Source organism: Urocitellus parryii, chromosome 7 (genome assembly GCF_045843805.1).
Source record: "Urocitellus parryii isolate mUroPar1 chromosome 7, mUroPar1.hap1, whole genome shotgun sequence".
Lineage (NCBI taxonomy): Eukaryota > Metazoa > Chordata > Mammalia > Rodentia > Sciuridae > Urocitellus > Urocitellus parryii.
The window spans coordinates 90,077,346-90,149,434 of record NC_135537.1 but is presented as its reverse complement, the minus strand read 5'-3'; the positions used below and the strand labels follow the sequence as shown (position 1 = coordinate 90,149,434).

Here is a 72,089-nt window from a genome sequence, read left to right as displayed (position 1 = left end):
GAGCCAATTGCTCGAGTGAACTACTGGCAGGGCTGTCCCATTTATCTAATTTCATCACATTTTACCAATCAAGTGGAATTTGTGGACTTATGAAAATAAATTAAGCATTGGGCAAGAGATCCACTGACTCTTTTGTTTTTATGTCTGTATGGTTTAGAGATTAATAGCATTCTGTGTAGTGCCTTGAAAATGGAGAAGTTATCACTGCTCTTTACAGCAGAAGTTGTAAAATATTCAATGCCATGAGGTTTTCATAGGGCCAAATGTGACTGAGTGTGTTACAAGGTGACAGGGCTTCCAGAGGGCTATGATTTTAGTAGATAGCATAAGTCATAAACACATTTATTCAGTGTATAAACTCAAGGTCATAAAAATTTGCTTGAGTTTATGTACTTACTTCAGTAAAGTATTGGCAATGTGCCTTCTTTGACCTGCAGTTAAAAAAAAATGTTCTATGGAATTATTTAGGGGACTGAGGTTTAGAAGCTAGGGTCTGGCTAGAGACAACTCTTGCCTTCAAATAAAGCAGTCCTACTATCACACCTTCTCCTTACATCTTTTTTAAATTTCTGGAGCCCTAAACCTTTTTTACTGGGTCTCAGTCCCTGCACAGCAGCCGAAGACCTGAAAACAATTTGTAATTTGAAGCTAATATAAATCCTCTGATTTAAAGCAAGTTCCAAAAAGTATCATTTTTTTTTGTATTTTTGTTGTTGTTGTTGTTGTTGTTGTTATACTCCCAGATGATATTCTTATAATGGAGATTTGTGTATCATTTGTTTTATAGATCACAAACATTGCCGTATTTACTTCTTCCTTTCATTTTCTTATGTGGAATTTCATATTTTCAATTTGAAAAACTCTTTTTTTTTGGACCAGGGATTTAACACAGAGGCACTTGAACTCTGAGTCATATCTGAAGACCAATTTTGTATTTTATTTAGAGACGGATTCTCAATGCGTTTCTTAGCAGCTCACTCTTGCTGAGACTGGCTTTGAATTCACAATTCTCTTGCCTCAGCCTCCAGAGCCACTGGGATTGCAAGCATGTGCCACTGCACCCAGCTTCAATTTACAAGAATGTTGTAATACAGATACAATTTTCTGGTTGCAGTATCCATAGCATGTTGCATTATTAATATGTGTGTAATAAAATATATCCATTTTGAAGTTTCTTCTCTGATGAGAAATTAAAAAATATATTTTGTTTCTTAATTTCTTTAATTCAGTTCTCAGCCTTTTTTCTAGTTTACTTCAAGTTCATGCTAGAAGTTTTGTAAGTCTTTGCTCAAACATATTATTCCAATTGGGGGGGGGGTCAAACATTACGAAACAAATGGAAATTCTGCTTTTAACATTTATTTTTTAATAATACTGAGTATTTAATTCAGGGGTGCTTAACTAGTGAGCTATATTCCCAGCTTTTGTGTATGTGTGTGTGTGTGTGTGTGTGTGTGTGTGTGTGTTTGTGTGCTTCTTCTGGGTATTGAGCCCAGTGCCCTGTGCACATGAGGCAAGCAATATAATAATGTAGCTTTATTCTCACCCCTTTTTCTCTTTTCATAAGTTTTAAAATTTCTTTCTTTTAAGATTTTCAATTTCTTTATTCCATGTTGGATAATATGTGCATGCACTCCTGGGCCTCTTTTTAAATTAATTTTGAGACAAGATTTTGCTGAGGTTCTTAGAGTCTTTGTAAGCTGATAAGACCAGAGAAAATGCCACCAAACTTTAGCTTTGTGTTTTTTCTTCTTTTTGAACCCTGCCCTAACATTAGTAGGGGCTGCTCTTTGTTCTTAAGTGATCCCTGTCCAGTAATAAAGGCTTCCTATTGCAATATTGCTGACCATGTGTAGACTATTTTATTATTGAGGGATTTACTCAACTGGCGGGATATAACAGAACAAAATTGATGTCATCATAGCCTAATGATAAAATATCTTTAGGTACATTCAAATATATCTGATTTCTATGCAAGTGGAGGCCCCCAAAGGTGTCAGAGACTGAGAATAAGGTAGAGGTTCAGGGTGCTGCAAAGAAGAAAAGTAAGGACTCCACACCTCGTCTCCATTCACCCAAGGAAAAGGGATCACAGGAAGCAAGAAGTCTGAAGGCCTCCAAATGGTTAATTAGGGTAAAGAGAAGCAGGGTGCATGTTAGTGAATTAGTAAGAGTCCTGATAGATTTATTTATTGTCAAGTCTATAGAGATTTTTGCAAAATGAGAAAATCTGGGATCAGCTTTCTTGGACTCACAATGAATGCCTTTTTTTTTCTTGAAGAGAGAGACTGTTGAGTCTCTCTTTCTCTCTCTCTCTTAGAGAGAGAAAGAGAGAGAGAGAGAGAGAGAGAGAGAGAGAGAGAGAATTTTTAATATTTATTTATTTTAGTTTTTGCCATCACAACATCTTTGTATGTGGTGCTGAGGATCGAACCCTGGCCGCACGAGTGCCAGTGGAGCGTGCTACCACTTGAGCCACATCCCCAGCCCCCCCCAATACACAAATATTTCTATATATAATTTCTTTTTGTCTTATATAATAATAGCCAACACTTATTGACTTTTTACTATAAGGAAAAGGCCTGGCCAGTTGTTTTATGTGCAACATTTTATTTAATAATCGAAACAACTCTGTGGAAAGTTACTATTATTACCCATGGTTTACAGATGAAGAGTTTCAGAGAGTTTAAGTAACTTTCCCAAAGTTACATAATAACAGAGAATAACAGAACTGGATTTGGAACCCAGAAAACTAATCTCAAAGGTCTCTTTTTTGACATTTTACTTTCTTGCCTCTCTTCTGTGTTTAAAATGTAATATACCACTATAACTCACTGAGCAAATTATCAAAGTGGATTTCTAATGAGAATGTTTAAAACAAACAAAAAATCTAACATTAGACATGCTAAATTCTGCTATTGTAAGCAGTATCTCATCCAAGCAGGATATATTTACTACAAATTATACAACATCTATAATTTTATACGTTTTTCACCTTTTAATGAGCCTTGACATGAAATGTTCTTTATTCTTGAGGTAAACATGAAATAAAATATCTGTACAAATAGTCCTTCTTTGCAAGCACTTTGTATTCTTTTATTAGATCTCTCAGTAAAATCATAATCCTATGTTTTATACAAAGAGCTTTCTGGGGACCACCACACACTTTAACATCAGAATTTCACTACTATTTTTGGTAAAGACTGAATATTTTCATGGGTATTTAAGAAAAGATAACTTAATTTGGAGGGAGTGGTGTAGAGTAACCAAAGAAATTTGTAGAGGGGAGAAGCATAAACACAGGAAGAATGCAAAAAAATGAATTTTCTTTTCAGCTTTATTTCTTTTTCTTTTTTTTAAACAATGGACTATACTGAAAAAAATTGGAAGTTATTTTGTTAATCATAATCATAAGACTTCCAACCTAAAATGTTAACTTTATGAGCTATCAAAATGTTACCCAACAATATTATCCCCAAACTCCACAAATGTTCATTATCTGAATGGATAAATAAATTAGGTATCTTCAACCACACAAATAATAAAGAACTGTTGGTATTTTTATCAATTCAGACATATTACATGGCATTATATTGAGTAAAAGAAGACACCATAATGACATCTTATGTTTGATTGAATTTAAATTCAGTCCAACAACAGATTAACTTATGACATTAGCAGTCAGAATGGTAGTTAAACTTGGGACAAGGGCTATGAAAATACAGTGAGGTTTTTTGTTCCTTGACTTGGTTGCTAATTACCCAAATGTAATCACTTTGTGCTGAATGCTTCTGGTTTGTGGATTTTCCTGGATATATGTAATAATTCAAGAACAAATTTGAAGAAATAACATAAGGAGTCCCCACTCCCACAAAGAAGGAGGAGGAGGAGGAGGAGGAGGAGGAGGAGGAGGAAGAGGAGGAGGAGGAGGAGGAGGAAGAGGAGGAGGATGATGATGAGGAGGACATCTACTGAAATGATATACCACAAGTGCTGCTACCTGTGGGGAGAAAATTCATTATGTGTCATTTAATGTGACCAGAAAGAGAACCATTTAGAAAGCTAACCGTGCAACTTTAATTCATTTCTTAAAATCTTCTTCCAGAATTCATTCTTACAATGAATTCTTCTCTCACATAAAACTATAGTTAACAATTAATATAGGTGTTGTTTTACATAAAGTTAAAAAAAAAACAGGAAGGCATCTGAAAATATCCGGAATACTAAGGGTCTAAAAATCATCCCAACTATCACCACATTAATGCAAGGACCTCAGTAATGACACAATCTCTACCAAGTTTCCTACTGTATAGATTGAACTCTACTGGTAAGGCCACAGGTGGGGAAAGACATTCAAGAAAATGTGATAATACTCAAAGAAATTTCCAAAAAAGCACTGCCATATCCTTAGGTCTATAGTGGGTTCATTTAGGGATTTGTTTAGAAGATTTTTATCTGGGTAAGGTAAAATGACCAATTGTCAGATCAATAATTCGTTGCCACTCTCAGTATTCTGTAGTCCCTTTTTTATCAATATGGTGTACTGCATGATTGCTCAATATGATTCATATAAGAAGTGATACTATACCCTAAATTACATAAGATAATTAAAAAGTACAGATGCCTCATTTTTACTCAAAACATTATGAAAACTTAATTTGTTACTGCTGTAGAGTCCTTTTGGTCCCACAGCCTAGGAGGGAGGCATTGGCAGCTTCCCCAAATGCTGGGGGACTAATTAAATATTTGTATGTATTTCATCATTAGCTCTTAGACAAAATATGTTCACAATCTTTTAAACATAAACTGACTTTTGGTAGAGGTAGGGGACAGAAATAAACACCCAGTCTCTGTACATTATATAACATAGAGGCTGGGGATCTGGCTCAAGTGCGCTCGCCTGGTTTGTGTGTGGCCCAGGTTCAATCCTCAGCACCACATACAAACAAAGATGTTATGTCCGCTGAAAACTAAACACCATAAATATTTTTAAAAAATTATATAACTTCAAAGTAGTGATTCAACACAGCACTGAGGCAGAAAATGTTTCCAAGGCAAATATCAACCAGAAGACATATTTCATGCTTACAGGCAGCTCAATTCCAATGATTTAGTCCTTTTTCAATCAACTAAAGAAGATCTCCATCTTTAATTCCCACATCTAAATTAAAAGTTCTCCCTACCTCAGCCTTGTTTTAAATACTTATCCTTCTAAGTTTAAATTTTTCTTGCAACCCAATGCCCAGTATTCTACTTTCTCCTTCATCTCAAATTATCTCTTTAAATAGTTTTACTTATTATTATAGCCCCCTCCCAAGTCTCTACCCCAGGATAAGGTACAATTTAAAGAGACTACCCCCTACATTGAAGTTTAACCACAGACGCCCACAATACCATTTTCCTTGCTTAGTTTAGGAAGGATATATTTTAACTAAAATTTCATTATCATAAATTTCTTCCCTATATTTCTCCTATTCCTCCTTCTGTTTTACACACAATCACAATGTAGCAAACTCTCAAAATGTGTGTGTGTGTATGTGTGTGTGTGGTGTGTATTTGTGTGTATATATATATATATTTTTTTTTTTTTCATACAAAGATTTACTAAAAATATATAACTGTAAGTATGCCACAAATACCATTTGGAATTCCAATGTTAGGGACACAGATTAAAAAATACAGTGAAGTTTTCTTCTAAGTTATGTTTGTTGTTTGTTTTTAGGGGTAAGAAGGCCATAGAGGATTGAGGGCCTTCATACAAGAACTAATTGTTTCACCTGAAACTACAAACTGTATTTCAGCACAATTCCTTTGAAGACTAAAACTTCTTTTTTCCTGTAAAAGAAAAAAGTTGAAATTGCATGAATAAAAAAGAAAGTCTCTATACCTTGGCCATAAGGATACAAAATGTTAAATAACTCATTTTTCCACTTGAGAAACAGGCTTCATGTACCAAACTAGAGCAATATAAAGTATGTATTATTAAATATTAGAAAAAAAACATCTCCACTTTCTACATTTTAAAGACTTAAAATCATGGTAAAATGATTTTAGAGAATGCCCATAAATTTGGTTATCAATTCAGAATACAACCTAAGTGATAATTTGTGAGTGTCGTCTGGGATCCAGGCAGCCTCATTAACAAAAACAAAAATTGTTGAGATTATACAAATTTAAAATTCACATATATTTTTACATATGGATTGAATTATTTTCTTGGTACTGGTTCCCATGTAATAAATAATTGTTTGTAGGTTTTATTAAAAAAACATATCTTTAGAAATTAAAATGTGCAATATTCCAGTTGAAAACCACAAAAAGAATTCCTTTATCAAAAAAGTTAGTTGTGGGACAGGATTCATTTGCATTAAACTTTAAAACTCACAGCTCAGTCAAAAACAATTCTGTTTGAAACTCTCATTCCATGTATCTGCTACAAAAGCATACACAGTCTATTATGTCATAAGTTCTGAAACCCAAAAGCTTTATAAACATAGTTAAAAGTGGAATCAGGATCCAGAATCTAGAAACAAGCTCTAATTCACCTCTAATTCAGCTAGCCCAGTCTAATGATAGTTTTTAAGAAACTTGTAGCTAAAAACTGTTACCTGGCACACTGGATTTTTTGTTTTTTCAAAAGCAGTGTCTGTATCATAGCCCATGTTGTTTTCAGGCATTTTCCTGTAGAACCAGTGGTATCTTAAATTTGCAAGTTCAAATTGTGTACTTATCCCTGATACTTACCAAAAGGAGGGACTGGATATAGAGAAACATTTCCTGTCCCCTAAAATGTTTTGAGCACTGTAAGAACTGCTGCTTACTGTGTCCTATCAATGTCAAATCTCAGGGATTGTTACAAAGAATTCAAAGGGGGATATGACAGGGTGGGTTAGTTCATATTATAGCCAGTCTGCTTTCTGAAGAAGATATCCTGCAGATAACCTGATATGAGATATCCCCTCAGAGACCCTTTACATCTAATAATCCTACCAAAAGTCCATTTTAACATGTAATATGAATCCAATATGTTTACAAACATACTCAAAAGGCATTCAAATGTCAATTGTCTCATATTGTGAAGTATACTCTTTTAAACATAAACCTTTTATTTCCCAAAACTAAACCCAAAGAAAATGACAAGTGCTACAAGTTTTATAGTACAAAGGACAAGAGCAAAAGTATCTGTTTTCCTGCCCTGTTCTGGTCTTCTCTCCCGCTGCACTCTACATCCTGCAGATCATTTGTAGATCTTGGTTGTTAAAATTTATTTCTACAGTAGTCTTATAATACTCTAGATGCTGAAAAACTTCTTATCCTTTAACATTGCTTGGCTTAAATTTATGCACTGCTCTTAGGAAGGAAACCCAAAAGCCTTTTTAATGACCTACTATGGAAAATTGTCCCCACAAAGTTCAGATGCTGTGTTATATCAACTCCCTGGAATCAAAGAAAGGAAATGACTTACATTCTTGGAAAATGAAGCCACTAGCAGCTTTCTCTAACAAACAACATCCTGTGGCAACTGGGAGTATTTCATACAAAAACTACATTTAAATAGATGCTTATGAAACCAATAAACAAATAGCACCGGTCCCCAAATTTTGCAAGCTTTCATTTCAACTTTAAAATATACTAGTTTTGACCATTTTCCATCTCTTCATCTTTTAGAAAATGCCCCTCTGTTAGGCTCTGCCATCCCGGGAATAGAGGTGTTGTTTTCATCCTTTTGATCTCCCACGGGTGGCCCCAGGTGTCCCTACCTGACAGTGCCTGGCCAGCCAGCCTAGAGAGTAAACTGAGGGGGCTTCTTTGCTGTCGCCTGACCTAAGATCTGCCAACTCCTCCCAAGACCCACATTCTGCAGGCCACGGCCCAACTCACATGTCCCCTGAGATCTCTTCAGGACCAGGAGCTCCATACTGGAGTCGGTTTCCCCAATGAGGCACTTTCAGGGTCTTGGAGCAGACGCTGCTCTTTGGTCCTTTCCAGAAGCCAGGCAGCCTGGCCTCCAGGGCACACAGCAGGCAGCACCCACAGCCTCAGGAAAGCGGGCTCCAATGCTGGTCCCTTCACAGTGATGGATAGCGACAAGTAAGAGCCCTAGAACAGAGTGCCAGAGACACCATCAAGCCCTGGAACCTGCGGAGCCCAGCAATCCGGGGACGAGGCCCGGTGCATGGAGCCCAGAGCACAGCCCACAGTCAATACAGGACTCCTGCCATCTCCACAGAGGGGACTGGGAGCTCCAGCTTCCCCTGCTGCCAGGCTCTGCTGCCCTCAGGCCTGTCCTCCAGCCCCAGCATCGGCGAACTCCGACTCCCGAGGCAACTTGTTCACCTGGTGCCCACCCTAGACCCGAGCAAACTAAAAGAAGAAGAAAGACCGAGAGAGGGACACTGCCTTTCCAGGATTGGGGACCTCGAGAAACCCTCTGGAAACCTGTCCAGTTTGGCTGACAGGGAACCCAGACGCCGCTGCTGGGGCGCGGTTCCCAGGGAGGCGCTTGGTTCCTTTTCTTCCCTCTAGAAAGTCCTGAGCGCCAGGAGTAGGACCCTCCTCAGCTGTGGACTTTTCCTGCCGGTGCCCCCTGCCCGCACCTTTCTTGAGTCTCTCTTAATTATTATGTGACTTTTTGCACCACTTGGGGAGCAAAACAGAACACTGAGCCTCTTTTTTAAAAATGATTTTTAGTTGTGGATGGACACAATACATTTACTTATTTATCTAATGAGATGCTGAGGATTGAAACCAGGACCTCACACATGCTAGGTAAGTGCTCTACCACTGAGCTAGGATCCCAGCCCCACTTAGCTCCATTTTAAAACATATCAACTCTATTTTCATAAAAACAAGCAGGCTGGGGTGAGCAGTCATAATGCTGTTGTTTATTTATTTATTCGCCTTGAAAAGCACAGAGTGTTCAGCAACTATTAAGAATGAACACCTGGGTAGTGGCTTTGCAGGTTTTTTAGGAAGGCAAGTGAGTGCCCAATGCCTGGGATCCATGTGACTTACCTGGAAACCGGGCAAGCACCAAGGTTGATCTTTCTTTGTGAAAGGCTGCCATCATGAGGCTACTGCAAATATTTCTGACCAGTCAACTATTGAGCCCTAGTGCCCAGCTGGGTTTTACACATTTCTGAGGTGACAACTCTTCTGAAATGCTTGCTGTTTTCAGCCAGAAAGTCACCTCAAAATATTGATTAATTTCAAAAGGAGGAAAATAAGGTTCTAATGCTGCCATCCAGGCCCAAGTCTTCTCCAGGGAACCTGATAGTCCTGCTGTGAGCCTCCATCAAAATGTCAGAAATTCATTGACAAATTTCAAAGGGGCTGAAATGTCATTACTGTTTGTATAATTTTGGATTGATTAACAATAGCATAAATGACACAAACATGACAAAGGTGGAAGGTATGAAGAAAACCTCTCATTGGCAATCTTTTCTTTATTATTCAGTATTCAGCAGTAGAGTCAAGCAGTGGTTTACCTAGCATGGCTTATTTGGGGGGCAGAAAATGGCTTAAGTAAGGATCTGGGTTACATAAGCTTCTTTCAACATATCAATTTTCTTTCAGAAGCTTACAATGTTCTTATTATGGACACTCATGCCATCCACATCTCCAAATACACTATGTCAAATCTTTCTTTTCTGAAATCTAGATTCTATTTTTTGATGTTTCATAGTCCTGCCAGTAATTATATTCCCCATCTTGGTTTTCTTTTTCCTCTATTTGCTTTTTATTTAAAAAAATGAAATAAAATAAACAAAGAAAAAAGAAAAAAATTCTTCTGCATGCCTATATATCTCACCTTTCTTTTTGTTTTGAAAACATAGGACTTGGTGGTACTTTACATTCTCTCCAGATCAGCCTGTTCTCTAATTAATAAACCTTGATTAAACTTCCAACATATTCAATGTCAACCTATATTTTGTATGTAAAAGGGTGTTGAGATAAATTCTAGCTATTGTTTCTTTGTTGAGAGCCATGGCCAGTCTGAATACACCTGGCATTTGCAAGAGGGAATGTTTGAAATGTGATGCCATTGAACCATTGAGATGATGATTTGAGTTAAGCTATATATAATTGCTGTGATGCTGGATTGATTGTATTGTATGTTTGACTTTACTGTCGGGCAAAGGGGCAGCTCTTGCTGCCTCGGGCGCCCCTACTTTGGAGTTCTCATGGGGATTCCCAGAAAGTTTCCATGGGTTGGGGAAGTGCCAGAGGAGGGATTTCTGGTGTGGCAGGTTGCTGGAAAGGCCACCTGGGTGGCATTGGTGAAAAAGTGTGTGTGCAATGCTGGTGAAAGTTGAAATAAAGTAGTTGCTGTTTGAACTTACAAAGCTTTGTGGTGGCTCGGTTATTTGTGCCCATACAGACTGCAGCATTTCTTCTTCATGTAAACTGTGAAGTGTATGAAAAATAAATCCAAGCAAATTACTCTAAATCTTTTGTAATTTAAAATGATAGACCTCAGCCAGAGCAAATGAACATATACAAAAATACTTGCACCAGCCTGGTTTCAGACCCCCCCACCCTAATGGAGCAGCTGACCCCAAAACAATAAGCCCAGAAAATATCCTATTCACATTCTGGTTCCATGTTAATTACACAGCTGGGATCAGTGCAGAGAAGTAAGCAAATATCAAAGATGCCAGTTTAGCTCAAGACATTATCAGCATATTTTCTCAACTACTATTGCTAGCAGTATTGTATTGTGGGTGTAATAGTGTAGAATAAAGTAAATCACCAATACCCTGAGTGAGATTTTAGACCTTCCAGAGCCCTGGCCCAACTCTGATGATCACAGTAATAACTCCACAACTACCAATTGCTCCTAAAATAAATTTGTTTGTGCACTGTTTCAACTTTAACAAATTTTGTTCGAGTTATTATGTTCTGAAGTTTAAAGTTTTAGATGCAAAGGCAACTGGGCATGTGCAAATATCTGTAAACTGCAAACAAATAAATTTGCATTCTTTTTTTCTAGGACTTTTATGACTATGGTTTCCAACAGTCATTCGAAAAAGAGGTTAGAAAAAAAAATCCGTGCTTATTCCCAAGGAATCTTTACACAACACTCTTACACTGGCTACTTCACATAAAATTGCCTCAGGGATTTAACTCATAAATCAAATTAATTTCCTGCAGCCTGTACAGTGCTGTTGGAATGGCTATTATAATAATCTAAAATTGTCATGTGTGGTGACACATGCCTGAAATCCTAGAAGTTCAGGAAAATGAGGCAGGGGAATTGGTAGTTTGAAGACAGCCTCATTCACTTAACAAGGCTCCAAGAAACTTAGTGAGAACCTGTCTCAAAATATAACATAAAAAGGACAGTGGATGTGGTTCAGTGGAAAGCACCCCTGGGTTCAATACTCAGCACCAAACCAAAATTAAAAAAAAATAAACATAAGGATTCAGGGTACAAAAACATGTAAAAAATGTTGGCAACAGCATAAATTTAATAAATATATTTTTGATAAAAGTGTTCAGGTTCTTTAAAAGCCCAAAATAAAAATCCTACATAATCCACTAGTAATAATTTGGGGTACTACCACAAAGTTGTACATGCCTGTACTCTCTGTAGCTTAGAAGGATGAGACAGGAGGATCTCAAGTTAGAGACCAGACTCAAAAACTTGGCAAGGTCCTAAGCATATCAGTAAACCCTTTCTCAATAATAAATAAATAAACAAAAGTGATGGAGACTGGATATGTAGCACATTGGTTAAATGTCCATGGGTTAATCCCTGGGTTCAATCCTCAGTACCACAAAGAAATAAATAAATAAAATAAAAGAGAGAAAGAGATAGATTGAATTTGCATGTAATTTAAATTCAAAATAAATAAAAAAATATGGGTATATATACATATAAAGCAATTGAAATCCTTTTGCTGAAGATATTGCTGCACTTCTATTTTTATTGTATCTTCATTCACAGTATCTAATAAAAGGAAACAAATTAAGTGCCTTTTGGATAAAAGGTATTATCAGAATATGCCTTCCAGCTGCAGATTATTCAACTAACGCCTTTAGAAACTACACACTTAAAATTAAAACTGGTCCCTAGAAGGCAACACTCAGATACTGGTGTTTTTTAAGTACTCCAAGATATTTGGTATCTGTGGGCACCTTTTTTCAGACTGTTCTAAAATTCAGAACGAGGTACATATGGGAGGTCAGGTTAAAACCACAATATACAGTAAATTCTTCAATGGTTAATCTTAACTCAGACACTCTAATAGATGAAACAGTTTTGGAGATAAAACTAGATTTTTCTGTTTCACTGATTTCTGGGTTATGGATTCAATCCAAACATATATTAGAAAAGACTTAAGGCTATAGGTTAAAATCTATTTATAATAGGTATTGAAAATATACCAAAGGCTGAGTGTGTTGGTGCAGGCCTGTAATCCCAGTTGCTGGAGAGGCTGAGGCAAAAGGAACAAATTTCAAAACAGCCTTAGCAAAAGTGAGGTGCTAAATGACTCAGTGAAACCTCATCTCTAAATGAAGTAAAAAATAACCCTGAGACTGAGTCTCAGTAGTCCAGCATTTCTAAATTCAATCTCTAGTATCCACCATTAAAAAAAAAATATGTACCAGGGGGCTGGGGCTGGAGCTCAGTGGTAGTGAGAGGCCCAAATTGATCTTTTCTTAAAATTGGGCATCGCCACAAAACCATGAAGTTAATTTCGGCTTTACTATAAATTACTGCAAATTCTGAACCTGCTTGGAATGCCTGCCCATGCCTCAAACTCACCCATGCCTGGCTCTCTGACCAGATAGCAGCCCTCTCTGAAACTTAGTGACACCTCATAAATATTGGCCTTCTCTGGCCAGACAATGACCCTCTCTGAGGCTCTAATGGTCCTCATAAATTCTGATGTTGGGGCCAGCAAACAAATGTAAACTACCATTAGTGTGATGCTTGTCAGAGTTCTTTTATCTGTAATCCCCCTTTGTGTAACTTTCTGGGCTATAAAGCTGGGCTTCAGGAAAGCTGGGGTGCTGTCTTGTTCCCGCCATTTTGGAAGGGAGAGGCAGCCCAGACGGTAGAAATAATAAGCTTGCTTGATTAAAGCAAGCTTATTGTAATTGGAGTCTGTGGTCTTTTCTTGCATCCTGGTCTAACAGTAGCTAACTTGTCTGGCACTTGGCTTAATTCTCAGCACTACATATAAGTAAATAAAATAAAGGTCCATCAACAACTAAAAAATATTTTTTTTTCATAGTGTAACTATTTGTTGACAGCCTGTGACCTAATTTGCTGTGTACTTTAGTTTTTGAGATGGAAGTTGGCCATGCATGGTGGTGCATGCCTGTAATCTCAGCTGCTTCAGAGGCTGAGATAGGAGGATCCTGAATTTGAAGTCAGTCTCAGCAATGATGAGAAGCTAAGCAACTCAGTGAAAACCTTTCTCTAAGTAAAAATAAAAAAATAAGGGTAGGGATGTGGCTCAGTGGTAGAGGGTCCATGACTTCAATCCCTGGTTTTGCCTCCCAAAATATGGGACTGGGGATATAGCTCAGCTGGTAGAGTGATTGCCTTCTAAGCATGAGGCCAGTACCACAAAAAAACAAAAAACAAAAAAACAAAAAAAAAAAAATGGAAAGAAAGAGAGAGATTGATCTTTCAAGTCCTTTGAATTCAAGTTAGTCCCACTTTTATTTTCCTGCCACACCAGAGAAAGGTGTTTATTGAAATGTTTGGAATGTTTCTATGGGTCAGGGCCATTTTAATTAAAAGGTCTTACATATGAAAACAAAATGAATTCAGGACCTTTATTGGGACACATAAACTACACTACCTCATTTAGAAGAGATTCATTCTTTTTAATGTTACCTAATTTTATTCTGCTTTATTCATATGTAAAAAGCTCGGATTGTTGGTAAAGATGGTGCCTGGAGGGGCTGGGGATGTGGCTCAAGTGGTAGACCACTCACCTGGCATGTGTGCGGCCCAGGTTCCATCCTCAGCACCACCTAAAAACAAGATGTTGTGTCCGCCAAAAACAAAAATAAATAAATAAATAAATAAATAAATAATTCTTTCTCTCTCTCTTCTCTCTCTCTCTCTCTCTCTAAAAAAAAAAAAAAAAAAAAAAAAAAAAAAAAAAAAAAAGATGGTGCCTGGAGCATTTCTCTTCCAGGAGCTCAGGTCCATGACACTGAATAAGGTGAACATTTAATGGCACAATGGCACACCTCCTAATCTCCAAAGTGGTGTGAAGTCTCAGCCAATAAAGAAGTAAGAGCCCACTCCCCCCTGCTCCTCCTCATCTCCCATTGAACTCATGAATATCAACACCCTCTCCCTCTCCCCATCCCCCTCCCCCCTCTTCCCCCTTCCCTCTCTCTTCTCCCCCCTTCCCACTTCTCTTCTGTGACAGGCCTCTACAGTCCTGCTTGTTGAGTTTATGGAGCTTTTCTGCCATTCCTACACAGATGATAAATCAAATCTTTTAAAAATGCTCTCTAGTTCTTGAAGAAAAATGAAATGAAATATGGGAAAATAGTCATTGACAATGTTGAAAGTGGAGTTTTGAGATGAAACAAAATTTCTCACTTTGCCAATTGCATCTGGGTGCTTGTCTCACAAATTTTGAAGAATAAAATCTATTTATTTAAGCAAGTCGAAATAGAACTCCCACCATGTGGGATGGGGAATGATACCAGATAAACTCATTTTTGTGTGCCATCTTAAAAGTTTACAGATGTTTTTCAGCAAACATGGAAAAAATATTTAAAATAGGTTTTAGAAAAGGCATCCTGACTACCATATGGCTTCATTTTCATCTTTTCCATGACCCATCTTTCCTCTTGCAACTTCACCACGGAACAAAGGACTTTTTTGAAAGTATTCCCAAAAGTGGGCATTAAGGTTTTTTTTACATTTGAAATAGGCCTTAATGGTGCTCATTAACATATCTTCCAGTTAGCATCCAGCTGTGTTAGAATGAGGTTCATTATCCTGATTACACTGTAATTTTACCATCCCTTCTATTTTATACTAATTCACTATGAAAAAAGAACCCTGGATTTGAATATGTGAACAGAGAGCTAGAAAACTAGAGGTTTATTCTCAGACCTAGGTAGAGTTAAGCTTAAGTTCTGGAATTTATATTGTTGTTCTGAATTTGTGATACTGTTTCCCCTACATTTAAAAAGCTCAGGAGTCATGAGGAGCATTGAGTTAAAATTGAGCATCAGCAACTTAATAATGAGGCCCTTAGAAACTCAAAGGGACCCTGTCTCCATATAAAAATATTTTAAAAGGGCTGGGGATGTGATTCAGTGGCTGAACACCCCTGGGTTGAGTTCCTGGTACCAAAAAGAAAACAAAACACACACACACACACACACACACACACAAAAAAAAAAAAACTGCATAACAAGCTCTAAAAGTACAATCTCTCTTGTGCATGGAAACAACAAATGAAGTTGGGGTTCTCTTCAGATAATTATTCCAGTCTTCACCACACAATGTGGGAACATGCTGGACTCATGGCACATGGATGCCCACAAAGGCCTTTAGAGACAATCTGAAAACACCATACAATTATGAAACAAAATGCCCAGGTGTTTAACTGATGATCTAAGCTTCACTAGACTAGTAAGGGTGGGGGATGGAGGTTGATCTTGAAAGGGTAAAGTTTCTAAGCTGCAAGGCCTGAGTTAAAAAGGGAAGGACCAGGTATTAAGTTCCTCTGCTACACCCAGAATCTGAAATTCCTGAGGCAGTTAAGACAATGCCCTACTGGCCATTTAGCCTAGGGACTTGTGCAGCTTCTCATGTAGGCATACAGGGCCTGCCCGAACCAATCAGTTTGAATGTGTACCCCGCTTAGGAGTGACCAATCACCCCTGCCAGACCTGTTCCCACCAATGAATGTGCTAATCATGTATGAGAGTTTTTGTTCAATTTTCCCGTGCCTCATGATGATTTGTCCTGATGTGTGCAAAGCCTCCGCCCTCCCCAAAAAGTGTACTTAAGCACTGCTTGACCCCTCCCCAGGGCTCTGGGATGCTCTCTCTTCTTGAGTAAGCCTGGAGCCTCAGCGTGCTGAATTGGATCCTCAATAAATCCCCTTCTGCAATTGCATGAGTCAGTCTCTTGGTGGTCTCTTCCTCCAACTTTTCGCCAGAACCTTACAATCTGCCACAGAGACCCTCTGAGGAGTCCTGTGAAGGTGGTCTTAGGCCTGAGTCTACACAACTCTATTTTAAAAATTCTAGTTTCAAACCTGCAGTCTCACCAGGCAAACACACACAGAGCACTCCAGTATGGCCTCAAATAAGTTATTTCCCCTCAACCTGATAAATAGAGTGAAGCCCCTGGCAGTCTCTCCTAGCCCGATAAGAGAGAAGGGCAAAAAGATCAGGGTGGAGACCACCAGACAGGATGTTTCTGACCCCAGGGTAAATGATAATGAGAAACCTGGTGGTAGCTGAAGAAGATTATTGCAAGGGGAGTCAAAAAGCCCAAAATTTTATGTAAATAATAGAGCTAATGAACAGGGATTCAGCCAGCCAAAACAAGGATGTCCTTGAAATGGAGAGCCTGATGAGGACCTGACATCCAATTAGTTGTCTTCATTTCCTGATCCTCTGCATAATACTCACCACTCTTCAACTCTATGTCCTTGTTTGGACCCTGGAGAGAGCTGCAACTTCTCCCTATCATCCTCTCCTCAACCAGTCATCTGCTCCACACCAGGAAAGCTCTACCTTGGTTTTTGTCCTGATCACCCTGGTCTGAGTGAGTGTGCATATGCTGGACATAAAGCCTAAGGCTTGAGACTTTTGAACTTAGCATGCAGAGGGAATGTCTGTAATTAGCCTGTCATTATTACATGTGCTTTGCAGTGCTTAGAATTAATTTATAATAGTTAGCTCTGAATGGATTATGTCTGTTGCAGTACCTAGCATTAAGAATTGTTGTTTTCTTGATTAAGAACCTATAGAGTGAAATTATGTTGAGTATTTGAATGAATAAAGTATTGAAAGGGGCAGAAGTGCATAGAAATTCTTTATTTCTCTCCTGTACTGCATATATCACAATTGTTGCCCCCTCACAACAAGTCCCTAGCCACAATTTTCATTTTCCGCCATTGCCACTCTTTCCAGCTTCAAACAACCTACTTATCCAGTCTCAAGATAACAAGGCACACTTATCATTTTCTTGCTTTCAGGGTTTTCAGAGTTCTCCCTGTGATTTGTTTTCAGCTTCTTCTTAGCACAGAAATTTGGGCTCCTGATCCATGACAGAAAGCCTACAAAATGATTAAAAGAATGGCACCTAAGAGACTATTGGACAAGTCTTCAGGCACTGCCTGCAACCTAAGCTGAGTGGGCCCAGAATCAAGTCCAAAATGCAAGCTGGTCCATTTTCATTGTTAAAAGACTAAGGATCAGGGCTGGGGATATGAACTTAAATAAAAGAAATTAAACTACTTTATATAAGATATCTGCTGTTTTCCAGATATTCACTGTACCACATATGATTAAAACCTGACATTTTCCCTACAGTATGTATATTGTTGTCTATAACTGTATAAGAAGTCACTCTAAAACTTACTAGTTCACATTTGGATTGAACTGCATTCATCTGCAATATTTTTGCTGCATATGTTTAGCTGTTAAGATTACTGAACTTCAGAGGGTGATCTGGCTGCCAAAAAAAAGCACCCTGAATCTTCATTACATGATATCTCAGAATTTAATAAATTACGGTGAGCTTGTTCTCATTGAGGAGATAGTGTTCTAAAAGAAAAAGCAAAAACATTAAAAAATATTTCCTGACTAGATACCTGACTAGTACTCTTTCATAGCCACAACTTTATATAAAAGCCATAAAAAAAGAAGAAGAGCCCTGGCCCAAAGTTTGTACAATGCATTCTGCATTTGGCTAGAGTAGGAGTAAAATCACATTACCAAATTTCTGTACACAGATAAGGCTAAAGAACTATTGATATTATGTCACTAATTCTGCATTTTTTAATAGATGAGGTTTATACAGCTGTTCAGTGTCAAAAAATATTTTCAAAATCCCACAATTACAGTGTGTGTGTGTGTGTGTGTGTGTGTGAGTGAGTGTGTGTGTGTGTGTGTGTGTGAGTGTGTGTGAGTGTGTGTATGAGTGTGTGTGTTTATATGAGTGTAGTGCTGGTGGTTAAACTGAGAGACTTAATATTCCTGAGCTATATTCTCAATTTTTTTTCTTTTCTTTTTCTTTATTTTGAAACAGGATCTTACAAAGATACTATGTTGTGTGCCCACAATTTTTAAGTACATATCAAGATCAAATATGCCTGACACAAAGGCAAAACTTACCTCCTTTAGAAGCCATGACTCATCATTATTTTTAAGTAGTGACATTTACTCAAAAAGGGGAGGGGGGCTACACACATATGTGGCTCATGTCAGCAATCTTAATAATTTGGGAGACTTAAGCAAAAAAATCACAATTTCAAATTCAGCCTAAATAATATGAGAGGGCCCTAAGAAACTAAGCAAGACTTTGTGTGAAAACTAAAAGTAAAATAAAATACAATTTAAAAAGCCTGATGATATAGGGGTTTAGTAGAAATACCCTGGGTTAAGTATTCATTCCTCTCCGCTTAAAAAAAGAAAAGAAAGAATAAAAAAAAGAAAAAGAAAATTTTTACATCTGATGAACTTTTTATTCAGTGGGGATAATAGGTTTAAGAAAAACGTCTAAAGCTTATAGCAAGGAATTAAAATAAACTTGGGAAATTGCTGAAAATTGAATTGAAAAATCAAGAACAAGCAATATTTTTAAAATTTCTTATCAGGAGAAATTTGAAAACAGGCATATTTCATTTCAGTCATGATGAAAATGCAGGATGCTATGGAAACTGCAACAAAAGGACTGTATCTGTATCACAAAAGTTTTGTAAATGGAGAATATGAAACACTACATTAAAAAAGTGAGGGTGAGATAACATTAAGGCCATATGTGTAATCTAAAATAAATAATATACTAAATCTCCACTATATGAATTTTATCTGGGAGTATGTCTACATAACAACACAATACCCCTTGAATAAAGCAGAAGATTTGTGATAGTCTCAAATTAAAAATGATTTCACATCTGTGGCTGTTGTGCATGGGCTTATATCAAAAAAGCAAGGTTTGGGGCTCAAGCAGTTGAATGAAGATGTGAGGAACTTTTGGGATGGTAGGCATGCTACTTTTGAAGGCAGCAATAGCCCATAACCAAACTCTAGCTTCTATCCCTCAGCCCCCCCAAATTATTAAATAGAACTTTTTTTAATGCAGGTCAGACAAAGAAGGCATATCAACAACATTTTACTGATGTAAGAGCATGCTCACAAATAAATGTTTTTGATCTTGAGTACATAGATTGAATATGATTGTTTAAGACCTTGGTTACTTGCTAAAAATACAGCCCTCTGGAAGCCTGGCCAGGTACTAACATACTTGGTCTTTTTTTTTGTCCTTAAATGCCTCATGGCATTGAGCATTTTACAACTTCTACTGTAATGAGCAATGCTAACCTCTCCATTCTTAAGGTGCAACACAGAATGCTGTTTATCTCTAATTCTTACAGACAAAAAATAATAATCTTGCTCTCTTGCCACCTGGGTAATTTATTTTTTAAGTCCACCAGTTCTGCTTAACAGGTAAAATGGAGTAAACTTGGATACCTGGGATGACAATGCCAGTTGTTCACTGGAGCCATTGGCTACTGTCATTTCATTTTATGCATCATCCATTGACTGGACTTGAAGGTCTTTATCCTTCTTCTTCTCCCCAGACTCAATCATCACAATGGAGAAGGTTGATGGGTATTTTAAAAATACAGAGATCTTACTCTACTGGATATACTTTGGATTCCTATACTTCTTGATTATTTTGCAATTTCTCATTCTGGTAATCTCTCATACACTTGCATCAGTTTTTGCTGTCAGATCTATAGAAACCATTCATCCCATGACCAGAGCAGCTGCACATGACTCATTTGACTACTTCTTCAAATCATCTATGCCACTGCTGCCACTTTTTTCTTTGGCCCGGGGCTGAGGCCTGGGCTTCTGCAGTTCATTGATTGTTCAACTTCCAAGGTTTATGTTTGCACACAGTGCAGTCAGAATCCTTATTTCTGTTTACAAGGAACTAATCCCACTATGTAACAGCTCTCCACAGGAGTTCACTGTAATTGGACTGAGGCAACAAAGTGATGTATGCTTCTTCATGTCCATAGTTGCCACTACTCCCCTAAAAATCTCCAATAATCTATCAGGACTGAGATATCTCTCACCTGCAAATATCATAAAGACTATGCGAGTTGCTGTGTGGGTGTTGAGACCCAGGATGTAAAATTTTGGTCTCTAGCAATTGAGAGATGTGAGGAAGAGTTGGCAGTGTAGTCATGCTTATGCAGAGGTAACAATAGCTCCCAGGTAGCCCAGAGCATTCAGCCCTCAGAATCCTGCATCATTCCATAGGCCCTTTCATACATAGGCCAGAAAACAAAGGTGCATGGTCAATATTTTACATAGTGAACACATACTCAGAAGAAAATGTTTATGACAATGAATGTACACACTTAATCAAGGTATTCGTTACTTAAATAAATAATAATACTAATAATAATCATCATCATAATAATAACAGTAACCTTTTGGAAGCATCGACAACAGAGTAGCTATAGCCATGTTTGGCCTTTCCAATGATCTACACACCTGAAGTCTTCTGCAATGATCTGTCACCAAGGAGGTAAGAACTCTGCATCCACAGGCCTCAAAAAATATGCTGTATTGTGATATGACTAGAACACAATCCCCCTGTCTAGGATCACTAAAAGCCATCTCCAGATGGTATCTAAACAAGCTCATCATTCTTGCAACTTATCATTGATCAACTGCTGTGTGGCTGCATCTAAAGATATCATATGTATTGAAGTCATACTGATATTATTATATGGCAGAAACCCATTCCTGTGCTGCTGATAACAAACAAACTGCTATGTGATTTTGCAACAGAACTTTTTGTATTTGATATTTTTCTTTATTAACTAGAGTTAGAGCCTGCTTTGTAAGATTTAAGGTTTGGCTGTGTACTCTGTATCTTATTCACCAAGGTTACATAAAAATAAAAAAAAAATACATCATCCTCGTGAGTTTAAAATTTTATTTATCATATAGTCTTCTCTTTAGCTATAACCACACCATAATTTTCCATAGGCTGTATGGTTTGAACCTAGTATCCTAATAATGCCAGAAGAAAAACCAGAAGTTCAAATATATTGAGTAACATTTTCAAATTAAATCAAAGTTTAAGCAGTTAAAAAATTTGTCTGGATAAAATGGAGATCAACAGACTGTTGACTATAATAGATAATGTTACCTTCAGTATACATTCAAATATGGGTTTCAATATTTAAACCTTAGGAATGAAGCCAGAATCAATAAAGGGGTGATTTTAACAGCTGCTTCTCTGCTTATCATTTCAATTTTGCCTATTCATAAACCAGGAAACAAGAGCCAATATTGTGATGCATGTCTATAATTTCAGTGACTAAAGAGGATGAGAGGAAGGATTTTAAGTTCAAGGCTAGACTCAGCAACTCAGTGGGGCCTTAAGCATCTTAGTGAGAACTTGGCTTGTCTTTAAAAACAAATGGGCTGGAGATGTGATTTGTGATAAAGTGTTCTGAATCCAGTCCTTGGTACAAAAAAATATTCTGCTTTTTTGTGCCACTATCTAACTTCTAAAATAATAATGAAAGATTTATAATTCATGTAGTCTAGCAGATGTGAGTTGTGGCTTTGGGGTCACAGAGAATTGATCCTGAATTCCAGTAAAGTTGCTTAATATTCAGGAGACCTTTCAAATATTCTTTCACACTGAACAGCTATGTAAACCTCATCCATTACAAAAAGCAGAATGATACAGAGTGTCAACATATGAGCAATTCTTTAGCCCTATCTGTACACATAAAATTGACAATGTGTTTTTACTCCTCTTGTAGTCAAAGTGCAGCGTATATTTCCCAAATTTTGGATCTAAGCTCTAATTTTTTTATGAGTGACTTATGTAAATCTGTGACTATGAAAGTGTATTAGTCAGGAAACACTTTGAATACTTTGTTTTTACTTTCATAACACTGTCACCTCCATGAGAATGAGCCTACATTAATTTATTTGATTCTGAGAAAAAGGGTGCTTTTTTTGGCAACCATATCTCCCTCTGAAGTTTAGTAACCTTACCAACTATCACCTAATGCAGTAAATAGATCCCATATGAACCCAGGCTTAATTGATGATAAGCCCACACTTGAGACAATAATTTTTATATGGTTTCTTCTTATTCAGTGATAGATATCTAATTCACTAAACATGGGCTGAATGCCAGGATTCAATCACATGTGGAACAGAAGTTATGTGAAAAATATATTGTGCCTTATAGGTACTGGTTAAATTTTTATTAATTTAAATTTGAACTTTAATCTCTTGACAGGCTTTATTGAATTATATGGAAATATGTGTAGACTTCTATGCCTTTAATGTTTGATGATATTCTCACAGTAGCCCATACTAAAGAAGAAAAATGAAATCACAAGCCTGCATTAGGCTAAATACAAAACTGCAAAATAATTTTTTAAAAATGTTTAGACTCCAGTTACTGGGTTACTGATGATCTGATGACCTAGAGTCTTCTCTCCAGTGATACCAATCTCTTTTGGTTAAAGTATGATATCTAAAATGAAAATGGATCTGTGCTTAGAATCCTGTGAGAAACAGTTTCCACTTTTGTACACTTCTGATTGTAGATGGCTTATCTCTCAAAGTGCAGAGTCTCTCCTGTTCTTTGGCCCTGAGAGAATGTTGTTTGGTATGTTTATTCCATAAGCTACGACACAGAACTGAGTTGTCCATTTTTTCATCTTGCTGAGGTCAGGGTATTTATAGATCTCAAACATGGGATGTAGCTGTGGTGAACATAGATATCCCTGAGAGGTCAAGAGTGAATTTTAGGATGAAGCTTGAAAAATACATTTATTTATTTGTCAGTTTATATTTTCAAAAATAATAATATTTTAGATATAGTAGTTTAAGTTATTAAATTGATTTAAGCTGTCCTTCTTAATTTTTATTATGAATACTAGAAATTTTTAAATTATACTAATGCATTATATTGTTTTTCCCTCTGGGAAAATATTAATGCCTTAGGACATTGCTTAGAAGTTTAAAATAAAATTTTCTTTCTCATAAGACCAGGGAGCACAAAAGTTAAATGAAATTTTAAAGTAATTTTGATAAAATGTTTAGTCATGATAAAATGTTTAGTCATATTTTGGGTGTGTGGGAGATCTTGCCTCTTGGTTTTATTTTCCCCATTGGGTTTCTCCCCACTGAAATTAAGTTTTCATCACATAAGAAGAACATCTCATATTCTTTTACTTTTCCCCCTCTCACTAAGGTGTGGCTGTAGAGCTTAAGTGTGGTGAGGATAATACAAATGATGAGAAGTGATGAGATGTCATTCCAAGTCCTCATCAGCCTCCCCAGCTCAAGTGCATTTTTTATTGAGCTGGCTGAACATCTGTTCATTTGCTCTACTATTTATACTAAATTTTGCAGCTCTTTTACCCTTTTTTCAATCCTTGTTAGTTACCACCAGATTTTTCCATGACATCATTTACTCTAGGGCCAGAAACATCTGGTCTGGTGGTCTGCACCTTGGTCTTCTCACCCTTCCCTCTTATTAGGTGAGGACAACTGGCCAGAGGCCTCACTCTGTTTATCAAGGTGAAGGGAAGTGATTTGTTTATGTCTGAGGGCAATACTGCAGGGCTCCTTTAGGCATGCCTGGTGAGGCTGCATGTTTCAAACTGAAGTTTTTAAAAGGGAGTTTTTTTAGGCCAGGCCTAAAGCCATCCTCACAATAGTGTAGTTTTTTTTAATATTTATTTTTCAGTTCTTGACAGACACAACATCTTTGTTTGTATGTGGTGCTGAGGATCGAACCCGGGCAGCACGCATACCAGGTGAGCGTGCTACCACTTGAGCCACATCCCCAGCCCCAAGTCCTGAGATTTTTAAATGTAGCAAAAGCAGTATCTCAAATCCAAAACAAAAATCTGAAATCCAGAACTTCAGTTTAGCTCTCCATAGGTCTCAGAATAAACCCATAGTTTTCTAGCTCTCTGTCCATATATGCAAATCGAGGGTTCTCTTTTCACAGGGAATAAGTATAAAATAGAATGGATAGTATAATAACCATGTAATGTGGATAATGGGCCTCACTCAAACACACCTGGTGGCTAACTGAAAGATGTTAATGAGCACCATTAAGGCGTATTTCAAATGTAAATGGCATTTAAGCCTTCAACAAAGTCCTTTGTCCTAGGGGTGATTCCTGATTGAATTTGAAGAAAAAAGGATGGTTCACAGAAAGAATGAAAGTGAACCCAGATGGTAGTCAGGATTCCTTTTCCAAAGCCTATTCTAAGTGCGTTATGCTCCATGTTCTTCCCCAAAACCAATACACCCACCCTGACTAAACTGGGTGTCCACCAAGGAGGATTTTGGGTGCTCAGAAAGCCTTGCCCATATTCTGTCTCCTTTTAGTCTGTCACAACACCAAAAACCTCAAGGGGAAAAGAGGAGGAAGAAACTGTCTACTCCATGCTTATATTTATGCTAAAATGAGCTCCAGTTTAACACAAATTAGAGATATGACTCAACAATTTCTCTCACTTGAATGAAAAATTAAAATGTGACAAAAATGTATTCAGAGTCTGGAACATGTAGTGCAAAGATTAAAAATCAGTGGGATCCTTTCCATACTGGGATTATCACTTCTGATTCCACCTTCCAATATCTCTGTGATGCCAATGCTTTGCAGAGAATAATTTGGCCAAGTTTGGAAGTCAACATCTTCTTCCTTCAAAGGTCAGGGTGGCAGATTGGGATCTACCTTACTCTCTTGCCCTCTTCCTATTTCACTGGGCTTCTGAATTAGAGGAGAAGTTAAAGCCCTGGTCTATTCTGTTTCCTTTTCCTGTGCTTCTTCACTGCCTGGTGCACCCCTGTCTAGCCCCAAGAGATCCCAGAGATGGGAGAAGCAGGGCTTTGGGAAGCTCATAACAATAAAGCTGTCTAGGAGGCAATCACATCCTCTAACTGTGCTGTGGGTCCATCTGTGATGGTTGAGATGTGCTAGTCTTCTAGAAACTCATGCCATTCACCCTCGTTCAGGGATGATCTCATCTTCCTCAGCAATCTTTAACTTCTTCCTTTCTTTTCCTCTCTAATCCATTTTCTACAGTAGGCAGATTGGATTTTTCAAACTGTAGATGTGAGTCACTCTTTCACCTGCTGAAAGCTTCCAATAACTCTCCAGATTCACCTTACAATGAAGTCCAGCTTTTTACATGGTCACTAAAGGTAAATCCCTGTCTGAGGTCCTGGTCAGCATCCCTATCACCTGCTTCCTTTTCCTTTGACTCCCTGCAATGGATCCATACCATGATACCTGCAAATTTCTGAATGACCCTCCTTTTCCCTCTCAGCAGTGTGTTATTCCATGTAACTTTCCTATGCCCAGAACCCTCTTTTCCATTCCTTGATGTCTGTTTTGCTCTTTTATGCCCTTGGGTTTCAGTGAAACATTGCCTTCTTTGAAAATCTTCAAATATGTGCATGTACACACACATACACACACACACACAAACACATCTGCATCACTGACTCAACTCTCTGAAAACTATAGAGTTTATAGTTTTATAGTTTATAGTGTATAATTTGTAATGCTGTGTTTATTTTTGTGGTTGTATGAAGAATGTCTGTTTCCTCCATTAGACAATGAGCTCCTTGACGGTGGGAACTTTACCTTCATTATTTATTTGAGCACCTAACCCAGAGGCTTGCTTAGGCTAGAGGCTTGATAAGAATCTGTCATGCCTGGGCATGATAGCTCTTACCTGTAATCCCAGTGGCTGGGAAGGCTGAGGCAGGAAAATTATAAATTCAAAACCAGCCTCTGCAACTTAGCAAGGCCTTAAGCAACTTAGTGAGACCCTGTCTTTAAATAAAAAATAAATTGTTTGATGGTTAAGCACCCTGGGTTCAATACTGGGTACCAAAAAAAAAAAAAAAAAAAAGAAAGAATTCATGGCATGAGCGCTTGGGTTTCAGACAGCTCTATAACTAGGGTTCATCTGGTTCTGATACTCTGTGTGTCTATAGACTCTGCTCCTCTCCCAGGAGATACATCTTGACATGTATCTCCCCATTTAATCTGAGTGTGAATTTATTGCTAATTAAAACACATGCCTCTATGCCAATGATATGTGCAGCATACTTGATTAATGCTACCCCATTATGATTAATTAATATAGCATTGTGACTTTTCCTCTTTCAGAGAAAAAATCCTTGTGTTTACTTTTGATTTAATTTGTGCTACTACTTATTGACTAATTTTCTTGAAGAACCATCTCCATTTTTCTTTGTATCTCTGATAATTCAGACTGATAGTTTCACTTGTGTAGGAAATGATTTTTCCCCCCTTTTTTTAGTGTGTGGTGATGAATCTTTTCCACAGATATTTTTCAAAATCTCTGTTTGCATTTGGCAGGAGCTCTGCCTGCCCATTTCCTCCCCCTCTCTTTTGATTTTCTATCTTTCCAGCTCACATCACTTCTTTTCACAGTAATATTTGAGCAGCATTCTTAGTTTATTTGGTTTTAGTGGTCTACATTTTTCCAATTGGAGAACATTTACTTGGCCTATTTTTAACCACAGAGCTCACACGTACAACCTAGATCTTTTCTTTTTCTGAAAAGCTCTGCTGAGGAGATGGGCAGCTTAGCCAAAATCAGAAAGACCCTATGAATAGAGGAGGTGCTGAAATGTAAGCTGTTTTAATGGTAAAAAAAAAAAAAAAGTTGTGGTGCTTACAATTCAGTGGGCTTTGGGAAAGGAAATGCCACTAAGGTCATTCTCTCCTCTACTCATTGTGCATAATTAGATGTTAAAGCACAGGCCTAGAGTGGCCTAGTTAGATTTCTTAGTGTATCAGAGATGATACATAAGTGAGTGCTTTGAGGGCTTTTCTGCCAGATTCTCTTATACACACATACACCACACAATTGCACTTTCACAGCTTGAAAAATATTTCCCCATTGGAAAAGGAAATGATTTTCAAATCATTTCCTGCATGCTAAGCAGGCATTTGTTTATACTACCAGCCAAGCTTTTAAACTTCAAGGAAATATATTTTCCTAGGGTGTTAGTCTATAAAATTTAAAAATCCTGGAAGTATTCAAAGCATATGAGAAACTAGTACAAACAACAGAGGGCAGGGCAAAAGACTTACTCAATTTTTGGGACTGCTTCCAGCCTAGGCTGGGCCTTCACTGAGCTTTTTGTCTTCCTAGATCCAGATGGCCAGAGTTCAAGTGTACTCTGAGCTCTCAGCACCACAATTCAAAGTCACTCCTCTTTCTCTCCATCTCTTCCCTTTTCTGTCTTGATAAGTTTGCAAGCAAATTACAAACTGTCATCTCAACATCTGTACCTTCCACAATGGGATCTCACTAAAATCATAGCAAGTGGCAAATTGGCCTGATTTATCATTATTTGCATTTTTAATTTGTAGTATTTCAGGCCTGGAGGGTTTTTTATGGGTCTTAAAATGACAGCACAACATCAATATATAATTCATTATCTATTTTTCATAATATCTGTGGTTAACTATCCATTGAAAAACACAAAGGTCATTAACACTTAAGGAGAATGAGTCACATTAGCTTTCTTGATTCCTACTCTTCCTCTCTGAGGTCTGTCAGAATAAATTGCTGTGACTGAATCACAAGTCTCCATGCTGCTCTTGTGTCAACAGGAAGACCTTTTTCAGCAACAGCTTTTCTAGCCTTCAGAATGGACAAATGTTAAATAACTGAGCTGCACTGTTTGTTGGGCTTCCACACTTCTCTGACTTGGGGACAGTAGATGCTTTCAAATTGAACCAAAATTTTAAGGGAGCAAGAGGGACCCCTCCATCCCATCCTCCTTTCTTTCCTAAGCCCTGCAATATTCCCTTGTCACCCTTTTCTTCCTCATCCCTGCCCTGCCCCTAGGGCACTGCTGCCACCTACTCTAAATTGGAAGTAATACTGACTTCTAATCATTTTGAAACATCATTTCCACAGATAAGCAACACATATAGACAAATCGCCTAGGAATGCATCTAGGAAGATATCAACAAAATAAAGGTGTACCTTGAGCAATTTTATAAGAGAATGATCAGCAAAGAAAACCAAGCAGACTAATTCAGGAAAGATACAGAGGCCTCTATATTCTTGGTGGCAGGAGTTACAACCCAACTGAGATAGACATATTCTTTATTTTTTCTTGCTAATCCAGATGCTTCTACACAGAGAGAGCCCATTCCACCAGGGTAAAGCACCCTGAATAGTCCAGATCACACCAATCTTCCCTTTCTCTGGCTCCTAGTGCATAGATAAACCAATCAATAAAATGTCAGTTTTGGGCAGTGCTCTCAAACCCTATTTTAGGTAAGACAAAGAAGACACACTCTGCTGTCCATATACCATAAAATGCAACATATGATTAGTCTTCAGTCATTGAATGTGAAGTTTTTATCCCTGGCTACCAGCTGTGGTCTTCTTTAGAACTTCCCCATTTCACCATGTTCATCAAATACTACTATGAAATCCACAAATGTATTAAGTTTGAGCCATAGATAAAAGTAATAATTTGCTTTAACAGCTGGAATGATTATTCTTTAGGATTTATTTCATTCCTTTCATCATGTATTTCTGGAATGCTTACTAATTTACTGGGTATATTTAAGGCACTGGGAGACTCCACTGACCAGTTGAATTTTAATATCTTTATAGACCCAAGAATATAAGAGAGACATATGCAATCCTTGAACAACTACACAATTTCACCACCAAAAAATAATGGCTTTCTAGTAGGCATCTGATTCCAGACACAATTTACTGGAGACCTTGACATTTGCTGTACTTGTTGTGAATGACTAGCCTCTATTCTGGTAGTAAATTAAAATGACACCCCAAATTCAATTTTATCCTGGATCATATATACCAGTCAGGACATGTCACTCCAGAGTGAGCATTTTAGAAGATGTGGAGGATGACGTGTGACATATTTCCAATGAAACCCTGATAATATTTTACATAGTTGATGACACTAGATCATCTCCATAACATGTGACAACAAGCAGCCACATGTAGTCCCTAGAAAGCAGAACAGACTCATCAAGAGTGCAATTTAAAACACATTCACTGGTTCTTTATTCTTTCATTACAGTTTGACTTCTTTCCTGCTAAACTGCTCTCTGAGAAGATTTATAATGTCAGGAATGAACATGCAAGGATAATTGAATAAGTAATAAAATTCTAAAGGAATAGTTATGTTAATTTATAATGCACCATTTGTCGACAATCTGAAAGACATTATTTCAAACAAACGTAACTAGGGGAATGTTAACAGCCAGCAAATGTATTTATGCTAACTCTTATTCTGAGTAAATGACTGCATTGTAGAAAGGATTTGCCATCATGTTAGTAGTGTTCTTACTTGTCCACAATTTCCATAATTTACTTTTGAAATCAAAATATCATAGAAAATGATTTCAACAAACTTCCAGTTTTAGATATTATGTACACTAAAATATGCCAGACTTTAAGTTTTAGTAAATGAAAAAAATGTCTCAGATGTGTTTCCAAATGTTAGTCTAGCATTGTTTTATTTAGGCTGGCATGCTCCCAGATGTGAGAGAAGTAGAGAATTGTGCAATTATCCAGATAATCTGATCCAAAGCACATTTTTTGCTTGCTTTTTTTTCCTCTTGGCCAGAAATATCTGAAGTAATTGGCTTAGCTGTTTATTTTATAGAGCCTGTTCAGGATTGGTCTGAAGGCTGGGGAATAAGAAAAGTTCCAATAGCCTTGCTTGGGACATCGTTGCCCTTGGTGTGAGAAAAGAAGAGAAAATAGCTATATTTCTTCAGAGCTTCTTTGGGTAATCTCGGCATCAATAGCCACCATGTTTTCTAGATGAGGCCATGAAGGAATTAGATGGAATAAAATGAGCTTAATTATAGGGTGTTTTATCTATTCACAATCTGTGGTGCCATGCTACCTCCTCTTGGCCTAGTTTATCTATCCCTAGCTGGTGGATCAAGCCTTTTCTTTCTGGCTTTATGTATGCATTCCTGAATTGCTCCTCTCTTTAGTCTTAGTGCCCCACCCAGTCCCAGTCCAAATCCTCCATTTCATCTTATGTTAATAAATTTCCAAAACTCTAGTTTTCACTACATAGTACCTGAATCATCAACTTTTAGTGGCTTTCCATTTCATCCTACAGAATGACATTCAGAGTGCTCAGCCTTACATGCAGAGCCCTCTGAGATCTTCCCCCAGCTTCATATCTTCAGCATTCCTCTTGGTTGCCTCAGAAAGAAGTCAGTATTTTAGTTACATGGAGTTCCTCATCTATCTCCTCCCTGCTCTGGGCTTTGTTGGGCCTCATCTTCATTTGATTATCCAAATGCCACCAGATACTTTCTTTCCCCCTGGATCCACCTCCTACTGCTCAGTAAGACCTGATCTCATTTCATCCTTTGAGATCTCCATGAACAACATGTCCCAGGATAGCCTTCCTTGCTATGAAATGGTACACATCCTTGGTCACCTAATTGTATTCTATGAAGGTATAGCTCTTGCATTGCATCTCTTTTGGATAGTGAAATTTTTACTTGCAAATGACATCTTTTCTCAATTTGATGGCCAGCCCCCATGTGATGCCTTTTTGTGTGTTCCATAGCCAGGAGGGGAAATAATGAGCCCAATTGTAGTTACTACTCTTCCAGCCACACCTGGAGTGAGGAATCCCTTCATCATTCAGGTGGAGGCCAATAAAATTTTTAGAAGCTCAATGTATGAAGAAGACCTCTGGCACAGGTTTGCTGGAGTGACTGAATCAGCTCTGGATGCCTAGACTAGAACAATGGTTTCATTACTTATTAACTGTGTGCTTTCTGTCTACTTCTGTGCTCTCATACAAAAATGGGGATAGTAGTAGTACCCGCAACATACTGGTTATTGTTAACTAAGATCAATAAGTAAGGCAGTTAGTGCATGGCATATAGTAAATGCCCACTAAGTGTTGTTACTTTTATTAAACATCATGTCAAAAGAGTTTCTTACATTATGTCCTAGTCTTCTCTTTCAGGGGAGTGTCAGTTGACAGTAAAAGCACAGGACCACTCTTAAATAATGGACTTTGGAAATGAGTATCCATCCTTTGGCCTGATAGGCAAGGTGCTCTCAGGGTGGCTAAATTGTAGGGCTTTGCGCTAGGCCCATTTACTGGAATGACAAGCAACTGTACAATTTTATTTGCTTTTTCATGTGATGCTATCTCAGCCCATTGACAAGAAAATAGCAATAGCTGGTGAGGTTTAAGAAAGGCGATCCTGAGTCTTTTAACATTGGGCTGAGACTGAACCTAAGATTAGCACAGTTCAGCATGGGATAGAGATGTGAATGAGACAAATCAAAACCATGAATCTGAAACAATCATGAAGTCTAAGACCAGACCAGGAAATAACCTTGGTATCCTAGATCTTCCTAAGTGACCACGGATAGGGCTGAGGTGTCTGCCCCAGCACCACAAACTCCTTGCTTTTTATCATATTGATTTGTGCAAAGCCTCCTTTTATTTACATTTATGTTTTTTTGTAAATATTTCACCTAGTGGGATGCTTTTCCCTCAGTTCTACATCTGACCCAAGTGAGATGTGTAACCCTTCCCCTCTGTGAGCCTGAATGACAAAAGCCAGAGGCTTTCACCCTTTCTCAGACCAGAAGACAACCCATTTTGCTACTGGGCACATGCAGAAGAGCCCACTGGGTCATCTGTCCTCAGGATGGTGAGTGGGAGAATTGAATTCAGTCTCAATGTTGGCTAGTCTGGCTAATTCGTTGCTTAGCTCCAGTGCGGTGAGGACAGGGTCTTCACTAGACAGTGACAAATAGGCAGCGCTTGCCAGTTCTTTGTAGGCATTCATGCAGGAGCGCGAGTGATTGAAGGAGTCTTTCCGCTCCTTCTCGGTGCACTAGGTGCACTTGCAGAAGTAGTCGTGGGGCCGCTCGACGTGGGCGCCCTTGAGCAGCAGGATGTGCACGATTTCGTACTCCTGGCAGTGGGCAGCCAGGATGATGGGCATGATGTCGTGAGAAAAGCACGTGTCATCCTCATCATAGGCATAGAAGTCATCGTCCTGCAGCTCCTGCTCCAGCGGGCTAAGTGACAGGCGCTGGCACTGTGCGAAGGCTGGGTGGTTGAGAATGGCCTCCACAATGTGCACGTAGCCCTTGCTGATGGCCAGCAGCAACTGCGTGCGTCCCCCACCCGCACCAAGTTCTCTTTCTTGAGCAGCAACTCCGTGACCTCCAGGTGCTCATTGCCCACGGCCAGCTACAGCGCATTCTGCCCCATGTAGTCCATGCAGTTGAAATTGAGGGTCTTGGACTCCTCCAGATTTTTCCTGACCACCGGGATGTTGCCATACTCAGCTGAGTCTAGGAAGCGCTATTCCTCAGGCGTCAGGCAAGTGCCCTTCTCATTGAACATGTAGGCAGGACCCCGAATAGCCTGCCGGTGGTCCTTCTCCCTCAAGGTTGTGTGCCTGCGCTGCATGTTTTTAAAGGTGCTGCTCCCCAACCTGTGGGACAATGAGGCAAAGAAGTTCAGTTACATTCCCAGAGGCCTGCAGACTCCTCAGAGGCAGAACAAACAAAAATTGTTGAGATAAAAAAAATATGATTGGAACGTTATTACAAATTATGAAATCTAATTAGAAATCATTGTCTTAAACACCCAGATCAAGACAAATAGTTGCCTGAACTTTTTTTTTTTTTTTCAAATGGAGAATCTTCAGTTATCCAGTTTTTCTACCCTTGGGTAGAGGAGTCCAGCAGAGGTGTATGTGGGTTGATGTGGAATGTGATGGGAGATGGAGGGAGAGTGTGGGGAGGGTGAGGGGTAGGGGTGTGGCAAAGGCCTGTTTCATCCATTTGTGTAGTCAAGCAAGTCATTTGTTTCCCCTGTACTTTTGTTTTCTTATGTACAACATAGAAAACTTTCTGCACCATAGGGTCCGTGGGGGGATTAAATGAAGTAACTTGAATGGAGAAAGTAGGCAGTATTACTTTTTTTCTGTTCCTTTGCATCTACCCCCATTCTACAAGGGCTGTGTCCACCACAGATACTGCCACATTTGCCTCAAATGTCTTGCCCCATTACATTGTCATACTGCAAGTATAGTCACATAGGCCTGTTTATATATTTCTCCATGAAAATTAAGCATCTAAGAGAAAAAAAATGTGACAGGGAGCAGGACTAGAGTCATTGCCACTTGCTGATGGCTGCAATCAGCCCTCCTGAAGGAGTTCAGTTGTAACTTCTTAAGACTGAACCTGGAGTTTTATATGGGGTGGGGGGAATAGGTCAACTTACATGTTGGGTTCACTTCTAAATATTCTTTCTCACTGTGGTGTAATATAGAGGTTAATATTAATACCATTAATCATAGCCGTTAATATTTATTAAGTACCTGTTATGTGGCAGGTGCTATGCTAACATATATAGGTGCTAACTTCACATATATTAATGTGTTAATTCTTGTATCAAACCTATGAGGAAGGCACCATTATTATCCTCATCTCAAATAAAGATGCTGAGTGAAGCTAGGCTCAAAGACAGTATTTGAAGTCAGAAGGTTTAAAGTAGGAATTCTGGCTCTGCCATTTGCTAGTCTGTGATTTTAAACAAGTTACCTAAGAAATTAATAAGGTTTTAAATGGCAAATGAGATAAACTAATAGCTATCATGTAATTTGAGCTCAAGTCAGTATGTTCCATTTCCAGCTAGCCTTGAGTACCTAAGAGCGGGGCTGGGCCAGATGATCCCTCAGCTTCCACTGACTTAGACATCTTAAACTTTTCTGATTCTCCAGTTGACCCTTCCTGAATTTTCTGTTCCCTTTCTCCACTCTGCTTCCATGGACACTATTCAAATAATATTGAACGGCATCCAATTTAACAAGACGTATCTATTCTAAAGATAAGTACTTAGGAATTTGTTTCTAAATTATTTTTCAATATCCAAGAAAATTATCTTTTTGTTCTCAGTTATGTCTTAATGCATAAAGAATACTTAGTATTTCACTTAAGCCATTTTTAATATTTTTTTAGTTGTAGGTAGACACAATACCTTTATTTCACTTATTTATTTTTATGTGGTTCTGAGGATTGAACCCAGTGACTCAAATATGCTAAGTAAGCACTGTACCACTCAGCCACAAATCCAGCTTAACAAGCCATTTTTAAAAGTAATCACAGAGCAAGACTTTTAAATTGAACCTAGGGTTTTGAGGTTTTAAAAAAAACTATTAATTAATCTTATGAATTTTTAAATTTTGGGCTCTATGTAGTTTACTTCTCATTTTACCTTTTGACCTATGCCAGCATTATTTTTGGTATAAACCAAAGATTGGAGGCCAGAGCTTAGAACTCTTATTCTGCCTATATCAGAGTCCAAGAGAAAAAGCTTCTAAACTATGTGGTAGAACATATTCTTTATCTGCAAAAAAATAAAAGGAATAATTATGGGCAATTCAATCTATTTGGATTTTCATGGCTTTCTCTTTAGTTCCTAAGTCATGCTTTCCCTTATTTTTCTGTTCTTATTTACTCTATTCCCTAATTTGCTTACAAACCATGTCATTAAAAGCACAGATTTTTGACCATAAGGAATATGGTCATTTCAGATCTTTATAAAAGCTAAGAAGCATGAAGCCCAGAGAAATAACTTTGCCAAGGTTTTGGTTAGTGGCAGAGCTGGAACTGGTATTAAGTTCTTTAGATATCCAATTTATGTGCTTTTTCCATGGTATCAAGAAATATTTTATAAAAAACTAGATCAGACTTAGTATTTGCTTTTGAACTTATTCTTGCTTTCTTATTTTCTTCCTTTAACATTTAAAGGAAATTTTTTTCAGTACCATGCAGAGGCACTTAACCATTGAGTCACATCTCCAGTCCTTTTTTGTAGAGTCTCCACTCTATTCCCTGAGCCAAAGTAGCATTTCATCCACATATACCATCTGTTTTATCTTTATTCTATGCTGAGTCTTTTTACTGGGATTATTTAGGGAGCTCACACAAGATAATCACAGCCACCCTCCATCTTCTTGGAGTATTAGTTTTACTGGAAATTTTTTGAGATGAAAATGTTATATTTTTATGTTAAAGCAAACATAGGTATATAAAGAAGTAGACTGTAAGTTTTATTTTTATTTTATTTTTCAAAGTGTTGATGATAAAACCCAGGGCCTTACATATACTAAGAGAGCACTGAATTTTTTTTTTACATTATTTTTAAGATACAAATAAATGTCCTAGAAATCTTGAGCTTTTGGCTGTACTGCCCAGGCCTCAAGAGTATGTATTCTTGAGAAATTTTGAGAATACTTATCTTCGTACTATTTTTCATTTCCTAAGTTTTACATATGGTATTTTATCAGGATGGAATCTCATCATATCCTCTGTTCTAATTTTCCATTTGTCATCTAACTCAGATTATTTCGTACATGCAGATAGGCTGTTCACATGTTAGAGATTCTTTCCTGTGAATCTTTGTTCAATTTATATTAACTTTTATAGCACTTTAACATATGGTGCTTTGTATTTTGTGTATGTTTTATAAAAAAGAAAAAAATGTATGTTTTGTAGTATGTACATCCCTTTGCTTTCCTTGTAATTTTAAGATCTTTAAGAACAAGAATTCTTTTTATATTATTTTTTATCCATTACAATGTTTATAATTCTTTGTATATAGTAAGCATTTGTTAATTGAATGAGTGAATGAATTTTCTTTTTCTTTTTGCAGTGCTGGGGGTCAAACCTAGGGTTTCACTCATGCTGGGTTTTACACTGAGCTATATTCCTATTCTTCCTTTCAATTTTATTGTTGTTGTTATTATTATTATTACTTTTTAATTTATGGTGCTAATTGAACCCATGGCCTTAAGCATGTTAGGCTAGCATGCAACCATTGAGCTATCCTTCATATCCCTACTTTCAATTTTAATGCATTCTTATGTTGGATCACACATTAGAAACTTTTTTAAAAAGGTCTTTATTTGGTTTATTTATTTTTAAATATGCTGAGGATCAAACTCAGTGCCTCACATGTACAAGGCAAGTGCTCTGCCATTGAGCCAAAACCCCAGCCTGATATATTAGAAATTTTAAAATAGCTGGGCATGGTGGCACATGCCTGTTGACTCCAACTACTTTAGAAGCTGAGATGGGAGAATCACAAAGTTGAGGCCAGTCTGGGCAATTTTCTGAGACCCTGACTCAAAATGAAATTAAAATAGTCTAGGGAAGGCATAGCTCTGTGATAGACTGCTTATCTAGCATGCATGAGGGCTTGAGTGGAATACCTAATACTGCCCCCCAACCCCTATTTTAAAAAAATTATTCTGCTATCACTTTGTTTTTTATTGTGATTTTGTAAGTTTAGAATGATATTGATTTTATTATTAAAATATAACTATGAATTTAGATAAATGCTCAAATTATAGGACAAAGTTTTAAATTGTTAATTATAGTTTTTGTCCTTACCTATTGTTGAATCTGATGCCAAGTGATATTATTATGAGTATCAAATAATTTCAGTAAGTTGAAGATAACATAACCTTCATCATCCAGGCATTAGAAGAAGGAAATTGGTTAGAGAGGTGTCTGTGTGTATATGTGTGTGTATTATAACCATAAAAGTATCTGATTCTTACTTGGATAGTGTTTGTTTAGAAATCAATTACTATAGATTGTGTTTGTTTACTTCATCCCCAAAAGAGTACTTTGAATAAATGTCACAATCAAAATAAGTCTATATGACCATTACAAAATTTTGTTTGACACCTTTTTGAAGTTTACATGAAAATAGTGCTCCATGTATCGTGTGCTCTCTCCTCTAGAAGCTTCGCTTATCTTCTAAATTCATTAAACTAATTTTACCATGCCAATCAAACATAATTGTTGTTTTTCTAAGATTGTAAGATACTGTTGAGGGATATATGATATATATTCACTGTTTTAGTTAGTTGTAGTAGACTAATCCAATTATTTTTGAGGAAAAAATTCTTTTGGAGTAAGTGGCTTGCCATGACATAAATTACTAATTATTGAAAGTAAGATTCCATAAGGTAGAAAATGATTCAGAGATGAACCCTGAAAAATTAATTTAACTATTCTTCAGCATTCTTGTGCAAGTTAAAGAATAATTGATCCCTCCTTTGTTTTTTTCTTAAAAACTATCAGATTTCTTATTCAGCCTTAGTTACATTTACCTGTATTTGTAAAGACTGCTCTCCTGGTTCTTCTTTTCCAGTCTGGCATATAGCTTTCTGTTTACATTTCATGGTGTGTGGTCCTCTGCTGCCTCCAGCTTCATTTTAGTTGTATATTGGGCTGCTATTTTGCTCTAAGTCATTTTCACTGTGTTTTATCAAAAAATTAGACAAAAAGAATTTATGTATACATTAGTAAGATTGCTTTCTTCTAATATGACTGTAAATTGTGAAATCCTTTTAAAACAAATGGTTTATCTCATTGAGTACACAGAGGTGTGCAGTTAAAGGAAAGCCAGGAGAGAAGGTCAAAATCCGATCCTACAACTTAGGTCACACTGGAAGGTGGGAGCCTTCTCAATTCAGTGGGCAAGTTCATTTTACTCTTCAGAAGTGTGTTAACTAATAGGAGGTAAGGATGGGGGTGGTCAAGGTAAACAAGCTGGGGGATCCTGGTAGTATGTACCTTTATATGACTGAGCCTAGAAGGACTGACTCTATCTCCTTATCTTTATAGTAGTCTGTCTGGCAGATAAGTCATATATTTTAGCTGTTCCAATTTTATAAAATACATTATTCACTAAGATAGCACTTGTTTAAAAAATGTCTCAAACTAGAGTATTAACTTTTCCTTTTGATTTTTTTTAATATATGACAGCAGAATGCATTACAATGCTCCACCATGTTGGCTTAGGACTTCCTCAATAAGATTCCTAAAGCACAAGAAATGAAATAAAGAATCAATAAAAAATCAATAAAAAGTTTCTTCACAGCAAAGGAAACAATCAAGAATGTGAACAGAGAGCCTACAATATGGAAGAAAATCTTTGCCACCAGCATCTCAGACAGAGCATTGATCTCCAGGATATATACAGAAATCAACAAACTTAACCAAATAAATAAGTAAATAACAACAACAAAAAAAAACCAAATAACCCAATTGACAAATGGGTTAAGGAACTAAACAGGCACTACTCAGAAGAAAAAATATGAATGGTCAAAAAATATATGAAAAAATGTTCAACATCTCTAGCAATTAGAGAAACACAAATCAAAGCTACACTGAAATTCCATCTCACCCCAGTCAGAATGGCAGAGGTTCATTTATACATTGTTGGTGGGAGTGCAAATTGGTGCAAACACTCAGAAAGCAGTCTGGAGATTCCTTAGAAAACTTGGACTGGTTGTACATTCTGTGTCAAAGGAACTGCTGAGCTAGAGTCAACACTATAAATACGGAGATTTGATAAATTGTGCTATAAAGGTGTATTAAGAATCGTAATACAAAAAATTATGAATGTATTGCACTCCACTATTGTCATGTAAGAAATAATTAAAAAAAAAGAAAACTTGGAATGGAACTACCATTTGACCCTGTTATTCCACTCCTTTCTTCATATCCAAAGGACTTAAAATCAGCATACTACAGTGACACAGCTACTTCAATGTTTATAGCAGCTCAATTCAAAATAGCTATAATACCAACCTAGGTGCCCTTGAAGAGATGAATGGCTGAAAAAATTGTGGTATATATACACAATGGAATATTACTTAGTCATAAAGAAGAATGAAATTATGGCATTTGCTTGTAAGTAAATGGAACTAAAGAATATCACGCTAAATTAAATAAGTCAGTCACAAAAATCCAAAGGCAGAATGTTCTTTCTGATACGTGGATGATAAGTCACAACAAAGGGGGGGGTTCAAAATTCACTGGACTAGACAAAGGTAAATGAAGCAAAGGGAGGGGGTGACTGCAATAGGAAAGACAGTAGAATGAATATGGAATATCATTCCTATCCTCATATATAAATAAATGACCAGTGTAACACTACATCATGTACAACCACAATAACAGTATCCTAATTGTAACAAGTTACACTTATTCTATGTATGTATAATATTTCAAAATATACTCTACTGTCATGTAAAAAATAATAATGATAAAAAAGAAAAAAAACCCTTTCTTTTTCATAAGGTTATAGCTGAAATCAAAGAATTCTAGAATTTCAGAAATGATGGGGACTTTAGAAATGATTTAATACAATTTTTTAGGAAAAAGTTCCAGAGAAGTTGTGATATCCCTTGTGTCACACAATCAATTGGTAGTGGGGGTAAAACAAAAACCTGATTTTCTTTCTTTGACAAACTGGGGAAAAATTTGGAAGCCCCTGATTGATTTCATGTAATGAAATCATTATGTTTTCTTTGGAGTTTTATTTAGTTAAATTAAGTTTGCCCTGTTCCTACATTTATTCAAGGAGTACTGACAACAACAGAAAATATTCCTCAACAATGAGAACCAGAATAAACATGTGCAATCATAGTTCATCTATTTCATCAAGGAATAAAGGTCCAGTGAAGTTGGACCTTCTTCCCATCATAAAGAATGAAAAAGTGTCTACCCATTCTGGATCACAGTCTCCTTTTCCAGCTTCCACTTTCCAGTAAAGTAGACTTTATTGCAATCTGAGACACATTATGCTGTTTTATAAGCATATAAAATAAAATTAAATGTTTAACTGAAAAAAGTAAGAAACTAACTACTCAGAACAATCTTCAGATTCAATGTAATCCCTAACAAATGCCAATAGCATTTTTCTTAGAGATAGAAAAAAATCTAAATTATTAAGGAACCATGAAGAACCAAAAAACCAAAGAAATCTTGAGAAAGAATAAATTTAGAGGCATTCTACTTCTTGACTACAAATTATAGTACAAAGCTTCAATAATTAAGATAGTATGGTGCTGGCACCAACATATACACATAGACTAACAGAACAGAATAGAGTCTAGAAATAAACACACATCCTGTCACTAATCTGACAAGAATACCAAGAAGGAAAAGGATAGGCTTCAATAAATGGTGTTGAGAAAACTGAACATCTACATTTAACAGAATGAAACTGGAACCTTGTCTTACACCATATGCAAAAATCATCTCGAAATTTACTAAAAACTTAGATGTAAGATCTGAAACCATAAAACTCCTAGAAGAAAACAGGGGAAAAGATCTTGACACTGGTCTTAGCAATGAGTTTTTGAATATGATCCCAAGGACACAGGAAAAAAAGGTGCAAATAAACAAATAGGGGTGCACCAAAGCTACAAACCTTCTGGACAGAAAAGGAAGCCATCAATGAATTAAAAAAATAACATATGTAATAGAAGAAAATACTTGCAGATGTTAGTAAGGTGTTAATATCCAAAACCTATAAGGAACTTATATAGCCCAAGAACAAAAAGGCTAAAAATTCTATTAAAAAAAAAGGTGGAGGGACAAATGAGGCCAATAGATATCATTCTGTTGAAATACAGAATGGCTAAGAGACATGAAAAGGTGCTTACTTTCACCAATCATTGCGGAAATGCAGATCAAAATCTCAGTGAGGGCTGGGGTTGTGGCTCAGTGGTAGAGCACACGTCAAGCATGTGAGAGGCCCTGGGTTCGATCCTCAGCACCACATAAAAATAAATAAATAAAATAAAGGTATTGTATCCAACAACAACTAAAAAATAAATACTTTTAAAAAAATCACAATGAGTCAACACCTCACATCTGTTAGAACGAATATTATTAAAACAATGAAAGTATTGGCAAGGGTGTGGAGAAAAGGAAACTGCTACACACTGCTGGTAGAAATGTAGTTGGGGAAGCCATTATGGAAAATGCACATGGACAGTCTTAAGAAATTACACATGGAAAACATCATCATCATCATAGGAATTCTACTTTTGAACACATATCCAAAAGAAATGAGATAAATATCCCAAAGACATGTACACTCTATGTTTATTACATCATTGATTAGAAAAGCCAAGATAAAGAAACAGTCTAAGTGACCCAAGATGGATGAAAAAAGAACCTGAAACACAATGGGAGATCTTTCAGCTTTACAAAAGAAGAAAATCTTGCCATTTGCAATACTATACATTGTGTTAAGAGAAATAAGCTGAAAACAACAAAACACTGAATAATTTCACTAACAGGTGCAATAATAAAAAGTCAAACTCATAGAAGCAGATTAAAATAATGGTTAAGAGGGGGGTGGAAGTGGGGGATATGAGGAGATATTGCTTAAAGGATACAAAGTTTCATTTATGTAAAACAAGTTCTAGACATCTAAGGTACAGAAGGGTGACTGTATTTAATAATATATTAATAGATTTGAAATTTTCTAACTAGATATTAAATGTTCCCACTGCAAAAATATGTGATTATCTGAAGTGATGGATATCTAGCTATCTTGATTCTAGCAATTATTTTATAATTTATATGTATATTTAAGTATCATATTGAACACCTCAAATATAAATCATTTTTATTAAAAATAAAATAGTATTGGGGAAAATTTACTAAATATTATGTTTTAAAAAATTAAAAATCAATACTTATTTGATTCCGGTGCTATTTGACATTAATTGATAATATCAATATTTGGAGGAATGTAGCATAAATTATGTCTATATTTCCTGTGTATAATTGAAGTGTTTTAAAGTATTAGCATTCCATTCATATCCAAAGAATGATTATGAATCATTATATACCTAACAAGTACAGCTAAGAATTAATTATCTCATAAAAGAAGTACCCATGAATTATAGATATGAGGATGTGTGAGCACTATATACATGAGAAATTCACCTAGAAGACTCCAAAGTTGATATGAAGTTTTTTGCAACAAATTATTCTAATACTGATCTGGCCCCCTGGAAAATTCACTGAGAGTATAACAAAGCTATTCACCAGGGTATGTCAGGATATTTGGACCTGGCTAGTTTAGAGACATTAACTATCTTTTCTAATTGAATATAATAAGCACACAATATGTTCAAAATACCTTTGAGGAGGGATACTTGTTGAAGACTCTGAAAATAGATAATTCAGCTGCAACAGTCTTTCTTGATCCAGTGGGTGCTCCAACTAGGACACTACAGTCTGTGTGATACAGTGTATGAAATATTTGTGTCTGCACAGGGTTAAAGTGGCTGAAGTTGTACAGGGCTTCATATGCTTTACATCCCAAAGCCATAATTGGCAAAGGCTGAAGATCCAATAATTCTGAAAAGATCCAACAGGTACTTCTGAAAAAAAAAACTGAAAAAACATGCACAATACTGAATACTGTATTTTAAAGAATAACATTTCCTAATTATCTCTAGAGAAGAACATATTTAATATAAGTTCTTATATACCAGTGACACATCTTATCCAGTCACTACATTTAACATAACTGATAAATAGAACACTTTTATTGAAGAATCCCCTATAAACCAACTATATATTTCTCTTCCAAAAAGGGAAATAACTTGAATAAAAGTACATGAAAGTATGTATGTTATGGTACAAAAATAAATCAATGAAAACCATTTGTAAACAGCAGTATTGGAAGGGTCACTAACAACAGATTTGATCTGCTACACACTGACCAATCCTGAGAAGCTGAGGGATCTTTTGGTATGGCCAATGGAAACAAAAATGAATTTAGCCTTATTCAGGAAGGAACAAGTATAGTAGTTTCAGAACACAGCATGACTGAGTAAAACAAAACAAAACAAAACAAAAAACTCTCCTTAAAGGGTACAGGTCTTCTTACTTTCACTAATCATTGGGGAAATTTATGTCTGTAAAGTAAATTTATGTATTGAAAGACACTAGATTTGGTTGCTTCTCATTATATGGACTGGGTGCTGAAGAAATTAGATAATTATTACAAAGTTTAAAAAAGAAGATATAAAAAAATCAGTTAAGAGGACACCTTGATCTGACCTTTATAGTATGGTTGCAAAATGAAAAATATGGTAAATTTTCTTGTAAAAAATATACTTAAAATAAAAAATTAACTTAGTTGGGCAGGGTGGCACAGGCCTGTAATTCCAGCAGCTCAGAGGCTGAGACAGAAAGATCCCAAGTTGAGGGGCTGGGGATGTGGCTCAAGCGGTAGCGCGCTCGCCTCCAATGCGTGCGGCCCGGGTTCGATCCTCAGCACCACATACCAACAAAGATGTTGTGTCCGCCGAGAACTAAATAAAATAAATATTAAAAATTCTCTCTCTCCCCTCTCTCCTCTCTCACTCTCTCTTAAAAAAAAATAAATAAATAAAATAAAATTAAAAAAAAAAAAGAAAGATCCCAAGTTGAAAGACAGCCTCAGCAATTTAGTGATATCCTATCTCTCAAAATAATAATAATAATAATAATAATAATAATAATAATAATAAAAAGACTGGGGATGTGCTTCAGTGGTTAAGTGCCCTTTGGGTTCAATCCTGGGTACCTTGTCCCTAAAGGAAAAAAAAAAAAACAAAATAAAAAGATGACTTTAAGAAGTTATCTTTTCCCTACCCATTGCTCTACTCTATTACAAGGATAGCTGAGAGCTAACTTCATACTCTCTATGTCTGATTATGATTATTTAAATTTTCCGTAGCGCTGGAAATCCAGGAAGGTGGAAGACATTGCATGATAAGGCATGCAATGTTAATCAAACATATTTTTTTTTAATAAAAGCCTAAAAATTAAACATTGTACAATGTCAAATGCACAGTTATTGACAATGTTAAATTAAATTAAGATGATCTATTACAGTGATTTTACCTAGATGGTATGTTTATACTACATCAGCTAATTATATAAATAGGTTGATATGTATTTGGTTGCTTAAGAAAAAAATTATTAAATTGGCATTAACATATAATGCTAATATATGTGGAATTAAGTACTTTAATGAAAGAAAGAAACCTAGCAATGATATTGGAAGCATATATTTTAAGTTAAAACATCATCACTTCCACATATTTTGAACTTATGAGATTCTAGATATCACATAAACACATTTGATGAAATAAGACCAGAAAGACCCTCTGCAATAAGTAGATTACTAGATTATACAGTCTCAATATCATTCTATTTTGATAAAATTTTTTGGTTTTGCTATGCCAAGATATCAAAGAGAAATTGAGATGTAGTATAAAAAATATCTCAATGAATAATATGAATAATGTGTACATTTGACAAAATGAAAGATTATAAAGTCATATTTAGGTCTCCTTTCACTTCTGAAAGAACTGTCAAATAGCATGCTATTTAAAGTAGTCAGAATAACATTTTTATTCTGAAAAGTCAAGGAGTTTGTCTGAAATATACATGGGAAAGAAAATTTGACTCCTAATTTATGTCTGTAAAGTAAATTAAGGATCTCTGAAAATCAATACTCATCAATTATGAATTCTCAAGAAATGAAATTAGTATACTAGTTTCAAGATGTTTTTGAAATAGATTTCAGTATCACTGCAAAGATTTATTCATGAAATTTTGCTTTTTTAATAAATCAAAATAGAAAGGCATTTGTTCATTTTATGAAAACCTAGAGTTTATACATTACAACAATAAAAAATGCTGCTGAATGCTCTTACTATATATCCCTTTTAATAATTTGTTATATATATATACAAACATTCCAAAATCTAAAAAAAATGTGAAATTTGAAACACTTCGGGTTTTAAACATTTTGGATAAAAGATAACCTGTACTAGAATTAAGTTTATGTGAATTGGACTAAATGTAAGAAAAAAGAGATATCTCAAAACTTTTACAGAGAATACAGATTAAATGATAAATGATAAAAGTGTGAATCCTTCTCCTCACCAAAGCAATATAAACTTTGGACCTGAATATCTGAAAAGTAATGGCAATAAAAACAAAAATATTCAAAAGGACCTGTGGTGAGCCGTTTCTGTGAACTGTGGCCGCCATTACAAGATGGCGCTGGTTTCCCCTGTAGTCTGTGACAAACAACTCCTTATCAGAATGAGTTGGCACGCTGTGACTTGGCACCCTATAAGAAAAGTCCACGTGGCAGCTTCGCATTGGGGCTTGAGGTGCTTTATTAAGGCTGGGAGGGGCATCCGGGGGGAAGAAGAAAAAGTATCAAGGGCCTGAATAAACTGCTGAGAGAAGATTCCCGAGTTGCGTCTTCCTTGCGGGCAAGGGGTCGAGACAAGTGGCGCCGAGACCCGGGAACCAGAACTTTCAGTCAGTCAGGGGTGGTGCACCGGTTAGTCCCAGGTAAGTGGGATCTGCGATCAAAGCAGGGATAGTCCCAGTAAGTGGGATCCGCGTCCAAAGCGGGGTCAGCTCCTCTACAAAGAAAGAGAGAGCCTCATATTTATTGCAGCTGCACTGTGTACTTTCACTTTTGTTTTCTGTGTTTCTTTTGTTGTGTCATTTCGCTTTTGTTTTTTGTGTTTCTTTTGTTGTTGTGTCATCTGTAGATAAGGAGAGAGCAAAAAAAAATAATAATAATAAATAAGACGCTCCTCTGTAGATAAAGAGAGAGCGGGGGGAAAATAATAAAATAAGACGCTCCTCTGTAAATAAGGAGAGAGCGGAATTTTGTATTTTCACTTTCTTTATACTGCTTGGAACAGTATGGGTGCTACTCCCTCAAGCCCCAATGCGAAGCTGCCACGTGGACTTTTCTTATAGGGTGCCAAGTCACAGCGTGCCAACTCATTCTGATAAGGAGTTGTTTGTCACAGACTACAGGGGAAACCAGCGCCATCTTGTAATGGCGGCCACAGTTCACAGAAACGGCTCACCACAAGGACCCTTTCATTGTTGTTGCTGTTGGTGGTGGTGGTGTTACTGGGGACTGAACCCAGGGGTGCTCCACCACTGAGCTACTTCCCCAGGCAACTTCAATTTTTATTTTTGTGGCCATCCTGGGGGTTAATATCCTGAGTTGCCCAGGCTGGCCATGAACTTGTGATCCTCCTGCCTCAGCCTCCTGAGTTGTTGAGATCACAGGTGTGTGCTACCACACAGGGCCCTGAAGGGCCTCTTGCACTTGTTGCTACCAGGCTGAGACGTTGGGTAGAGTCAACCCTGAGGCCGCCCACCGCGAGTGGTGCTGCGGGGAGGCCGGCTCCCGGCCCCGCCCCCCCCCCACCTGACTCTCGCCAACGCAGAAGACGCGGCCGCCGCGGCTCAGGCACACGCGCGAGCCGCCAGCGCCACCACGCCGGAGAAGGTGAAGGAGCAGCCACCGCACCATGGTGCGCAGGAGCCCGGCAGGCCGGCGCCCCCAGCGCGCCCACAGATACAGGTAGCACAGCGTGATGAGCATGGCCGGCGCCTGCGGCCCGGGAGGCTCGCCCGCCGCGCTCCGCCCCGCTGGCCGGCCGGAAGAGGCGCGCGGCAGACAGGCTGCGCGGGCGGGGGAGCGCGGGCACCGGGAAGGGACACCAAGCGGGGCGAGCGAGGCCGCGGAGGCCTCTGGGGCGGGTACCTGAGTGCAGTGATGCTGGGAGAAGCCCCCACGTGGGAGGTGTGCTGGGGTCGGGGAGGTCAGGACCCGGAGGGTGTTGGGTGAAGACACTGCAAGTAGTTCCTCTTTTTTTAGTTGTCTGAGAGAGTTTGGATTGGTCTGATTTGTTTCTTAAAAAAATTGGTGAAACCTATTTGAAAATGACCTAAATTTAGTATTTTCTTTGTGGAAGCTGAGTAGTCATTAGCAGTTGAATGGTAGTAGGAGTGTTCAGGTTCTCTATTTATTTTAGTTTTAGAAATTTGTCCTTTCATTAGCATGTTTAAAGTTTATTGGCATCAAGCTAATAATATTTTATTTTTTTTTTTTTTTTTTTTTTATTTTTATTTTTATTTTTTTTTATTGTTGGTCGTTCAAAACATTACATAGTTCCTCATACATCATATTTCACAGTTTGATTCAAATGAGTTATGAACTCCCAATTTTATCCCGTATACAGATTGCTGCATCACATCAGTTACCCTTCCATTGATTGACATATTGCCTTTCTAGTGTCTGATGTATTCTGCTGTCTATATTATTCTCTACTATCCCCCCTCCCCTCCCCTCCCCTCCCCTTTTCTCTCTCTACCCCTTCTACTGTAAATCACTTCTTCCATTTGAATTATCTTGTCTTACCCCTCCTTTCCTCTTATATGTCATTTTGTATAACCCTGAGGATCGCCTTCCATTTCCATGCGATTCCCCTTCTCGTTTCCTTTCCCTCCCACCTCTCAACCCTGTTAATGAAAATCTTCGTCTCAAGCTCTTCGTCCCTACCCTGTCCTTGTTTCCTCCCCTTATATCAGAGGAGTCATTTGGTATTTGTTTTTTAAAGATTGACTAGCTTCACTTAGCATAATCTGCTCTAATGCCATCCATTTCCCTCCAAATTCTATGATTTTGTCATTTTTAAATGCAGAGTAATACTCCATTGTGTATAAATGCCACATTTTTTTAATCCATTCATCTATTGAAGGGCATCTAGCTAATAATATTTTAATATCCCTTTCCATCTTTTCTTTATTTGGATGTTCCCTTTTCTCATTTTGAATATTAGTTATGTCTGACTTCTTTCTCTGTCTCTATTTCTCACTTTTATTATTGCCGAAGTTTGTCTGTTTTATTAATCTTCACAAAAGACTAACTTTTTAAGGGGGCAAGGCGGGTGCTAGGGATTGAACCCAGGTCCTTGTGTATGCTGATTTCCCTCTTTTATTTATGATTTCCTTCCCTTTCTTTTCTTTTTCTAACTTAAATTGCAAGTTTTAACATCAATTTTAGCCATTTTTGTTTTCTAGTATAAGCATGTAATGCTATAAATTTTCTTGAAATTCATTATTTTCTTCATCTAAGTTTCTAATGCTTTCATTAATTTTCAGAAATTAAGTTCTTATAAAAAGTTCAATTTTTATTTTTTTGGCTTACTATTTAGAAATGCTTTTTGCTTGTTTGTTTGTTTTGTATTGGTACTGGGGATTGAACCCAAGGGGCTTAACTACTGAGCCACATCCCCAGCCATTTTTTATATTTTATTTAGAAACTGTCTGTTTCTGAGTTGCTTAGGGTCTCGATAAATTGCTGAGGCTGGCCTTGAACTCACTATCCTGCTGCCTTAGCTTTCCCAGCCACTGGGATTACAGGCATGTGCCACCACACCTGGCATGTTTTATCTTTTCAAATGTATCTGCATTAACTTTTTCATTGTTTTAATTTTCAGGTGTATCTACGTTAATTTTTTTTCACCTATGTTGTTAGAGAATGCGTTCTTGTTATTCTTTCATTCTTATTTTTATGACCTTGTCCATAGTAAATTCTATAATTTTCCTGTAATCATTAAAGATAAGAAATTGTGTTGTTCAGTCTTTATATTAGTTTTTATCATATCATTCATTGAGAAGAGTATGTTGGAATCTTCTGTTACCTTCTAATAGACTTTTTATACTTCTAACAGTTTTTGTTTTTATGTATTTTGAGGTACTTATATTAGCTGCATACAAGCTTAATATTTTCTCTTAACATATCTACTCTGTTGGGATCCTCTCTATTCCTAATTTTGCTTTTTTTTTGACTTAGAGTCTTTGGTGGTAATTTATCTAGAATGTGCTTTTCATTTGATTTTCACTTTTTTCATATTTCTGGTCTTATCTTTCAGGCCCATCAGACAATCAGTGTCTTTTAATTGGTAGGATTAGAAGTTCCTTTAGTTCAAGACTCTTGATTGGTGGTCAACTCAGTTTTTATTTAAAACTATTTTATAACCCTTTTCTTAAAAGAATGTGGTGAGAATATTATGCAAAGTCTGCTGCTAGTTTTATTTATGCTTTTTTTTGAAGAAAATATCTTTTTCTTATAGCTGCATTGGATTTTGTCTTTGATTTATATCATTTCATTTCTAAGTTTAGATGGAAATTAATTTTTTTTATTCAATTTTGGATACTTGATGTTCATTCTGAATGTTGTCTTTCATGAGATCTAGAAGATTCTGGAGCCTTGTATTCTTTAAATATTGCCTCTTTTTTATTTGGACTGTTCTCCCTTTCTGGAGTTTTAACTGGCTATATGTATGTGTAACTGTTTCTAGATCACTTACTCTTCCCCCATCCTACTTTTCATCTTATTTCTCCTTAATAAAATTTTTAGTGCTGGGTAATTTCATCCTTCTTATGGTCTAGTTTGCCATTTTTCTCTTAGGTGTGCCTAATTTTCTCTCTAATCCCCCATTTTTTTTCACTTTTAACAATTATATTTTTAATTTCTCAAAGTTCAGCTTGGTTATTTTTCATATATACACATTCATTCATTGTAGTCTCATGTTACTTGTTCATTTTGTAGTTATTCACAGACTGTGTCTGGAAATCTCAATGTTTCTATCCTTAGGGGATCTAAATTTATTGCTTTTTTCCCCATCTGTTGTCTGCCCCTCATGGTGGCTTGTTATTTCCAGTGCTTGGTGATCCCCTATTATAAACTCTAAAGATCTATTTGGTAGGAATTTGTGAGAGTTTTGAGAGCCTAACTGGAAGTTACTTTTCTTTCTGAAAGCATTTGTATTAGCTCTGGCTGGGAGACAGTAGTTTAATTTGACCCACTTTTCAGTTCTGACATTTTGCTTCCGGTCTAGGGTTCACTGTCTTGAGAGAGTCTCCTGAAATATATTTCTGTGAGCAGAAAGTACTTAAAAGTATTTTTTAAAAATCCAAGATCTGCTTTTCTACTACTTACTGCTTTTGGTTGCCAAGTTCCTGTCTAAAAAGAACTTGGTTTCATTTGCTTTTTTTTTTTTTTTTTTTTTTTTTTTTAGGAAAAAGTTGTTTGTTTTTCAACTTACTGAAACTTACTGAGGGGCTTATGGGACATCTTGGTTAAGATCCAATAGCAATTGGCACAGAGGGTCTAGAAGTTAAGAGAAGGATTTGGGATTTTAGCATTTGGCAGTTTGGAAGCCATTGTTTTCCTACAGTACCATATGAGATAATTTTAAATGGTACATGGATAAGCACTTGAAATTTTTTAATAGTTAGGATTTTATGTGTATGAAAAACATAACTTTTGGATCAAACCTATGACATCATGGACATTATCACTTAGGCCAAGTGAGTACAATGAAAGGAAAATATTAGTAAAAATACATGTGATATATGGAAATGGCAACAATCATGGTGAAGCTATGCAAATAAAGTTCAGAAAGTGCTGTTTTAAGCCCTGGGTATGGTGGATAAGGTCACTAAGGACCTTAATTTTACTGAGACTATTTTCCCATTTTTATAGTGGAGATGTTGGCATGTGGGGCTACTAAGAATTGTTATGAGAATGAGATGATGGCTTGTAAAGCACTTAGTGCAGTATTTTGACACATTGTATAAAGAGTTTGCTAGGAAGTCTGTTACTGTTCTTCACTTTAGATATTGCAAGGTTTTAATACACTAAATTGGATATAATAAGAAGGATTTATTAAAGAAATATTTCAAGGATTGATGGTGGTCTTGCTTAGGAAAAAAGAAGCTTTACTAGTTCTAATCATAATGGGATAATAGTGAAAGTGAAAAGGTGTGAGAAATGGTGTTAATCTTAGTGCTGGTGATGGTAGAAAAAGAAAGCCTTTATTTGGGCAAGAGTTAGAAGTAGTAAAATGAATTTTTCAGTGATATTTAGTGTAGCTGTTCTCTGAGAGCTCAAAAAATCATCATTATTGAACTTTTTTTTCAGGGGAAAAAAACCACAAAACCTTAGTCTAAAACTCTGGCCCTAGTTTCCCTTTTCCCCCATTGAAATAAATATTTTTAAAACATGTGTCTTGGTAATGTGAGGGTTTTTTTCCTCCTTTGTAGTCTAGCAGTGCTCTGTGTTGTGGTGGTTGGGAGACTATTAGAAGAAGGTGTAGTTACAAGATGGCATGTCTGGATGTGGACATCCATTCATGTCTGAATGTCTGGAAGAGATTTGAAAGACTCACCCTGGACCACTCTGGTCCTGCCCCTTTCTCCAAGATGGAGAGATGCTGAGAGACACATAGGGGAGTATGAACACTGATAGGAAACTGTTTCTCAGTGGTAAGGTTTTAGTTCAGGCCAGGAAATTGAGAATGTAGCATTTCATGTATGGTAAAACATGGGATGCAGTAAAAGCTGGTGGAGTAAGAGTGCAGCAGTGGGAAGATGCCTTTCTATTTTGAGCAGTCATTTGAGGCTTACTGTATGCTAGGCACATACAAAGTAAATAACAGTGCCCTTATCTTCCATCTAAGGGATACATGTAAACAGATAAGTTCAGAGTAGTGATGGGGAATATCTGAGCCTGAGGAAAGGAAGAAGCAGATAAAACTATTGGGAGAGAATGGGGGGAGAATCACAGAATGGGGACAAAAATCAGTGTTCTGATTGTAGTTCCTTGAAGCATAGGTTTTAAGTATTTTTCAGTTATACTATAGAAGCCAGGAAGAATGCTGCTCATGTCATCTCAAATGATTTAATTACTGAATTGGATTGTGTTATTTCCTTAGGATTGTATGCCATGGACAATTTTACTGATGGAGACTTCACTGTGGCGGATATGCATTGTTGGAAGATAGCCCTTACGAAGATGATTGTGTCTATGCTCCTAAATATACCATGGATGACCATGTTCGTGTGACTCAGCTTTACTGTGATGGAGTGGTAAGTAGGTTTGTTAAATTTTTGTTTTTAACATGTTATATCCTAAAGGCTTTCTGATTTAGGGCATTTGAGTAAAGATTTTGTGTGTGTATGTGTGTGTGTGTGTGTGTGTGTGGCTATGGGTTTTTATAAGAAGGAACACATGCTTTTGAAGAGGTTATTATTCAAAAGAAATAATCTGTGCCTCAACAATAAGAATAGATTTCAGAGAATAAGTGAAGACATGAGGTGGCTTTCTGAGAATTAGAAAAACTCTTGAATAGAGTTGTAGAAAGAAACTCAGGAAACATGAAAAAGGCCTTAAATTAAGAATCACTGGCTACAGATACATTCAAAGCATATAAGTAAACGTACATTAGATTTTTTTCAGTTTAGTTCTGCTAATCCATTGATTGATAGTCAAAAAGTATACTTGTGTATTTTACCAGTTGCAAATCGAAATAATTTTCTTTTTTTTAGGGTATGAAGTATAAAGATTATGCCCAAAGCGAGAAACATATAGGTGAGCATGTTGACATATTAATGTTAATTTATTGATGGACCACAAATGGAGGTGATTTATCTAGTCATATCAACAAATCAGATTTATATGTCTTCTTAAAAATAGATTCTTACTATTTTTTTTCCTGGAAACCAAAATCTTTCTTTGTAAATTGAGTTTTAGCCAACACTTAAATATTCTTAACTTCTAGCAGTTTAAAACATTAAGTCATTTCTTGTCTTCTCATATCCATTTTTACCTGTTCTGTATAGCAGTGTTGATTCATTAAAAATCAGGGCACAAATATTAATTTTAAACTTTTTTATTTTAATTAAGAATTTGACATCTGCAGTATATGGTGTAGTAAACCACTTTCTGTCCTGCAAGATTACTGTGATGCCATTAAAATATATATCTTCTGGCCACTTCTTTTTCAACATCAGCACAGTTCTGTAATATCATGATTACATCCCTGTGTGGAGACCATGTAAGTCACTATATGTTATTCATTTTGGATGAGCGGTGATAAGCATGTTGCACAGTGCTAAGGAATGCCAAATACAATGGAAGGCTTATACCTCATTCTTTTTTTTTTTTTTGGTGGTACTGTGGGTTGAACTCAGGGTCTCCCCCATGCTTGACAAGCTACACCTTCAACCCTTTTTTAAAAATTTTATTTTGAGATGCAGTCTAGCTAAACAAAGTTTAAGCTGGCCTTAAACTTGAAATCCTCCTGCCTCACCATCTGGAATAGCTAGGATTTTAGGCATATGCCACCACACTTGGCTTACTCTTCATTCTTATATGCTGTTCAGTTTTGCTTTTGTTTAACAGGTAGAAAAAGTAAATTCTTGGAATTTGAATATGAAAGAAAATTTATAACATTATAATGAAATAATTCTAAATAGTATTAGATGGTAGACTTGAAGTTAAGTCAGGAAAAATTAAAATACTTTTATAAATGTCAGTGGTATAGAACTGAGAGAGAGGATATATGGTTTGGTCCATTTAATAAACTCCTTACTTATGTTACCTAGAGTGGAGGAAAAGAACTGAATGTTTTTGTCAGATAGCTTGTAATATAAGCATAAAATTCAGTGAATTTGTATATATGAGAATGTAATCTTTCAAAAAATAAATTTGTCTTTAAACAGTTCTCGTGCCTCTGAGATAAGTTTGAAGAAATTACAATATCTTGAGTTGATGTAAGATATTGTGTATTTGGCAAAGAAAGTTGCGGTAAGTGGTAGAATGTAGCCCCGCCTCCAAAGAATGTAAATATAGAGTGTCAGTTGTTAACTGTTAACTGCTATAAACTGTGTTACCAGTTTATAGCAGTTAACAGATAAGCTTTTCAGTTTTCTTTACCTGAGATTATTCTGCTGTCAGAGTGTGCATGGTATGGAAGTGATAACGTTGATGACCAATGTCCTGGTTCTGCCATGCCATAATGGACCAGGACAGCTTCTTGATATTAAAGGAGAGAAATTAGAATTTGTCACAAATGAAAGGGGGCCCTGGTTCATAGAAACCTTAATCACAGGTTCTAAAAGTAAACAAACTCCGTCTTTTGACATAAAAACATACCACTATTGACAAATACTTTGCCTTTGGGATAAAATTTATCAGGATAGATTTGAGGAGGTGTCTTTGTACTATGGTGATTCATTCTCTCTCTCTCTCTCTCTCTCTCTCTCTCTCTCTCTCTCTCTCTCTCTCTCTGTCTCTCTCTCTCTTTTGGGGGTGGGAGATAGAACTCAGGGGCACTCAACAACTGAGCTACATCCCCAGCCTGTTTTGTATTTTATTTAGAGACAGGGTTTCACTGAGTTTCTTAGTACCTCACTTTTGCTGAGGCTGGCTTTGAACTCATGATCCTTCTGCCTTGACCTCCTCTCTCTTTTAAAAAGCCATTTGATAATTTTTCTTATTTCAGTTGGTTATGGAGCCAGGTGTTATACTTGTTTTTATTCTGACTGTGAACTTAAATTTAGAAAGCATTCTGGTGTTTATTTCTGCTGATAACTCATTACAGTAACAAACCAGCCAATGTGCCCTGTTAGAAAACCGAGGTTTAATGAGCTTTAAAAATCTACACATCAAAAATTTACACAAAATCAGTTTATTACTAGAGCCTTGTGGAAGACTTTTGATGAATTCTTATTTTAGAGCTCTTAAGGGGTAAATTGATCATGTAAGTGCTTGTGGAAAATATACTACTATGTAATACAGTTACACATCATTTAATGATTGGGGTACATTCTGAGGAATGCACCATCAAATGGTTTTGTTGTCTTAGTATCATATAGTATACTTACACAGACCCAGATGGTGTAGATTAGTCACTGGATGTGGCCTCTTAATGCAATTAAGAGACAAAGCAAACACAAGTTGTGACTGCTGCTGACATATGGGATGCTACTTTACAGTGAAGTTTTTTTTTTTATTTCAATAAGTAGCAGTACACTCTAAAATAACAGTTACATAAACCAGTAATGTAGTGTTTAATATCATTATCAAGTGTTATACATATATATAATTATCTGTACTATTCTTTAATATAATTGGTAGTGCAATAAGTTTTTTATCAGCATCACATAAGCTTGTGAGCAGTACATTTTATTGTGGTATGTATGATGTCACCATAGCTACAATGTCATTAGGTAATAATAATCTTAAACTCTGTTATAATCTTTGGGACCAATGTCCCATTTGGCTCATCATTGATGGAAAATGTCATTATGCAACACAAGACTATTCCTAAAATGGAGATTTTTTTCTATTACAAAATCCAAGAATAAGGAGAAAATGCTTTTTTTGTTCTTTTTTTTATTTTGCAGAATGTTTCATTCCTTATCGAAGGCTTATTGAGAATTGGTTATAAAATAGAAAATGTAAGTGTTAAATGTGGAAACCCAGCTCACCCACTGAATAAATGGCAGTCACATCACTACCCATTTTCCCATGTACTGAGACCATATATTCAAAGTTATATGTAATATTTGGTAGTATGGTTTCTATATTTTACTCAGTGTAATCTCATTTTGCAGGTTTGCTTCATTACATTTTTTTACCCATATATGTCACAAGTTTTTTTCTTCTCTTTTAGATTGTTTTCCTAGCATATATTCCCCCAAATGAAATTATTAGGTCCCCAGTATGAATATTTTTACTGTATAATTACTAGATAATCCTCAGATGCAGTGATAAACCAAATTTTAATGATACTGGTGATAGAAATGTCTTCATGTTTCCTTTAAGCCTTATACCAGCAGTGGCAACTCAGCTATTTAATTTCTGAGGTTATTTCATACATTAAAAGAACAAACATTTCTGTTAACTCTTGACCCTTCATGAGAATCAATGCTCTGAGCATCCATTTGCCTAGCCATAGTCTTGATTATCTCATAATAATTCTTTTTGCCACAGACTATGTAAAATATGTAGTCCCTGTGGAGAACTTTAATCTATACCTTTAACCTTAGGGTTAAAGAGGGAAGTCCTAGTCTAATTGAGATTTGAGACTTCTTTTCTACCTTGTAAATTTGTACTCTCATACTGCAAAGGACAGCCTTTGACCAGGTTGTAGACCTCAGCTTTCAGGTCTGTAATCATTGCAAAAGCATTTTGAACTCTGAGGGTAGCCCGAGGTCACCCAAAGATGGAACACGTGAGTCCACAGTTTCTGTTAACTTGTATGTTGTAGTCCAGTTATCCTCTATTGTGTGATGGAGTAATGAAAATACATAAGTTTTGTATAAAGGTTTGAAATACTGATTAAGATAACTATATATTGCCACAGAATACTTGAGTATCATTCTTCTTTCCTCTTTTTGAAACAGAAAATTTTGGCAATGGAAGAAGCTTTAAATTGGGTAAAATACACAGGTGATACAACAGTTCTACCTAAATTAAGATTAATCGACAATTGTTGGTCTATGTTAAGTATTTTCTTCACTGAATGTAAGTATAAGTTCTTTAAATTGTTAACTCAGTTTTTAAAGGTATTATTTGTGAAATGGAATATATAATTATATGATTTCTCATTTATTCTAGCAGCATTTAAAAAATGTTTTTCTTTATAGTGTTTTTCTTCTGTATATGAAATAAAATAACTTTATTTTTTATTTCCTTTATTTATTTATTTTTATTCTTTTTAATAGTGACAGAGTATACTTTGACATATTATCCATACTTGGAGTATAACTTGAATAAGAGAACTTAAACCTTACAGTTAGTTTTATCCTGTTTTTTACCATTCAGATTATTGTGGCATCATACTTTAAAAATCCTATCTAATAGTTGTCATAAGTTATAATATGTAATACTCAAATAAAAAGCTCACAACTGAGCCCATGTCTTTTTATTCATATGAGAAAATAACAGAAGGTAAAATTATGATTTTCATTTTCTTGATAAATCTGCTATTCTTTTATGTATGGAGAAATAGCCTTACATATTTCTCCAGTTTTCTGAAATGTTTTTCTTCCTTCCTTTTTTTCTTTCTTTTTTTTTGTGGTGCTGGGGATTGAATCCAGGGCCTTATGCATGCTGGCCAAGTCCTCCGCCACTAAGCTATGTCCCCAGCCCTGAAATGATTTTCTTTAAAGCATTTGAATATTAGCAGTAATTTTTTTAGAGTATACTTTATAGGAATCTTGACACAGAAAATGTTTTGACTCTTTAGTTGATGATAATCCATAATCTGCAATCTCCATTGTGAAGAGGGAAGATTTGTCTATTGACTTAAATAATAGAGAGGAATTAAATAAAGACAGCTCTTTCTGTTAGGCTCACTAGATAGTGGGATGTATTATACTGATAGAGGTTATTCTCTTCATTGTTTTGAAAGCCTCTGATTCTGGACCAGGTTTTAGGGTAGAGGTGGAGAAGCAATATCATTTATTGCCACTATTGTGGGCCCATTTCTGATTCTCTCGTAATAGCCCTATGGGTGGCTGTTATTCTCTCTTTTTTTGCAGGGGTACTGATGATTGAACTCACAGGCCCGACCAGTGAGCCACATCCCTATTTTTTTTTTTTGTATTTTTATTTTTTAGAGATAAGGTCTGTGTTGCTTAGTGTCTTTTTTGCTGAGGCTTGCTTTGAACTTGTGATCCTCCTGTCTCAGCCTCCGGAGCCACTGGGATTATAGGCGTGCACCATCGTGCCCAGCCTATTATTCTCAATTGTAGAAGTGCACAATCTAAGACTTATGAGGTTAAGAGAGATTTCTACAGTCTAGTAAGTAGTAGAACTTAGATAAGAAGTCAGGTCTCTGACCTCAAAGCTCATGTTTTCCTCCAGCAACCTTGTTCTGTCCCTTAGTACTACTTTATTTGGTGACCTTCCCAGTTCCTTCTTGAATCTTAAATTTTAGGTATTCTTTTCACCCTAGAAATTAATGTTTTGCTAGAAGCATAACTGTTAGTCTGTTGCAATAAAAAATTAGTATATTTTAAAAAATCCTTTTTATATAATATCTTAAAATGTAGAAAATGAGGCCTGATAAACTTTTCATACTTTGGCTAACTAACTGTGTTTAAATTAGTTTATTTTATAAGAATATTTTTATAAGGATTTTTGTAAGAATAGTATTTCAAACTTCTTTTTGTTAACATTTCTTTTTTTGAAGAGTCTACTATTCATTTTAAAGAATATTTTTATAAGGATTTTTATAAGAATAGTATTTCAAACTTCTTTTTGTTAACATTTCTTTTTTTGAAGAGTCTACTATTCATTTTAAATACTCCCTTATTATATTGAATAGTTTATTTATTTGTGGTGCTGAGGATTGAACCCAGGGCCTTGTTCATGTGAGACAAGCACTCTACCAACTGAGCTCTATCCCCAACCCTATATTGAATACATTTTGAAAAATATTCTCTAGGGTTTTATTTTTATACAATTTTATTGAACATTGTACCTGGTGTACTGTAGATTTTTGATAATATTTGTTCAATTGACTTGAGTAATTAGGAGACCTATATTGAAAATGTTATGACAAAAGTATTTGTTATAGTAACATAGTGTAATAATAAGTGGTTTTCTTTAATTGTTAATAAAAAGAGATTAGGTTTACTGCAAGCATCTGTTTTATGCAACGTTTTATACATTTTATAAGTTGTTTATTTCTAAAATATTTAATATACATGAAAGATTATAAGAAACAGGGTATTTAGAAAATATAATAAACTTTATGAATTCACCTACTTAACCTAAGAATTAGAATTTTGTGAGTACCAGTTTTTTTTAACAAATATTCTCTCTCATTCTCTCCTAAAAATAAAACTTAGACAAGTATCACATAACTAAAGTTGTAACGGAAAACTGCAATTTACTTGAAGAATTTAAAACCCAAAATTGTGCGGAGTGTATGGAGGTGAGGATAAATATTTATCTGTAAATATGTATTAAGAGTTGCTTGTTGGGGGAGCTGTGGCTGTGGCTCAGTGGTAGAGTACTTGCCTAGCACTTGTGAGGCACTGGGTATGATCCTCAGCACCACATAAAATAAATAAATAAAATAAAGGTATTATGTCTGTCTGCAACTAAAAAATATATTTTTTTAAAAAAGAAAGAGTTCATTTTTGGGATAGAGTTGCAGCTCAGTGTTGGAGCACTTGCCTAGCATGTGTGAGTCACTGAATTTGATTCTCAGCACTGCATGTGAATAAATAAAATAAAGATCCATCAACAACTTAAAAAAATAGATTTGCCTGTTAGAACTTTTAACACTCAGAGGAAGTTCATTAAAAAACCTGATGAAGGTTGGGGATGTGGCTCTGTGGTTGAGTACCCCTTGGTTCAATCCTTGGTACCAAAAAAACAAAACAAAAACCTGTTGACAGTATCTAAGGAACTACTGTAAGATTTAATAATATGTTTGATGGAAAATTTTAATAAATTTTGATTTGGAAGAAGAGAGAATACCTTAATCTGAAATTTTTAATGATTTTAAAGCAGTTAATTAAAAAATTAAAAATTTGATTTTTTATCATCCTTTAAAAATGATTTGAAGAAATGATTTTCCTTGATAACATTTTTATTGAGATGTAATGTAATTCACCTGTTCACTCAGGAAATAATGATTCTAATTCAAGTTTTAAAAAAATATTTTTTTAGGGGTTGGGGATGTGGCTCAAGCGGTAGCGCGCTCGCCTGGCATGCTTGCGGCCCAGGTTCAATCCTCAGCACCACATACCAACGAAGATGTTGTGTCCACCGAGAACTAAAAAATAAATATTAAAAATTCTCAAAAAAAATAAAAAAATATTTTCTTAAAGTTGTAAATGGACACAATACCTTTATTTATTTATTTATTTATTTATTTATTTATTTATTTATATTTATTTTTATGTGATGGTGGAGATCAAAGCCAGTGCCTCATGCATGCTAGGCAAGCATGCTACCCCTGAGCCACACTCCAGCCCCTTAATTCAAAAAAAAAAAAAAAGATTTGGGGAGACATTTAATGTTCAATTAAGTTCTCTACAGCTATTGATATCTAATTTATTTTAATTAATTTGTTTTTAAAAATTTGAATTGAAAAGTTTTGAATATATCAGTAACTTTTTTTTGTGGTGCTGGGAATTGAACCCAGGGCCCTGTGCATGAGAGATGAGAGGAAAGCACTCTACCAAATGAGCTATTTCCACAGTCCCCCAGTAACGTGTGTTAGTAAGAACACACATGTTCTTACTAACCTGCCAGGTGACTTTTGGTAGTTAATCTAGTCAGTATTACCTTTATTACAGTTTATATATTTTTAAGCACTAAGGTTTATTGAATAATATCACATTTGCTAACATAAAGTTAAAATTCTACTTTGCATTTCATTTTTTAGTTTGCTGTTCGGGTCTGCCGAATACTGCACGTGAGGGAAAAATTATTTTAGAAATTATTCACAATGTGTTGGTTTTCCTTGCTTTTTAATATTTCTTAACAAGTTAATATGGAGTTATTAGAGAAAGGTTTCTTTTAATATACATTTGTCCCTCAGTGTCTGAGGGAGATTGGTTCCTGGATCCTATCTGGTACCAAATCTGCTGGAGCTCAAATCCTTCATAAAAAAAATGGTATAGTATTTGCTATACCTTGTACACTTGCTCCCATATACTTTAAATAATCTCTAGATCACTATATAATACCTAGTACTCTATAAATACTATGTAAATAGTTGTTGTACTGTATTGCTTAGGGGAAATGACAAGAAGAAAAGTCTGCACATGTTCCTATAAACTCTTTTTGGTCTTTCCAAAAGTTTTTGAACTGCATATTGTTGAATCTGCACTTGCAGAACCCATAGATATTGAGGGTCAACTGTACATCCAAAAATATTGGATATTACATTCTCCTTTTCTATATAAATAATCCCCTAGCTTATTTTTGATATTAAAGATGGAAACCCAGATCCATTTTTCCTAGGTATTGGTTTCTTGATTGTCTTTGGAGTTAATTGATGGGTCTTCTTTCACCTTGGTTTCTCAGCAAGGAGAACTAATGAAAATGAAAGGAAATGAAGAGTTTTCCAAAGAAAGATTTGATATAGCTATTATCTATTACACCAGAGCCATTGAATATTGGTAAGAGCAAAACAGAGCAATGAGATCCTTTTTGTGTGGCAGCTCAAGTTAGAATGTTAGGATAAATAAAAATAAGATCAAGAATTGTAGAATCTTCCAATTTGATATTCATAATAGATTTTTATTTTTTATCTTTAGTTATTAGTAGCATTGGAGGTAACCTGAGTATTTGGAACTGATTAAATCCTGCAATTCAAGCAAGTCAGGTGCAGTGGTGAATTTGGTTCTGCCTTGCTCCATTTTCTTAAGGCATTCCAGCAGAGTCACCTGTTATTGTCTTTTTCTCATTTTGCTGTCAACTACTTCCTTATAAATTATTAACTGATCAAAAAGGATTAGTTCCTGATACTTAAAATGCTACCTACTTAGGAGGTTTTGCTTTCTTAGAGGAAACTTTTAAAGGAAAAATATTTGGAATGGTTGAGGATGCATGTGTTCTTTTCTACCTGGTTTTGTTACTCAGCTGCTGGAATTTTGTAGTCCCCCCCAGGTGTGCTATTCTGTTCCTAATGGCCACTTCAGGTGAGCCACCTAATATTATAGCAGCCTTTGAAGGTTGGGGTGTACGTAACTTCTCCCTTTCTTATCTTGCTCGTCCCCAGGGCGAATGAATCAATCTAGTCAACATGCAACCCCAAGACTGCTAATCTATTCTATTGAGAAAAAGGTGGAAGAAAATCATTTCTGGCTTTATACTGTCAGACAAAACTAAAAAGATCAAAATTTGAAATGAAGCTACTTAACGTTACTGTTGCAATTTCCAAGCTTCTTTTTCCTGACCTAGTATTTTAGTGCAATGCTTTGTAGAATTTTTGAAGGCTAAAGATATAATATTAAGTTCTGAAGAGAAACAGGAAAAAATGAAATGTATAATACTACCAGACTTAGCATAAATTTAAGAAGAACAAGTCAGGAAAAAAATTATGTGTGCTTTATGGAATATAAAGAATAATTTATCAATAGGTAGCTAAGTTGCCTAAGATAGAAATTTATCATTAAAAGATGGTGATATTTCAGGAACGCTTTAAACTTTATTTATTTATTTATTTATTTTTTAAAGATTTTATTTATTTATTTTTTTAGTTCTCAGCAGACACAACATCTTTGTTGGTATGTGGTGCTGAGGATCGAACCCGGGCCGCACGCATGCCAGGCGAGCGCGCTACCGCTTGAGCCACATCCCCAGCCCCCGCTTTAAACTTTAAATGATCCTTTTGACATAAGTGTCACTTCTCATGATAAAGCATTGTGTTCCAAGCATGTCCTCCACTGGGTTTCAGAGGGATCTAATTCCTGAAGTGGAAAAGGCTATTGTGCTTCTTGCGAAGAGTCTGAATATTGGTTTTAAAAAACAAATCCTTTGCTAAACAAAGGACAGCAACTGTTTTTGTCAGAAAGATATTTCTCATCCCCAGCAGATTCTATGCCCAGTGACAAGTTTTTGCAGATAAAAACTCCCGATTTTCATTTCTCCAGATCAGTCCTAAGTGAGGAGAGAGACAAAATGGATAATGTAAAAACACAAAAATCACACTATATTTTTTTCATTTATCCTCCAACATATTCAAACGAGCAAAACATACTTAACATCTTACAAACATCAACAGCACTCCAGTCTCTAGAAAGCGAAGGGAGCAGTGAGAAGAACCCATGGGCCATCTGTGCAGTATGGAGGGGGTGCAGAAGGAGGCAGCTGATGCACTTTGGGAGAGGCCACCAGTACAGGCTGTCCTCACACGTCAGTAATCACAGGACATTCTGGACTATCTTGCACCCTGCCTGCTGTACTTCCTGTGCTCTTGCACCATCTCCCACTGCCCTGTCACACAATAGCAGAGCCTTGGGGATCACACTAGTTGGCTACCATGTGGAAAAGTTCTGTCTCTCTACTGGAGTCAAAACATGAGAGATTTACCCACCAACGATCAATGTGTTCCCTCCTCTTCCCACCATTTCTCGTTTCCCACCCAGTCATCTCAAATTCTTACCAACGCTTTCTGGATGCCAAAGAAATTTGGATTGCAAAACAGATGTGGTAAAGGTATATAAGAAATATTATTTTATTTGTTTCAGATTAGCATAGCTTTATTACCTAAATAATACCCCTGTGTATTCATCATCTGTTTTTCCTTTATGGATTATTCTGGCCCATAAATTGGCTGCTTTTTAACAAACTGCATCATTTCCTGTTTTAGTCAGCTTCATTTCCACTGTAACCAAAAGATCAGAAAAGAACAATTATCACAGAGGAAAAGTTGATTTTGGGCTCAGGGTTTCAGAGGTCAAAGTCCATAGATGGCCAACTCCATTGTTCTGGGCCCAAAGTAAGCAGAACATCATGGTGGAAGGGAATCAAAGATGAAAGCATCAATTCACAATAATCAGGAAGCAGAAAGTTCCACTCATAAGAACAAAGTATAAACCTCAAAAGTCATGCACCCAGTGATCTGCCTTCTATAGTCACACCCTACCTGCCTACTTACTGCCCAATTAATCCCGGTTAGTGGGTTAATGCACTGATTAGATTAAGGTCCTCATAACCCAATCATTTCACCTCCAAACTTTCTTGCATTTTCTCACATATGAGCTCTTGGGAGACACCTCACATCTAAACCATGACTACTTTTTACTTTGTAAAATTTGCCGTAATAATTAACAGGTTTTCTGGGTTTGCCTACTCTATGATATAATACACATAGATTACAAAACAAGTTAGTAAAAAACCAATTTAAAATAATCTTGTAGAGATGGGCAGGAGAAACTATGGGATGAATTTGTTACTATTTATTTTATCTCTTTGTTTTATCTATTTATATTTTTAAAGGTTTACTTGGATCACATGGACTTTATTGTTTTTCTTCTCTGCCTATGACAAATAAATGGGTTTTATTTACTTTTCTATTGATAAAGTATTTTGATAAATACTTCCTAAAATTTGATTAGTAGGCATTCAAATCAAATCCCTTCTCTTAAAGGTGGGAGTGGGGTGGGGCACATCTTCTCTAGAGTCTATTACACAGTCAGTGAAAAGAGAAAGTAGATGCTCATGGGCAGACAGTATTGTATAAGAAGGAGCTGACCTTCTAAAGCCCACAGACATATCTCCATTGTAAGAATGTCCTCAAGTCCTTTTAACTCAGTTTCTAGGTTTATTTTTTTTGTTTGCTTTTAAGCTTTGACTGTTTCCTCATTAACATAATCTTTAGATTATAATATAACATCCCAGGTAGAATACAGGAAAAAAATTTAATATGCACCCCATATTCTGGTTATTAAGTTATTATTATTATTGCAGTGCCATCATTAAAGCAGTACCATCATTCTCTGACCAAAATCTTGTGGGAATTATAGTTACAGTGAATTAGCTTGGCTGCTGATCCCCCACAAACACCAAAAAAAAAAAATAAGTAACTGATTCTTCAAAGAAGAGGATCAGATCCCTGTGGGGTCATCTAATGCAGTGCCAGTCAGATTTGCTTTCTGTTACTCTCTCAAGCCTGTCCTGGGACAATTCCTCAGCAACTTCCATCTTCATGTTAATACACCAATGTTTCCCAAATCTTCATGTTAACACACCAATGTTTTCTCACAAAGAATAATGTTAGTAATATTGGACATTTCTGAGGTTCCCTCAAGCTGTAATGTACACCTCCTCCCTCCTGCCTTCCCCAGGAATGAACTCTTATACAAACTCACTAAAGAACAGAAAATATTTTCTTTATCTGTTATTTTTAGATATATAAGACAGTAGAGTGTATTTTCACATATTATACATACATGGAGTATAACTTATTCTAATTAAGATCCCATTCCTGTGACTATCCATGATGTGGAGTTTCATTGGTTTTGTATTCATACATGAACATAGGAAAGTTACATCTGATTCATTCCACTGTCTTTTCTATTCCCACCCACCCTTCCCTTCATTTCCCTTTTTCTAATCCATTGAACTTCTCTCCCCTCTCTTTTCCCCTCTCCTCTCCCCTCCCTTATTTTGTGGAAGCATCCTCCTATCAGAGAGAACACTTAGCCTGTGTTTTTTTTGGGACTGGCTTATTTCACTTAGCATAATAGTCTCCAGTCCCATCCATTTACTGGCAAATACCATAATTTCACCCTTCTTTATGGCTGAGTAATATTCCACTCTATATATACCACATTCAGAAAATGTTTTCATTCGAGTAATATGTGGTAAGAGCCTGCTTTATGCTAGAGAGACACAAAGTAGAATGGCTCTTGTTTTTTTCTAATTTTATTTTCAGGTGGGTCTATGAAGAGCAAAAAAAAGTAGATTAATAAATAAGAAAATACCATATGTGGCTAATAATTGTGAAGGTAACTAACTGGGAAATTGTTATAGAGAATGATTAGAGGAAATAATAAGATTACTATGAAAAAGCTGGCTGGAAAATAACTTCTGGGTTGGAGATACTTAATGATAAAGATTGAGAGTATATATACATGCAAAAGACCCTATGGCCAGGGTGGCCGGAAGACAGGTATCTTGGTGGAGTGTGGTGTGTAATATAGGCAAGAATTAAATGATGTCATCCCTTGAAGGCAAAAGTAAGAAGTTTGGATTTATCTTATTTTCAAGTCCACCAGAGAGTTTTAAGAGAGTTAGTTGAAACTGCCTAATCTTCATTTCTGTGACTACAAGTCTGGTTGCTATATTGGCATGAATTGTATAGTGGTAAATGTGGAAAGTTCTGGTAAGATGGCTCTGGCAGGACAAGACAATGGCTTGATTTATTGTGACAAAGAGGAGACTGAGTAAGAGACCCAAATAAGATTTGATAATTTTATCAAAGTCAGAGATAGGTTTATATTTTATTAATGAGCTAATTTGGGTCAGGAATCGTGGCACATGCCTGTAATCTTAATGAATCAGGAGGCTGAGGCCAGAGGACCACAAGTTCAAGAAGTTTGAGGCCACCCTTATCAACTTAGTGAGGTCCTAAGAACTTAGCACTACTCCTTCCCAAAATAAAAAATAAAAAGTGCTAGGAATATATCTCATCAATGAAAGCACCCCTGCATTCAATTTCTTCTGTGGGGAGAGCTGGGGTTGGTCAGAGACAACCCTATTAACTAAAAGAGAAGATATAGGTACTGGGAATTGGGATGTGGTCCTTTCAATCTTGGTTTGAGCAACCAGCAATTTGTGGCTCCATTCAATCATAGGTGGAAAACTTGGGGGAACAGATTTGAGTGGGGACAGAGGAAGCTAGGGAAATAAGATTTCCATTTTGGCTTATTTAAGATTTAATTGGCTCTTAGGCATCCAGGGGTGGAAAGAATCATATCAGACTATTGAAAATAGGGGTCCAATTTTTAGGAGAAATATCAGAGCTGTGGATGTAAATTAGGGTATAGTTTTAAGCTATGGGATTGGATGATATCAGATAGGAAGAAAGTTTAGATGGAGACAATGAGGACTCGAGAGTGGGACCTAAATGTCCTCCAAAATTGAGACAGTAGATAAAGGGGCAGGAACCAGAGTATAAGAAGGAGAACTGGCAGCCAATGAGATAAAAGAATGACTGGAAGCATTTCTAATACTAAAGCCAAGAACAAAAAGTGATTTGAGGAGAGAATAGTCAACTAATCAAATACAAATGAAAGACTAAAATTATCATGGAGAAATGGCCATTGGGTTTCACAAGTGAAGGTTAATGGGGACCTTGTAGAGTTTATTTTTTAAGTGAGTATATCTGATGAAAAGAATGTGATGTCCTACTTTTTCTACACCAGTTTCATAACCAATCCAATGTTGATTGTATGATTTGAAACTGATTTTTACTTCTGACCCAGCAGTTTCCTGTTTCTATGATCTTCTCGCCAGTTACTTAATTCTCCTAAGTACACACTGCATACCTATTTGTAAAATGGGTAAACAATAATATTAAGATTATATCAAGTACATATATATCTACATACACACTTAATAATATTAACAATATTTAATGTCATGGGTGACTGACCATATTCCAGGCATTGGGCTAACATTTTTAGAAATCTAACTAATAGAATTTTCACAGCATCTCTAGAAGTTGGTTACTTTATTCTTCCAATTTTATGGATGGGAATCCTAAGGAATTCAGGAATTGAGCAATTCTAAGGTCACATACCTGATGAGTTGGAGAGCCACCATTCAACCCAAGCCAGGCTGGCTCTCAGTTTCACACAATTTAAACATTACCATCAGTTGTGTCTCAGAAACACTGATTGATTATTAGCATATTCCTCTTCCCCTTTCTGTGTAAAAATAGTCACCTGAAAATGCAGAGCCCTTTTTGCTTGAAAATAATCTAGAGTTGGGCACAGTGGCACACTCCTATAATCCCAGCGACTCAGGAGGCCGAGGGGGGAGGATCACAAGTTCAAAGCCAGCCTCACCAGTTTAGCAAGGCCCTAGATAACTTAGCAATACCCTATCTCAAAATAAAAAATAAAAATAAAAAGAGCTAGGGATGTGACTCAGCAGATAAGCACCCCTGGGTTCAATCCTCAGAACCAAAAATTAAAATAATGAGAGAAGTCTCTTCTGTAGTTTCCTCAATACTAACACTGCTGTATTTCCAGTATCCTTCATGTCACTTTATCTTTGTCCTTCAAAAATATCTTTTATTAAATATCTGGAAACCATTTATAACCGTGACTAAAGCAGATGCACAATTTGGATAATGTGGTATAACTAAGATATCATGAGCGATTTGGTGCAGTTCATAACTGGCTTTATAGGTAATTACAGAATAAATTTTAAATATACTTTTGAGCAATTTTTCATCTCTTTAGTAAAGTATAAAATCTCATATAGTGTGAACTCTTTGGAAAGTTCAGGTTAATCAGTATGGTCATACAGTGTGTTGTCCAGAGAATTCATTTTATATCTATTGTCAGTGGTCCTCTTCCTTCAGCAAAGATCACTGTTTCAACTTTGGAGTTGATTACTTAATATACACATCTCCCACTCTATCCCATTTTTGGACTAATAACTAGTTTTTAACTCCTACTTATAAGAATAATAAATATCCCAGATAACATGAATGCAGAGAACTGATCATTCAATAAACAGGGAAAATTTAAAAAGGCACCCTTTTTAAATTTTTTGGGCGATGGTGACCTTATGCAGGATTCAGGACAGACCTTCAGAGCAACACTAGGAGGACTTAAGGCCCCTCTTCCAGGGAACTTTGTGTAGGATTCTTGCTCCTGCCCTACTTCGATCCCCTACTGGGAATACGTCCTCTGAAATATCACATGTCTCTGAAATATGACATGTCTCCAATGAAAGCAACCTTGCACCACCCACCTATCTCCATTCTAGGAATGCTTTCTTTTAACATAAGAACCACTGTATGAAAACTATAGGAAGCACAAATGTGATTATCAAATATCCAATTCCCAAAATATCTGTGTTTTTTGGAATTTTGTCATGTACAACAATAAAGAAAGTCTTAGAATATTTTAGAGGCCTTTTGGCTAACTAAATTTTAAGAGCCAAAGTAAAAGTGATGTTATAAAGTATACAAATTAAAAGGTGTGTTTTAAGAATGACTTTGGCATTTAAAAAATATCATTTTTATTTTAAATTTCTGCCACAATACATTGAATTTTACATATGAGCACTAGAAAAATTGGCCTAATAAGCCAAATATAATAACCTAATATAAAATATTAAGTTAATAGTCTATGGCCAATAAGCTAACCATAATCCTCTAAGAACTTAGGTATTCAACAAAATAACTTAACAAGGGACATTTCCTACTTTCCTTCCCAGAAGATTAAAAAAAAAAAAAAAAAAAAAAAAACAGAAAAGCCTTCATTAGGTTAAGAAAGTTTGCATTTATCTGGGCTGGAGTGATTTGACAGATATTAAGGTTAGGCAAAACTAACCAGCTGATTCAGTCAAGCAAGCAGTCTGCTCAATAAAAACATTATTCAAGCTGACCAATTAACGTAATATGGTAAAATGGTTTCTTAGATCAATTTTTTTTGGTGTTTAGTCCAATTGCCAGCTCCAAACTCTAGAAAAAATCTTGAATGTGCATAATATCAAGCCTTTGAGAAAATTCTACCATCACTGTCAGGAATATTTTCTTTCTAGGCTCTTCCCCCAGCATATATTTTCTCTGATTTCACTACACACTGCTGCCTTTTAGAGGGAATGTATTGTTTACCCACATTTTTATCAGTCCTTCACAATCTGAACTGCACATGGACATGTGCATAAATGTAGGTTTTTACTAAGACTTTTCCCTGCCCCCACTGTGTGCAATTGTATTTTAATAGATTTATTTTTCCACTCTGCTATTCAATAGTTGTTTATTGAATACCTTCCAACAGATGGTAGGTTTGATACTTTAAAGCAAGTGGTATACCTTGCTTTGAAATATGAGTGAGGTCATACATAATTTGCAGATTCACCAGGTAACCTTTGTTCATCATGTCATAGAAACAATGGTGATTATAACAGTAATTTACAAATACTAGTAACAACAACAAACTCTTTTTAGACTGTCTAGTATGTCCCAGGTGCTTTATAATATTCACAATCAACCTAGAAAGAGGGTGATATTATTATTTCCATTTTACAGCTAACTTGCACACAAGCACACATTTGTTGATTAAAGTCCAAGACCAGAAAAGTCTACATTTTTCATACTGTGAAGTCTCTGTTACCTAAGGGATTTTCCTGTAAGGAACTCAAAATACAGTGAGAAATTTAGAATCAATGAGCTACTGTGGAATATATATGAATATCTTATTCTCACATGGAGAAGATTTTTTTACATTCATACAGATAGATGTTACTGATACTCTGTCATTTATCACATCCTGCTATGGCACTTCTCGGACTTTAGATTAATTGGAATCATCTGGAGAGCATGTTAAAACACAAATTGGATCCTGTTGTTAAAATGCAAATTGAACCCTGTTCCCAAAGCTTCTGATTCTGGAGTTTTGAGTTACAGCCTAAAAATTTGCATTTCCAACAAGTTCTTGGTGATACTGCTACTGCTATCACACTCTAAGAACCATTGCCAAGTATACTCAGCAAGGTCCAAATCAGAAGATTTTTAAAACATAATTCTAGAATAAAGCATAGACAAGAAATAAATCCTTGTTGGAGCCTGAGAATAATCTCGTTTAGATTATCCACTACTAAAAACAAAATTATTCAATTCCTACCCAAGTTTCTGTGGATAATTTAGTTTTTTTAAAAAAATTTGTCTATATTTTAATGATCACCTGTTATACATTCAAATAGGAATTTTGGATTACATACTTCTCCCTACCTACTCTAGGTTTAGCCTTGTTAAATCACCTCTGCTCTTAGCTCTTCACACCTGTACACACTACGTAATGTAGCCACCTGGCAAACTCCCATTCAGGGTACAACACTTAGGTTACATATCACTGCTTCCATCAAAATTCTTCTGGGTATTGTAGGCAACTTTGATTCCTCCCTTTTTTCTCCCACAGTAGTGTGTATAATCTATTATCATGTCCCTCTTCTCCACCATAAATAGTATAGTGCAGTAAATGTGTGGCACAAAATAGCACTGGTATCTGTGAGTGGTCCTGGGTTCAATACTTGGCACAAAATGTAAATAAATAGGAAGCATTATTTTGCTTCTGATGCCCTTCTACATCTTCTTTCAGTTCTTACCCAGAGTCCTCTTACCATCCTGTCATTTCTTCAGCTGACCCAATTCCCTAACCCTAAACCCTAACCCCTAAACCCTAACCCTAAAACCTAACCCCTACCCCTACCCCTAACCCTAACCCTAATCCTAACCATTATTATGAGACACCACACTATTGGAATACAATACTACTAGAATAGCTACTATCAAAATGAAAAAAAGAGTTGGCAACAATGTAGAAAAACCGAAAACCTCATGCATTGCTGGTAGAAATGTAAAACAGACATAACTAAAATGAGTATAACCCCCCAAAAATCTAGAATATCAACATAGATGGTGGGAATGTTAATGGTACAATCACTTCAAAAATCAGCTGATGGTTTCTTAAGAAATTAAATATGTATTTTCCTTACTCAGCAATTACACAGCCACCCAAGAAAAACAAAACTATATGTGCAGTCACAGAAATACACAAATGTTCTTAGCAACATTATTCGTAATAGTCAAAAAGCAAAATGTTCATCAAAATTTAATGTATAAAAATGAATTATTACCCATCATTAATAAATTGCTAATACAACATCATGGTAAAAACTCAACAACATGCTGAGTAAGAGAAGGCAGACCCCCCACAAACAAAAAAAAGTATAAAACTAAGATTACATTCATATGAAAATCCAGAAAAGATAAAATTAATCCATGATTTCAAAAAGCAAACCAGTGACTGCCTGAAGGCAGGAATATGTGGGTAATGGGTTGTGAAATAAAGAACTTTTGGGAGTGATAGCAATGCTTTATTTCATATTTTGAAAGTGACATGGATATATGGTATGCTGAGGTATGATGAGCAAATCATAGCTGTCAGCCTGACACTGTTTTTTTAAATTGTTCTCTTTATTCCTTTTTCTTTCTTTCTTCCTTCCTTTCTTTCTTTCTTTCATTCTTTTCTCTCCCTCTCCCTCTCCCCCTGCCCCCTCCCTCGCTCGCTCCTTTCTTTCTTTCTTTCTTTCTTCCTTCCTTCCTTCCTTCCTTCCTTCCTTCCTTCCTTTCTTTCTTTCTTTCTTTCTTTCTTTCTTTCTTTCTTTCTTTCTTTCTTTCTTTCTCCCTCCCAGGCTGGCCTGAACTCCTAGGCTCAAGTAATCTTCCTGCCTCAGCTTTCTGAGTAGTTGTGACTGTTGGAGCACACCACGGTGTCCAACAATAACACTTGCTTTTGTAAACAAAGTTTTATTAGAACACAGAAGCTTATATTATTTACCCACAGTCTAGGCTGTTTTTGTGCTACACTGACACTTGAGTGGCAATGAAGACTTGCCTACAAAGTCTAATATATTTATTATCAATCTCTTTTCAGGAAACGTTTGTTGATCCCTGATTAGATTAAAGTCAGCAGAATAACTACATAAACATTTCTTACGACTAAAAT

General features: G+C 36.3%; 1 long non-coding RNA gene and 1 pseudogene across 1 annotated transcript; one reads left to right on the top strand and one right to left on the bottom strand.

The window, feature by feature from the left end:
• Nucleotides 1-31,972: 31,972 nt before the first annotated feature.
• Nucleotides 31,973-37,499, bottom strand: LOC144256031 (short transient receptor potential channel 7 pseudogene; annotated as a pseudogene).
• Nucleotides 37,500-56,315: 18,816 nt separating this feature from the next.
• LOC144255710 (uncharacterized) lies at nt 56,316-61,003 on the top strand. Its single transcript, XR_013343896.1, has 3 exons — nt 56,316-56,388; nt 58,722-58,807; nt 60,916-61,003. It is a non-coding gene; the product is annotated as an uncharacterized LOC144255710 (long non-coding RNA).
• The last annotated feature ends 11,086 nt before the right edge of the window (nt 61,004-72,089 follow it).